At 44.6% G+C, this 71,593-nt stretch overlaps 1 protein-coding gene across 4 annotated transcripts; it reads left to right on the forward strand.

Moving 5' to 3' along the window:
• Positions 1-8,067: 8,067 nt before the first annotated feature.
• On the forward strand, positions 8,068-48,416 carry EHF (ETS homologous factor). 4 transcript variants are annotated; one of them, XM_029208942.1, is made up of 9 exons: positions 8,068-8,225; positions 30,183-30,282; positions 33,932-34,177; positions 36,456-36,518; positions 39,206-39,274; positions 39,393-39,461; positions 44,855-44,917; positions 46,474-46,669; positions 46,773-48,416. In XM_029208942.1, the coding sequence occupies exons 2-9, from the start codon at positions 30,186-30,188 to the stop codon at positions 46,870-46,872; spliced, it is 903 nt and encodes a 300-aa protein (XP_029064775.1). In that variant the 5' UTR covers positions 8,068-8,225; positions 30,183-30,185; the 3' UTR covers positions 46,873-48,416. The 4 variants fall into 4 exon arrangements, with proteins under 4 accessions (XP_029064775.1, XP_029064771.1, XP_029064773.1 ...); XM_029208938.1 differs by lacking the exon at positions 8,068-8,225 and adding an exon at positions 14,192-14,774; XM_029208940.1 differs by lacking the exon at positions 8,068-8,225 and adding an exon at positions 28,392-28,530 and having other exon boundaries at positions 44,858-44,917.
• Positions 48,417-71,593: the final 23,177 nt, after the last annotated feature.

The raw sequence follows: 71,593 nt of genomic DNA on the forward strand, positions 1-71,593 counted from the left end.
TCCGCTGGGGGTCAGGATGTGGGCTGCGCGGTGACCCATGGTGGGTGTGGATGCCCAGCGATCGTGTCCATGGTGGCATAGTGCTGTGTCTTCCTAGGCTCATCTTACCTGGTTGTTCAAAGAATGTTACCCCAGCCAAGGCTCAAGTTCACAGAGCATTGACCCATCCCCTAACAAGCCTCTTTTTCCTAGCTGTGCATTCAGCGTCCAAGTTAAAGTGACCTGCCAAGCTGAAAAGAAAATGAATTAGCAAAAGCCAGAAATCTGCCAAGGGTGTGCCCCCTCCGCCATAACCACACACAATTGTGAGAGCTAAGGTTGGACTCCCTGAGGTTTTCTGCTCTAGTGGGTCTGGCAATTCCTGGAGAACCACAAACTGGTGAATTTGGGGATGATAAACCTTGGGCAGACCTTGAAGTCTTTTGGTGCTGATGGGAAAATGTCCCTCAACGTCGGACTTTGGTGTTGATGGAGAACGTCCAAGGCAAGCTGACCGTGCCCTTCCCGCAGGCTCGCCTTGTCAGGTGCCTCTGCCCCTTGCCCTCCATTTCCCATTCTTTCCAGCAGCACAGAGCTTGAGGGCCTCCACGTTTTCCACTGTAAGGAGTGGGTAGACTGTGGCTGGTCCCTTTCACTTGGGGCTGTCCTCCCGAGAGAAGTTTTCAGATGAACTGACTGTGCAGATTTTGGGTTCAGTTTACAGAGGACTTCCTTATTTCAGTTTGACTGTGCACCCACCTACACAGTATCTTTTGGTTCTCAGAATTTCAGAGCTATTAACCTCCAACCTTAAATCAGGATTCTCATAAAACTTTCCTGGGGCACTTTCATAAGAGAAACCAGGTCTCAAAATAGGTATTTGGTATACTGTCCTTGTCCAGGAAGACAGGTTGACTAATTCCAAACCCTGAACTCACATGTGGTTGCTAAGAATGGGGATGGGGGAGAGAAAGGGGAGAAAAATCATAGACACACCATGATACATGTGGGGAGATTTCATCTGGAGTTCCCCTAAATCAGGAATTATTCAGAAATAATTCCAAGGGCTTCTTTCTTGACATTCCACCGAAGTGCAGGTGCATACGTTTTGAATGCACTGAATGAATAATTTATTTATGCAATGAATTTTTTTACATAGTTCCAATGGACGTGCTTGTCAACTCTCGGATATCATTTCCAGGAGGTTTCTAGATGCATTCTTTCCAGAGGCATGAGCAGGTCCAGAATTCCTAATTTCTATCTGGAAGGCATTTAGGAGCAGAATCTGGTGATTAGTATTTTACACTTTCTTGAGACTCTCAATTGCTTATGAAGAGTGGGATTGGAAACTGACGAGACCCTGCCCCCAACGAGTTTCAACTACTGCCCTCAATCTTCATATGTAATGCCTTTTTTTTTAAAATTTTTTTTAACATCTTTATTGGAGTATAATTGCTTTACAATGGTGTGTTAGTTTCTGCTTTACAACAAAATGAATCAGTTATATATATACATATGTTCCCATATGTCTTCCCTCTTGCGTCTCCCTCCCACCCTCCCTATCCCACCCCTCCAGGTGGTCACAAAGCACCGAGCTGATCTCCCTGTGCTATGCGGCTGCTTCCCACTAGCTATCTACCTTACGTTTGGTAGTGTATATATGTCCATGCCTCTCTCTCGCTTTGTCACAGCTCACCCTTCCCCCTCCCCATATCCTCAAGTCCATTCTCTAGTAGGTCTGTGTCTTTATTCCTGTCTTACCCCTAGGTTCTTCATGACCTTTTTTTTCCTTAAATTCCCATATGTAGTGCCCTGATCGTCACTCCAGCTCTTCATTCTAGGTTGCCATTTCTGGATCTAGATGCTATGGGACTTAGCCTGCCTAGTGCTATTAGGCCTGGTGAGTGGCAGGGTGACCTTTGTGTCAAGAGAGACTCATGACTTCCCAGGCGAGACCAAGTCACAACATTTTCCAGTGGGTTTCCCCTCAATTCTTATTCTGAGCGTTTGGCTTTTTACATATTTGGTATTGAAGGGCAGGGGGTGAAGACTACCCTAGAAGGTCCAGACCTGTTTGCCTGTTTCATATTTTTTTCATTTCACGTTTACAATCTCACTCTTCCAAGAAACATTCACGTGTCCAATTGCCTTCCAGAACTGAGCTTGGTTTTCCCTGTCCCTATAAGATATTATAATCCAAATTTCAACACACTGTTAAGCTTCTCTTTTTTGAAGAGGGTTGTGGTTGAGATCTTGTTTTGGAATGACACTGGCTGGGCCTGAGCTCCAGCAACTTGCTTTACTGTGTGGCCTTGGCCAAGTTACTTATCAGGCTTATGAGGCTCAGTTTCCTTATCTGCAAAGTAAGAAGAGTAATAAGACCTTTTCTCATAGAGTTTTGTGAGGATTAAATGAGGTGATGCAAGTTAAACTCTTAGGCTAGTGACTGGGATATTGTTACAAATGAATAAAAGTGAAGAGTCATTATTACACTTCCATTTTCCTATAACTTGTCCAGCACCACCCTCTTCTCCTACTTTGTCCTTTGAAACGTGGAGAATTAGTGCTCTGATCACCCATATGTAACTTCATGTGTTGCTAAGGGGATCACTTGAGATTCAAGCCCCATACTTAGAGAAGAGAGCAAGCATTTCCCAAGAGCTCACCAAATGCCAGGCACTTGGCTGAGGCTTTGTACATTTCTCATTTAAATCCTCAAACAGCTCACTGAGAGTGTCTATATCCCCAATAAAGAGATGGGGAAACTGAGAGCTAAAGTGTAAGTAAATGTGACAAGATTGTCCCGGTCTGTCTGGCTCCAAAATCTCTGTCCTTTCCACAATAACAGTGGCTGCTGAGAAAGCTGAGGGTTTTTTTTGAGGGTGAGGGAATAAGTTCTTAGCACCCCTCATCTTGCAACACCACAGGTTCTCCCCAATAATTAGACATTTAGATTGTGATTTTACACATTTTCTACTTGGGTCTGAGAGTTTGCTGTCTCTCATGGTCCCTGGGTGAAAGTGACGAGGCACTGAGACTTTCACCCAAGGTCAGTCCCATTAAAATATCCTCTTGGACAGTAGGCTTCTGGTTTATCATTGGTGGAATAATATGGGAGCCCACAAAATAAAGATAGATGGTGATGAATGCAAAATTGATTATTGTCTCTGCTGTCACCCACCTTTGGAGGTGCCAATTTGGCAGGTATAGGCAGGAGCCCCTGAGTTGTATTAAGCTCCACTGGCTTAGAGCAAGGATGCAGGGGTCAGAGAAGGCTGAGTGCCTGTGGGGGAAGGGAAGGGTGACTGATCAGGGGAGGCTGCAGATGCCTCACCTCCAATCCATCTGCAGAAGCATCTCTTTATTCTGTTTTATATTTGGGGGTTCCATGATAGTGGAAAAAGTTCTAACGCCAAAATAATATGTAAATACAGCCCCTATAATTGTTAAGAAGCTCTTCCCCACACAAAAGAGAAGAAAATATAGGCTGCAAGAAGATGGTCTGGAAGTGGCCAACTTTTGCCTCGTCTTTCCCCCTGCTCTGAGATGGAGAAATAAACTTTCCTGAACGCCCTGATGGAAATGCTGTCTAGGCTCTCAGAGCAGTTTGATTCAAGAAGCTGTTTGTGAGGCGAGATAAGGCCAGAAAGAAAGTAATGAGATATGGGTGAAGCAGAAGGAACAGGTCAGGGGTGAGTTAAGTAAGTCAAGAATGGAGGTATCCTGAGAATAATTAAAATATGAAGGGGGAGTTCATAACATTTACCGTTGGTGCCTAGGTAAGATCGGTGGCGCAGCCCGGTGCCCGAGGGGTAGCTGTGTGTGTGTGCACGCAAGCATGTATGCGATGGATCACTTTTTTCCAGAAATGGTGAGCCACCCTTTCCCACTCCAGCACCAAGGTTGTCCCCACTTCAGCAGGTGTGTGGTACGTGCCACGGGCAGAGAATATTCTCAGCGTGTAGGCACAGATGTGATGGCAAAAGACATGGTCAAAAGGTGCCTTGCATATCTGTTAGGACAGCTGTCAGACCTCCCAAATGGAGCTCAGGTGCTACCTTCAGAGCCCAGGAAATTTCTCCTCAGAGGATTTGTAGACCCCTGGGAATCGAATCTAAGCCAAAATGTAAAGATTTTGGAAGCGTAGCTTTTAGAAGGGAGTAGGGTATGAGGCAAGATGATATTCATTAATCGTGGCACCTTATTTGACTCTAGCCAAGGTAACTGATTATAATGCTCTATGTCACTCCCCTCCCCCCACCAGAGTTTCTTGTTCCTGTTAGTTCTAGAGTAATATTCTTGTGTGGCTCCCACTAAATAGTTGTTACATTCTGCCCGGGAGGTAAGTCCATGTCATCAAGAGCGGATGATAGACAGAAACAGATATAAACACACTCTTGCTTTCAAAAATAAATATAGGGCCTCTAGTTAAAAGGTGCTGTGTAAAGTAAGCCAGCATCCTCTTTTTGCAAAGCAAGCGCACCGCTCTCGTTAACCTTGTAACCACAGCCTGTGTTGGTATTAAGACTCGACCCCTTAGGGCTTGATACTTGGCTCAGGGAGATTCTTCGTCTTGTCTTTGATGTAGGAATGTGGATCTCCTAGCAGACAATTCAACTGAACTCAGGGTCCCCAGGCCACTGCCCACACCCTGGCCTGGTTTGCTCTGCCCCCTTTCCTCTGTGTGAACCAGCAATGCAGCTTGACTCAAAGCCTCTGTGTCTTTGCACAGGTCTGAGACAGTGATAGGGCCTTGAAATCAGGAAGGTTTCTATGCAGAATAACTGGGTTTGCAGAGTTGATTCCATTTATCTCAGTATTATCTTAATCTTGACCTGAGGGCAAGCTGCTTTGCCTCTCTTAAGTCCTCCCATCCTTAAAACCCAGGCAGTCAGCTTTGTCTCATCACTCTGTTGCTTCCCTTTGTCTTTATCAGTCTACAGGAGATCCTCAGAGCACAGAACAAACAGAATCGATGATGGGGCTGCAGCTCTGACGTGATAACGAGACTCTTGCCTGATTCCTCCTTGAGAAGGTTATGACTTTCAAGAAACTAACAATGTGTTTATATAAAGGCTCTGGTGTGTTTGATGGTTTTGTGGTTACACTTTTAAACTTATCCATGAAAGACATGCTTGATATATTTGAGGCTCTTGCAGTTGAAGGCTTCAGCATCAAATCCAACTTTTAGCGTTTTCAGTTATAAATCAGGACTTCCATCCATTCCATCATGTATCTATCTATCTATCTATCATCTATCTATCCATCAATCTAATTTGATGTAAGTGCTATCTCTTTTACCATAGAGTAAAAGACCTCATACTTTGAAGGAATTTCTCTATGGATGTGAAATCCATTGATCCCTCTATCTGTCTATCTATCTAACCATCCATCTATCTAATTTGATGTAAGTGCTGTCTTGTTGAAGTTAATTATAGGGTAAGAGACCTCATACTCTGAAGAAATTTCTCTATGGGTGTAACATGCCTAAAAATCTAGGCTTTTTTTTTTTTTGGATGGGGGGAGGAAGATGTTTTTGTTTTTGTTTTTCTTCTGGGAGGTTCAACTAAGTCCCAAGTAGAGAAAATAACCAATACTTGATAAGAACCCACTAAGGACTAGACACATTAGTAGGTACTTTGTATATATACATAAAGACTCCACAACTAAAGTGGCTTGTGAATATGAGGTGACGTCTTTTCATCCTCTTTCACCACTACCATCCTCAAAAGACTCTTCTCAGGAGTGCCTTAATGGAGCAGTCCTCTGATGGAAAATGGGCAGGGTAAGAGTGGATGAAGAAATAGATATGTAACTGAAACTCTTCACCTAGAAATGAAAAAGCCTGCAATTAAAGGTGGTTGGGACCAAACCGGAGAGTCACACCACTTTTGGAGTTGCTTTTGAGGTTTACCACCTCTTGACCACACACCCCCTACCTCCCACCTACCCCGCTGCTCTCTCAGGTTTTTTGTTTGTTTTTAAAAAAAATATTTATTTGGCTGTACCAGGTCTTAGTTGCGGGATCTATGTTGCAGCATGCAGGAATCTTTTAGTTGTGGCACGTGGGGTCTTCGTGTGTTATGCAGGGTCTTTAGTTGTTGCATGCGGACTCTTAGCTGCGGCATGCATGTGGGATCTAGTTCCCTGACCAGGGATCGAACCCAGGTCCCCTTCATTGGGAGCATGGAGTCTTAACTGCTGGACCACAAGGGAAGTCCCTGTTTCAGGTTAATCTCAGGCAAAATTGTAAAGAAGGCCAAGTTTGCTTCCTGGAGTTACACTGGCACTCAAAACACCTGGACACCCCTCCCCCCAACACACACACACACACACACACACACACACACACACGCCCGCATACACACACAGACTCCTGTGCACACACACACCCCCTGCAGTGGGTGGGGTTGGTAGTTCAGGTGGCTCCTGATTCATCTTTTAAGCGAAACATCACCAGTCTGTTCCCTCAGGGCCCTGCTCTCAGATCTGGAACTCATAGACTAATTGGGGCTAATGTGATAATGGGCAATAATGACATTTACTGTATTTATCGGACATTTGCATTTTAACAAGGCCTTTGGGAAACACCCAGGTTGAAGATACACAGAATGGTGGGAATGTTTAGTGAAGGCCAAGGAGGTAGAGGGGCTTTTTAGAGCCTCTCTAAATTGCACTCCCCAAACCTTCAAAACCTTCAAGACCTGCCTGAGTTCCAAGACCCTCCCAAACCCACCCCTGCCCTCCCACCGAGTCTTTTACACTTTCCCAAACCTCAGCCAACATGGTGGGTGCCCACACTAGGAAAACCAGCAAGAAAGGAGGGCTACCGTCCACTCACCACTCCACCTTAATAGGACAACTGCTTACTTTTTGCTCTATTCAGTTGTTGCCCATATACAGACTTTCCTTTTTTACACAAGGAACTTCTTGGTTTTGATCACAAAATCTTTGTCTCTTTGCCAAAACTCAAATTCCCTTTCCCCTCCCACAGAGGGGAGGCCTGATGAGTTAAAGAAATCTGCCTAGACACTTAGCTCATGCCAGGCCAGAGTCCAAGGAGACCCAAGAGAGAAAGTTCATGGTTAGGGGAGGGTATTTTTCCTTGCCAGGAGCCGACACTCATCTGTATTGGTGGAAGGGCATTTGTGACCCAGTGAAGCAGGCCCTTGGCCCAGAGGGATGGGGATAGCATGGGCATTTGAATCCGTGGATCCTGCCCCAGATTCCATCTTCTTCTTGCCCAAAGTGTGTTGTTGTATTTCCAGTTACAGCATCCTGGTCTTTCCCCCTCTAGCACCTGTAGGGAGGGTTGATATATAGTAAAAAAGACCATGGAAGTGTCAAGAGGAAGTAAAGAATCTGGATAATCCACCAACCAGATAGTCAGCCCTCGAGTTGTTGAGAGCTGACTCTTCTACCTGAACAACTCAGGGTAGACTCTCCCTTCCAGGACCCTCCCTTCAAATTTTCCAAAGCTCTTACCTGGGGCCAGGGGAGATAGGCTTTTCAAAGTCCACTGAAATTGCCAAGGGTCACTGTCAAGGAGTAAATCATGGTGCCTGGAGATAGAACCTATGTTCCCGCTACCTGGCCAGGGGTCCCTTAAGAACCTGGTACCTGTGTGGCCAGGGCAAAGATCTTGATGTCAAAGCAGAGTGGACTGAATACAAATTAGTACATGAGACAGAGGTTTAAGAGCGCCCCCGAATCCCCTGTACCATCATCTCCTCCAGATTTGAGCTTCTGCTCACTTTGCTCTTACATTCTCCGTTCCTGCTGGTATCTTTGGGGAGCAAGCCTGGTGCTTTTCACCTGAAACAGCCTCTAAGTTAGAAAGAACAGTCACCACCAAATCAATTCCTCATCCATTAACAGGTTGTCTCTGTTCTCGAGACACAGGCATAACCTGGTTAGACCTGTTTTGTTTGAACACTAACGTGTGAGTTGGCCAAATGCAAATGAGCAAATGTTTGTAATCCTTTATTTTATTTTTTTAAAGGGCCCAGCAGCCAATCAGAAGAGGGGGAAGTGACTTAGGGAATTCCCGGTTGGTGGCTTATTGCTTAACATCCTACAAAGTGATTTAAAATTATTGTCATGTGCATTGATCTTCACTCTGTTGAGAGCTCAGACGTGATAACACTCCTGGTTCCCTGTAGGAGCTGGCGTGAGGGCTGCTTGCTACCTTCCCTCCATTCACTACAGCTATTGGATTTCCCACCCAGAATCTTTAGGTAAATGAGGTAAGTCCTTACTTTTAAACCTTCTTTTGAATCTGGAATTCAAACACCTGAGTGAAAAGAGAAACCTGCCTTGAATCAGACAGGTGAAAATAAACCAGACTCCCGGAGGCAGCTGGCAGGAAGCGAATCTCACCTCAGCTGTGCTTTCCTCACCGGGTTGTCTTAGGATTTTATTTTGGAGGGCAGCAGGGTGACTTTGGCTGTTATCTATGAACTCCCTGCATGGAGTCTGGTCTTTGATCACTGTGAATTTAAAAGCCGCCTGGTTTCCCTCTCTTTCTGTGACAAAGCCATTTCCCTGGATTGAATTCTGAAATTCTGAAAGCTGGGGATAGGTTCTTCTCAGTGAAGAACTGGTTGGCTGAATAGCTACTGGGGCTCAGGGCACATGTTCTCACTTTCTAGAGATGTCTTCTGTTGGTAGTTTTTCTGACTCATTACATTAGTTGTAGAGAAAGGCAGATTATCTTCAGTATATTCTGGTGTTTGAAAATGGCTGGAAACAGGCAAGGGTGTGTGTATGCACCCACATTGGAAAAAATGGTCAGGCAGCCCAGGTAGGGAAGGGTATTGGGGAGAGCTGCACATCTCTGTCCAGAAAACAAAAAAACAAAAACAATTTTGGCAAAGAGTTTTGTCATTTCACGTGGGGACAAACTAACCCTTTGTTTGTTCCATGATGGGATACTATGACCAGACAGCCAGATGTGAGTCAGCAGCCCCAAATGCCTTCTAAGACAGGGGTTCTTTTGATTTTGTTTGGACACGTTGGAGAAGAACTGGCCTACATGTGGATAGAACTGGAAACAGTGGGGAGTTAATCTTCTTGCTGGTAAATGACAACGCCGAGTCAGGAAATTGACTTTTTCAGCATCCGTCTTTGCCAAGATTTAGGATACTCCTAGGATTGTGGGAGCATGTGTCTTGTTATGATAAAGCATAAGCTTCTGTGAGTCTAAGTTCACAGGTGTCTTGCTGGTTATCTGCACTGACCTTAGTAACAGGGATAAAGTGAGTGAGTGTTTGGACTTGAGAACTTTTCAGTGGAAGGTCTAATTCAGGAGTTGGTTCTATAGGCATGGCTGTGAGGATGTGTTTAGATAGAGCCTTTCACTGCATAAACGCAGAGTTGGGGATCAAGAGTGGCCATGCGCTAATTCCACTGAGGTCAAGGGAAGAGTTGATTTCCAACAGGAGAGATGAAGTTGTGTTATTGGGTAGAACTTCAGGGGTAAGAGATGCTACCAGGAAAGGCTGTTAAGAGATTTTAAGAATGACTTTATGGAGCTCTATAACAGTGAATAATCTTTCATTCTTAAAAAGGAAAAGAATGACTTTAATAGCTGCATTTGGAGTTGGCAGAAGGCTCCATTTATCCTCTTTTTGAGACCTAGAATTCTGAGACTATGAAATAACTCATCAATTCCATCTTATAATCTGAAGTCGGGTAGGATCACATTATTCCCACACCATCACTCATGGCTTATATGGATAGATTTTAAAAAACAGTGGGAACATGGAATGAGGGTCATTTGGAAGTGTGTGATCACACTTGAAAAAATAATAAATATAATGGAGACAATCCTCCATGTTTCCAAACCATTTTACAGGGGCATTTTATTTATTTACTTATTTATTTATTTATTTAGCGGTACGCGGGCCTCTCACTGTTGTGGCCCCTCCCGTTGCGGAGCACAGGCTCCGGACGCACAGGCTCAGCGTCCATGACACACGGGCCCAGCCGCTCCGCGGCATGTGGGGTCTTCCTGGACCGGGGCACGAACCCGTGTCTCCTGCATCGGCAGGGGATTCTTAACCACTGCGCCACCAGGGAAGCCCCAGAGGCATTGTAGAAGAAAGTAACTTTGAGGGAACAACCGTGCTGTAAGTTCTCTTGTGTTACTGTTCAAGATGGCGGCGTTAGTCGAGACCTTTTTAGGGTGGTTGTGGGTAGGGTGATGCCTTTGATCCAGGCCTCATATGTATGAAAGATCTCAAATTCAATTATATTTGTTCTTTTGTGTTAAAAAGCATCTATTTGTTAAATTCAAACAACCCCCTTTTGATTTTTTTCCCCATTTTTTAAATATACTGTGAGCTCCCCCAAATGGAAATGCCTTGGGCCTTTCTGGACCTCTGAGAAGCCTTACATTCACACTCATGATTCCACCTTTATGCTCCCATTAATTTACCAACTTTATGCAGATCTTCTTTCATTACCTTTTTGACAACTTCAAAGGCTGAGACAAAACGGAAAGTGAGAGGTTAAGGTATTTACTCAACTGCACTCAGTTAGCTAATTGGCAACTGGAAGGAACTCATGTCAGGTCCTAGGCCGGAAAGTGAGTGCTTTGGGTCAAAGTTCATTTCCAGGAAGTAGAATTTAGCTTTCTGGAATCCTGTAACGTTTTACTTTTCCTCATCCCCACCTATACCTCCACCTCCAAATTAGAGTTAGCACTGGGCTGTGTTCTTTGCTTTTTGAAACCTCAGTGTAGGAACCCTGTTTAATGTTAAAGCGTCAAGCCCAGCCATAGAGGTTTATACAAATCGTTAAAAAGTGATTCAATCTTTCCCCCCTTTCCTCCAGTTGGAGTCCTCCTTAAGTCCTTTTGAACAGATGGGCTTTTCAAAGACCTCTGGGAGATGGGGTAGGGTGGATACCAAGAACGCCGTGGTAGAAATTGCTAACACACCCGAGAAGCAACGCCACGGTTTTAAGGAATCAAATATAAAGTCGGAAGCTGATTTTCGGTGATACCTTTTTCTGCCGTTTCAGCCTATTTCTCTCGTTAGGGTCCCTCTCCAGTAGAATTTAAGTGACAATCATTTCTGTTGTGGGAGGGGCCAGTCGGGAGGATTGGGCTCCATGTAGCCTTGGTGTTTGAGACCACGCTTCTAATCCTGGCTTTGTTACTGGGTAACTGACCGTGTGGGGCTGTCAGCCTGGGTGAGCCACACCGGCTCTGTCTGAGCTGGGGGTTGTCACCTGAAGACAGAGGCAGGGAGGCAGCCGTATGGTGCTGGAGTTCTCTTAAATCTATTGCTGAATAACTGAAGAGACAGGGAAGATAATAAACTTTATTTAATATTTTCTTATCTAATTTTTCATAATAGGATTTTAAATCATCGGATTCGTTTTGAGGAGCTGCAATTGTGCTCCTATTAGACATATGTGACTATTATGTTTATTTAAATCAGACAGGGTTTTAAAGCCCAGACTATTAAGTTGTGCAGGAAACAAAGAGTGCAGTGGGGGAGGATGGCTTCCCACAGCAGCTAATGTTAGGATGGGACATATGTTCAAGCTGAGTGGTTTTGATGTCGGGAAGCTGAGATGTGCTGGAGTAGAAATTTCCATGGATCCCTCAGAGTTATTTGATAAAAAATGTATTGGACTTCAGAGGGGGAAAAAAAAGATATTTCTTTAAGAATCTTCCTTGAAGAATTCCAGACTCAGATTTTTGAGTGATTGGAGCATGGTGTGGGCAAGGCAGGGTGCAGGACAGTCAGGCGACTGGCAGTCAGGAGACCTGGTTTTGTAGTCCCAGCAAAGCTGTGCTCCCAGAGCAGTACACTCCACCTCTCTGGGCTTTTGTTTCCTCATTTGGACAAAGGAGTTTGAACCCGATCATCCGTAAGGTCCACTTCGGCCCTCGGAATCTGATGACCCAGGGAAACTAGCTATGCCTAGAGGTCAGCAGGTTTAGCTCGAGTCTGTGAAAGCTGAGAATGGGGTGGGAGATGCCTTCCTAAGGATGAGACAGGAAAGAAGACCAGTAGGAGCCCTTAAGTGGCTTCCTTGGGGTCTTCAGAATTTTGGCCAAGGGATGTACCTGGTGGAGGTACTAAAGACTAGATACCTTTACTAGGGGTGCTTGAGCTGTTCCCATGGCAACATCCCATCTTTATCAATTGCCTCATTTATCTGAAGTTGGTGCCAGTGTAGAAGTGGATGCAGCTGACTGCTTTGTGACCACCGGGAGCCACTGGTGTCCATGGGTAGGTACTCTAATGCTGTCTTCTGTAAAACACGAAAGCAGCCGGCTGAAAAGTGAACGCTCAGGACCCCGTGGAGGCTGCTCAGTTCATCTGACTGTCCATGAATTATTGGGTAGATTGGATGGACATGGACTCACTTCTCCGAGAGGAAGACCCAGGGGGTCATCAGAAGGGGAACGAGGCTGGCCAAGCCACTGGGCAGCCCACCTGGAGAGCCTGGTCTTCCCAGAGGCCCTCAGCCTGAACCTGGAGCAACCAAAGCTTGCAATAGGGTAAAGCAGGATGGCTCATTTAAAGAGGCTACCAGGGTTTTAATTGGCCTTGTTTTAAAAGAGATACCTTGTAAAATACTTCTTTGAAAATGGATTTCACTAGCACCTAAGCACACTCTGTCTTTGGTTTGTTTTATGGGGCTGAGCCCCTTGTTCTGGTTCATTGGATTCACATTACCTCTTCTCTTCCAATCTTCCCCGACACCCCGGCCCTTAGAGCCTCCTTCCCGTCCTTTCTCAGGAGCATCTTCGTTGTTATTAAGGGTATCTGCCTATTTATTTAAAATGTGGCCAGCAGAGGTGCATTCCAAACTGCTTTCTGAGGGAAACCAAGCCCCAAATCAAAAGGAGCCAAAATGCTTCCTACAATATTTTGATTATTGGACTATTAGACCACCTCTTGAACCCCACTATTAAAGTAACTATTTTTACTTTCGTAGGACCTTGTCTAGATGTACAATTTCTTTGATGTGGTTGTAATTGTGTTGAATTCAAAAATTCCTATTCTGTCACATCCTCCTCACTCTATATTATAGACACCACATAAACAATCTTAGGGGCTAGATCTTTATGGGTCCAATTGTGGTTCTGAGAAATGTTAGTCTGCCTGCCAGCCCTTTCTTTGCCTGATGCAGACTTCTTCCAAAAGTCTATTGAGTTGGGCTTCCCTGGTGGCGCAGTGGTTGAGAGTCCGCCTGCCGATGCAGGGGACACAGGTTCGTGCCCCGGTCCGGGAAGATCCCACATGCTGCGGAGCGGCTGGGCCCGTGAGCCATGGCCACTGAGCCTGCGCATCCAGAGCCTGTGCTCCGCAACGGGAGAGGCCACAACAGTGAGAGGCCCGCGTACCGCAAAAAAACAAAAACAAAAACAAAAGTCTATTGAGTCTTTTTTGGAATATGAAGAAGGTCTTCTACTTTTGTGTATGACAGTGGAGCTTGGAGCATATGACTGTCTCATAGAGATTTTTTGGGGGGTCCCTCTTAGGAACCTTTAAAAAATTCCCTCAGTAGGGCTAATGGTATATCCTATTGGATGAGGTAAGTGGGGTCTGAAAGGTGAAGATTATTTCAGCCTTGTCTCCAGGGTGACTACTGATAAGATGTTTTCTTTGCAACAGACTTTATTATTTTTTAAAATAAATTTTAAAATTTATTTATTTTTGGCTGTGTTGGGTCTTCGTTGCTGCATGCAGGCTTTCTCTAGTTGTGGTGAGAAACTAGAGAAAGCCCTAGTTTCTCTTCGTTGCGGTGCATGGGCTTCTCATGGCGGTGGCTTCTCTCATTGTGGAGCACGGGCTCTAGGCGCGCTGGCTTCAGTAGTTGTGGCACATGCGCTCAGTAGTTGTGGAGTATGAGCTCTAGAGCACAGGCTCAGTAGTGGTGGCACACGGGCTCAGTAGTCGTGGCTCGCAGGCTCTAGAGCACAGGCTCAGTAGTTGTGGCGCATGGGCTTAGTTGCTCCGCGGCATGTGGGATCTCCCCGGACCAGGGCTCGAACCCGTGTCCCCTTCACTGGCAAGTGGATTCTCAACCACTGCACCACCAGGGAAGCCCCTGCAAAGCACTTTAGATTTGGCCCAAATTCAGCCTCTGTCTCAATTATGTCCACTGAGAAAATCAGAGAGCACCTAGCTTACCTTTCACTTGTCTTAACTCCATTGGCCAGAGGCTGTGGACTGAGGAGCGTTGGTGAAGAGTAGACTTTGGCTGCTTATGTATCTGAAGGAGCAGGGGGCTCTGAGTTTTTGTTGCCTGGAAGCAGCTGGAATGTGGTAGAAAGAACACGGAGGTTAGAGTCAGGATACCTGGGTTCACCTTCGACTCTGCTACCGAGTAGCTGAGTGACTTTGGGTGAATTATGTAAGCTCAAGAATATAAGTTCCTCGTCTGGAAAATAGGGTTAATAACATCTGCATAGGCTGTTGTAAGGATTAAATTAGACAAAGATTCTGAAAGCACCTGGACAAATGCTTGTGAGGAAACAATTCGTAATTTGTGGCGCGGAGTTGGAGGGCCGGTGCTCAACATGCGTGTTTTCAGTGAGGCGCTGTTGAGTAGGAGTGGCTGATAACAATTCTGGAATTTTGTTTTTCAAAGTGATCGATGTTGGTTCTGCACTGTGACCTTGGGAAGGAACTGCAATGGGGTTTTCAGTGGGGAAGGTGGGCAGCAGGGAGATGGGATGAGCCATGTGAAGCCGAGAACTCCAAATGGAGCCTTGGGTTGAACTGGCTGCAAACCACCACCCATGGCAGTTCCAAGGAAGACCTGGGGTAGGTACATAGCACGTTTTTATCCCGTCTTGATGCCTGGCATGTAGGGGCCTCCAGGAGAAACTGATCTCCCTCCCAGCAGTTCACATGGTTAACTGCAACTTTATGTATGTTGCTCAACCCTTAAATTCTTTTTTTTTTTTTTGCGGTACGCGGGCCTCACACTGTTGTGGCCTCTCCCGCTGCGGAGCACAGGCTCCGGACGCGCAGGCTCAGCGGCCACGGCTCACGGGCCCAGCCGCTCAGCGGCATGTGGGATCTTCCCGGACCGGGGCGCGAACCCGTGTCCCCTGCATCGGCAGGCGGACTCCCAACCACTGTGCCACAAGGGAAGCCCACCCTTAAATTCTTGAGTGTCTCCAGATACCTACTGGCCACTGCAGCTAAGGCATTACTTACTATGGGTATTCTAGAGGCTTTAAAAAAATTCCTGGACTTCCCTGGTGGCGCAGTGGTTGAGAGTCCGCCTGCCGATGCAGGGGACACGGGTTCGTGCCCCGGTCCAGGAAGATCCCACATGCCACGGAGCGGCTGGGCCCGTGAGCCGTGGCCGCTGAGCCTGCATGTCCGGAGCCTGTGCTCTGCAACGGGAGAGGCCACAACAGAGAGGGGCCCGCGTACCGCAAAAAAAAAAAAAAAATTCCTACTTATTTTGCCAAGGCACTATAGGGTCTGCCTCCTGTAAATTGTTCAGCAGAGGCTTCTGGCCATGTGAAAGTGGTCTCAAGAGGCTATTTGAATTGAACAAGCAGTCCTTGCTGTAAAACGGCAAGGGTTCCTAACCTGGGATCCAAAGATCTCTTAGTGTCCATGGGGAGAAATCAGAGGGCTTGTGAACTTGGATGTGGGAAAAAAATAACATGTTTATTTTCAGTAATCTAACTAAAATTCAACATTCAGTGTGAATTCAATTCAATTTCAATATGAATGTAAGCAAAACTCCCCAGTAGCAATAGCTGTAACTGATTGGCACCAAGAGAAATTACAGATACTTTCATATCATGTTATAATTGTTACAGATGTCTCAAAATATCACTATTCATCACTTCTTTGGTATTACGGAAGTTATTGGACCTGCACTAGATATTCTTGTTTAATGTACTAATAAAGAAGCCCATATGTTATTATGATATCACACATTTATTTTTAAAGTATTTTGATAATTGTATTTCAAGATAAACTTCCTTTCTAATCTTATTACTTTACTTTGTCATTTTAAAAGCATTTTTTTGAGAAGGGGTCTATAAGCCTCAGCAGACTGCGTAAAATGGGTCCATGGTATAAAGAGAAGGCTAAGAATGCCTAATTTATAGCACTCTCTCACACAGAGCTAATGAAATGACTTCTGAACAGCAGTAGCTAATAGATGGTCTCTGTCGAAATGGGCTGTATTTTCTTCCCACCCATCATTCTTGCCTATGGGTAGCTTTGGAGTTGTCGAGGGACCTTGGCATAATGAAAATAATAATAATAACAACAACAATAATAATACCAGCTAACATTTGTTGAGGGCCTGCTGTAAGCCAGGTGCTGTTACAGACATGTTCAATGTTGTATTTCATTTAATTCTCCTAACTACTTTAGGAGCTTTAGACAGAAAAGCTTTAGGCAGCAAAGACTCCCCCTGCCTTCCATGATGATAGAGCAAGGGTACAGGTGAAGGCAAAAGTTGGGACTGACCCCAGGGACAGGGCCAGTGTCAGTGGGATAGAGCAAATGCAGTCACACAGGGTCCAACACTTAGGAAGCACCTGTGCTTAGTTTAATGCTCTGTTGTGGCTGTCTTGAAATTCTTAATACATTTGGAACAAGGGGTTCCAAACTTTCCCTTGCACCAAGCCCTGCATATTATGTAGCTGGGCCTCCCTCTGGATGTGATGAAATTATTCAAACTTGTGACAGCTTCTGATGCTGGGAAGCCAGCAAGCCGGGAAGTTGCTGGGAGAGCCCCTACTCATTCTCATCGTGATCATCTAGCTGACCTTGGGTGTTTTGAGTTGGTGAGTTGGGTCATTTTGTTTGAGTGTCAAAGGTGTCCACTGAAGCAATGGGAGGGATGAATAATCGACTGGAAGGGATTTGACTCCTTAGAAAACATTTCTGATAGGCAGTTGCTTGCCTTGTTGAGGAGTATTTTCATTTGTTATTTTCCAGAGGGCTTAATCCACAGGCCAGTGAGCTAGGAGACGCGGAGCAAAGTGTGTCTTGGAAGGAAAAATGAGACTTGGGTTGCTGAGAGTCTATCGTTCTTGTAGGATGGCACTAAAAAGGAACGCGGCTTCCTTGTCTATTGTCGTTTAATGATTGCCTGTATGAAGAGAAAACCCTACTTCTTCTAAAGAGGAGATCCTCTAATTTGTGAGAAAATTCAGATATTATTTGTTTCTTAAGTTGCAAAGATGATACTGGAACGAGTCTAATGAAGTTCTGTCTGTGTTTTATGGCTACGTTTTTACAAACTGCTGCAGGGTCATGCGCCTGTTGGAGGACGGGGTGGACTTCCCTAGAGTTCTTCTCTGAGTGATGGAATGCAGGCTCTCAGAGTGACACATTCACAGTCCTCCCCTTGTGGGTGTGACGTCCACAACACAGCAGGTCTGACATCACGGCCTCTGAGTGACAGCTCAGTCGTCAGATGCTTTTCCAAAGGAGGCATAAATTTCCCTTAATTTTTCAACAGTTTGTTTCCTTGTTATTATTATTGCTCTTTTATCATGGCTAATAAGTCTGAGGTGGCTTCAAGCAGCCAAGCCCAACTCCTGAGTCAGTCTGGGCCTTTCAACAGGAAGCCAGGCTGAAGTTTTGACAAATGGATTTGCGTGGCGGCGAACTGGTGCTTCTGTAGCATCCACACCGATGGACACTAAGAGAACTTTCATATTAGGGCACAAGGATCCTTAGTATGCCTCTTGTTCACATTTAGGGAAAAAATTAAAGGATCTGTACTTAAGGGATCTCAACTTCAAAAATAAAAGTAAGCGATCCTAAAGAGACATCTTCCTCGTCTTTGGAAATACAAGGATCCATTTTCAAAGCTACAAGAGTTGTATTGCACTTTCCTGCCACACACCAATACATTTATTATAATATATCCAGTCCATTTACTAGCTCTGTGTCTTTGGGTAAGTTGCTTAACTTCTCTGTGCCTCCTTACCTGTAAAGTGGGGCTAATATTAGTACCAACATTTGAGGCTATTGCAAGGATCGAGTGAGGAAATTCCTGTAAAGCCTAGCTCAATTCCTGGCACATCATTAACACTCAATAAATATGAACTGTCATCCTCGTCACAATTTTGTCTGTTGTTTTGTAATTATACAGTCTGTGAGATTCTAAATTGGTGGCTGTTGATCTTTCCTTGGCTGGGTCATCTTAGTCTTTCTCTGGGAAGACACTTGAATCTCAACATGGTCAAATCCATTGTCCCAGTCCATCCCAACCCCTGCCTGGCTGCGGTTCCCACCTCTTACCTCCCTCCACCCTTCCCGCATTCTTGCGTCCTTGGTCTTATTTATTTTTCAGTCAACTGAGGGTGTTGTTAAATCTTTTATTTTTCTGGCTGCCCAGTTTGGTTCCAAGGCGCTCCACTCCCTGCCCTGCTCATGACAAGAATGCTTGGGAATGCTCAGCCAGGCATATCCCTCTTCTGTCGGAACGCCTTGTTCGTAACGCTCCTCGATAAGCGGCGTTTCCGAGGCCTTCCGCCACTGCTGTGACTCCCCCATTAAGCCAGTAGTCTGGTGATAATGAAGGCCCAACAGCCGAGAGAAAGCTGAGGGGAAGTGGTCATCTCGCGGAACAGTGAGCCTGGCCCACGTCCTAGGCTTTCTGCTCAAGGCTTAAAAAGAGATATTAAGAGGCTTCTCCTGACATGTGCATTAAAGGGTGGGTGATGATGCCACTGCTTAATTAGTATTGTCATGATCTCCATCTGAGTGATTTGTTTAGCTCTTTGTGGCCCTTTTTGGCTTGAGCTCCTCATGTGATATTGACGAACTGTTGAGAAGTGAGAGCACGATGACGCTTGAATTAATGCAGGCACCACACTGTGAACATCTTAGGTCCTTTCCACTGGGGATGTGACACATCAAGTCACTTGGCGGGACGCGAGCGAGTCTACACATCTTGCCTTGGAGGTAGGTATGGCTAACCTCCCTTCCCCACTGGGAAAGCTATGGTCCAGGGACCTGGAGTTTGAACTATGCTTGCTGCCCAGGGCTAGATGAAGTCTTTGGGAGAAGCAGGCTGAGTCTCTGCTTAGGGAGGTACCCATAGGCCACACCTACTACTTGAACCATACTGACTTGCAGAAGTCAACCATTTGGAAGAGTGTGGTTTGGGTTTTGATCATACCCCAGCAGCCCCTTCTCCGCCCTTGTTAATCTGACTCAGGATCTTAACCTGGGCTGGCTGGAGGCTGGCCATGTCATTCTGCAGATCTTGGACACCCCTCAGCACCCTCACAGAGCCAGCCGATGGAAAAGTACAGTGTCTTCTGGCTCCTTGGCCCTGCCAGCTCTGGCTGGCCTCTTCGATACCACCTTTTCTTCTGAGGGAGTGGGAGGGTAGCATCCAAAGTGAAAGCGCAGGTTTTTCTTTGATTTTTATAGGAAAAACAAATTGGCATGAACGCTCTGTCAAACCAGCTCAGGCTGTTCGGGCAGATGCCTTTCTTTGCTTTTTTCTGTTTATTTTCCAACAAATCAATGCTTAACTGCGTTGTTATTGGAGCAGAGCAACAGGTGCAAAAAAATAACTCTGCTGCCAACTCAAATGCAAAGGTAGGGCTCATACCCTCTGGGAGGTATTCAGAAGATAACAGAAGCCCCTGCCAGCAACGGAATTAACAGCTCTGTTTACGGTGGGTTTTATGTTAACCTGCCCCTAACCCTCCGACACATAAACACGCCATTGTCTCGGGGAGAGACATTCAGCCACCCAGACAACCAACCGCTTTATTCTGCCCTGAGTGGAGCTTGGTTTTGGCTGAGGCTGCTTCGTGTGAAACTCATGGCTGCCAACTCCAGGTCTTGGTGAGGGTTTCCTGTGAAGGTGAGGGCTTGGGGCTGTTGGAGAGAGGAGAATCAGTACTATTTTTATTTTTTATTATTTATTTATTGATTTTTGCGGTACGTGGACCTCTCACTGTTGTGGCCTCTCCCGTTGCGGAGCACAGGCTCCGGACGCGCAGGCTCAGTGGCCATGGCTCACGGGCCCAGCCGCTCCGCGGCATGTGGGATCTTCCCGGACCGGGGCACGAACCCGCGTCCCCTGCATCGGCAGGTGGACTCTCAACCACTGCGCCACCAGGGAAGCCCATCAGTCCTGTTTTTAAATGGAGTTGAAGTTCTTTCCAAGCTTGGTGATTTCCAAATGCCAGAGCAGGTTGCCAGGCTCTGTCTCCTCTGGTTCCATGGTAACCCCAGCAGGAGATGGCGAATGAGGTCAGACGATTTTGGAAAGAGCTACTGTGGTTTTCAGAAGTGGTGTCCTCTCTGGATAGTCCAATTGAGCAGGGCAGCTTCTGTGTTTTGTTCACTGTTGTGCCCCCAGCTCCCAGCACGGTGCCTAGCATCTAGTAGACAGTCAAGAAGTATACATTAATTGGAGGGGATAAATATTTATACCTGTGGGACAAACATTCCTTGATTGTTTCTCTCTGCCGAAGGCTAAGATACTAATTTTCTTCGGTATGAGGTCTGAAATCCAAAGTGGTTAAGTAAACTTTGGAAGAGCTGAGGTGGGGTGGGGGTGGGGGTTGGGATAAGGGGTGACTCAGCCAGCCATGAGATTCCCTTGATGGAAATTATCATTACAAAAGTCCTCTGCAAATGCTGGCTTTGTTTGTTTGGCCTTCAGAGACTCATACTTGTAAGTTCGTTGAGCACTGTTGCATTGAACCATTTGGTGGTACTGGACATTAGGAACAGCTTTATTTCAAGTTTGCAAATAATACAGTGATAGAATCTCCGCAGATGAACTGGAGCTTGAGTTCTTCGGATTGAATGTATTGTCTCTGACTTTACAAAGATTTCCTGGTGTTTATGGATGTTCCTTTTAGGGCTGATATCTGCTGGAGTTTGTTATCTTGTTGTGGGAAATCGAGGGAAGGCAAGTAGATGAATCTTTGGCCAGAAGCTCTCAGCTGTGAGAGGGCTTAAGGATTCTTGAAGGGAGGGTCTCAAAAATGTAGATTCTGATTCACGGTCTGGACGGGACCTCAGGAAACTTCAAATTTAACTTCTCCTCAGGTGATGATGATACAGGTGGCCTATAGACCAACCTGTGAGAAACACGTGTACGGCCTCATCAGCCAAGTAGGAGAATAAGTACCATAAACGTAATCCTCTAGTCCCCGTACCTGTACCTTTCCAAAGACCTACGGAGACCTAGGGTTGTAAAAGTAGGCCTGGTTGTTTGTTTGTTTGTTTTTGGATGTTTTTGTTTTTTCTATATGATCTTTACTTTATGATTATTTGGTTTTAGAATAGAGATCGAGGATTAGTGGGGAGAGAGATCCTGAGGTTCAGGGTGGTGGGGAGGATGGTGAATTCTTCACTGCATTGCCAAACAGAGGTCCCGAATGACTCTCCTGGATGCAGCATGATCCCTACTTTAGGTGCCGATGGAGAGGGACAGTGCGGCCCCTCCTGGTGTCACCATAGGAAAACTAGGCAACACCCATGTCAAGTAAGAACAAGAATAGAATCTCTCAGGCCTTCTCTCAGAGGTCGGAGTAGACTTGTCTCCCATCCCTAACTCCACTGCAAAGTTTTCTTTACATTTCAATCCAACATGAGAGCAAGAGAGTTGTTGTTGTTTTTTTTTAAAGATACATGGTGTCCATAGATTTGCAGGGGTCAGTGGATGGTCTTTAGAGGGCCTGGGGCCCACAAAATACGTGCAAAACCTGGTGTGCATTTTGAAGAGGAGAAAACCCTAGTTTCTCTTGAGGTCTCAAAAGACTCTGTGACCTTTTATGCTTCAAGGCTTGCCCTATTTTTCTTAGTTTGTCATATCTGAACGAGATTGATAAAGGCTCCTGGGGTCATGAAAGGTAATCTTGTTTTTTGATCAACTTTGGTGCCTGTCCACTGTCAGTATCTACGTCTTGTCTGCATCTGGCACCAAGACTGATAAAGATCAGCCTCATGTGTATATTTCCAAATGGTTCACAGTCAGTAAAGTGTATCTATAATGGATCAGCTCTTGGCCTCCCAATATGGCATCATTGCTCATGAAAACGCTTGAAAGCCCAGGAATAATGCTTCTGATGTTGCCCCTGGGAACATGAAATGTCTGTTTCAAAACACATTATGAGGGTATGAAATTACCTGTGATGTAATCCTGAGAGGATCAAACACATTCCCCAAGCTTGATTCACATTTTAATTCATTTGGAAAACACAAATTATTGTCTGTATTACATTCAGTTAGATTTCACATGTACTTGAATTTTCTTTTCTCCTCGTTGGGAGTAGTTCTCTTGAAATGATAGTCATATTGAAACAGGAAGTCGGTAATCTGTTGCAACATCCTTCAGGCAAATGCTGTGAATTCACCTGCTGGTAACTTTGATTAAGGACCGAGAATGGTTTAGATATTACTGTCATTGCAAAAGTAATTATTTACAATGTCTAATTGCTCCTCGGGTCTGAGGAGTAAAAATACCCACACAAGGCAGCCAGGTCTGAGGCCATTTGGGGATGTTGTGGTTGAATGTATCAAGGAGCTGGGAAGAAGGCAGACCATAGCTTTGACTCTCAGTCCCCTGGGGCTGGGAACAGGGAATACAGGCAAAGCCCTGCTTATGGTCTGCTCTGTGGTCCTGGTGGCTCCCAGTGTATCTTTACCCTCCCAGAAAGAGCAAACCCTACTTTCTGGACTGAGAGCTAATTCAGATGAAGCACAAAGAATTATGGACCAGTTTATTTCCAAAATATAAAATAAAGATAACTTTATTGAGTCATAAAAGGAGAGTTTATATTATATATGTGTGCAAATATACTCATGTATATATATGCATGTAAATGTGTATGTATGTGTATATAAATATATAGGGCTATAAATCTGTAATTAATGGCTAAAAGAGTAAAATTGGCCCAGCTTTCATACCCTAAATATTCCTACCTGAGTATATGGTAGGTATGACAGAATGAAGACAGATTTCTACCCTTTCATTCTAAAAAGAACTCTTGAATATATTGAGAAGAGTGATGGCTTCGGGTTGCTCTGGCAAAAAGGAAAAGGGTTTCAATCAGGGACACTGCATGATTGAATGAACCAGAGAATTTTGTAATCTTGGAGAAACCTGGTAAAGGTGTGAGGCCCCAGATGGCAGAGGGAGAATGCTGTGAGTATGTATGGAATGGGGATGGAGGTGAGGATGAGTTGAAGGCATCTTTCTTCTCTGGCAAATCACCCCCTTCTCAGCAGAAAGTCCCCAGGGTTTGTTGCTAGACCCTTGGAGTTTGAATTCTCTTCTAGCTTCAATTCTTTCGAAACTGTGTGAGCTTGAACAAGTTATCCAACCTCTCTGAGCCTCGGTTAAACCATCTGTTAAATGACATGATGCCTTACAGAGTAATTGTGACTATTGACTGAGACAATGTATTTAAAACTATTAACACAGAGCCAGCACATTTTAAATGTTCAATAAACCCTAGCTACTATAGTATAGTTACTATTATTATTACTATTATTTTTTTCTTTTTCATTTTTACAGCCTTTTGTCCTTGGTCTCAGTTACCTCACCACAGAGCAAAAGACACACCTTGCTCCAGATAAGCAAGCCCAAGCTGGGCTGCGTTTGTCTCTGCTGGCAGGTTCTCTCTGTGTGTTTAAGAAGAGAGACCAGTGGAGCAGTTCTTGGCCTTGGTAGGAGTCCTGAGACTGGGCAGAGGCTCGTGGGTTCTGGAGTGCATGACTCTGGTCCCTTGTGAAAGTCCCAGTGGTGCCTCCTTCCTCTCATTTTTCTGTTCCCATGAGCTCAAATCCCAGACCCCCTTCTTCCAGTAAATGAGCAGTTCATGTGCTAAGGGACCCTGTAGGATAGAGAGATCCTCTGGCCATTCTCTGCCAGGAGATCCCACTTTGGATTTGCTGCTCCCCTGTGCACCTGCCAACCAACCATGGTGTGTGAGGGCACAATGCCGGGTGGTAACCCAAGGCCTGCAGAGGGGTGCCCTTCCACCGTTCCTGGCAGCCTCAGGCAGCGTGTGCCTGGTGGGGCAAAGGGGAGAAGGAAGGATGCATGCCCAGAGCAGGGGAGCACGGCTTCCGTGAGCAGGGGCTGAGAGATGCCACTCACGGCTCAGCCTAATGGTGCGTCTGCCCAGCAGCCCAGGATGGGGAGTGGGGAGGCACGAGTCCAGCCCTAGGCTAGATTGTGCCAGCCAGCTGGGGTTGCTGAATATTACGTAGATGGTGGAAGTTAGAAGCCTTGCTTGAAGTGAATTAAACCCTCAATTTCCTCCTTGGAGACTCAACAAAATAATAGCCACAGCACAATAAAGAAATGATAATAATGATTATAAAGACCAGCTTAAATTTACCAAGTACTTAATATGTGCCAAGCGCTTTTCCAAGCACTCTACAGGTATCATCTCATTTTGTCTTTCAACAGCCCTTTTCATATCATCTATCAACACTTTTCATACCATTCTATCAATGAGGAAAATGAGACCTTCAAGAGAAGTTGAATCACTTGTCCAAGCTTGCCCCATTAGTAAACTGGCAAAGCCAGGGATTGAACCATGGCCATCTGACTCCAGAGCCTGGAGCTCCCCACTATTACACCATCCTGCCCCTGAAGGGTCTAACCCGACCCCAAGAATGTCGCCCAAACCAAGCAGCACAGTTTAGAGAGAGATCCCTGGGCAGACCCCATGATATCTGCTAACATTTCCTGGGTACTTGCCACGTATGATGCCGCACATCAACTCCATTTCCCCCACTTTCTGTCATAGTGGGAAATTGAGACTTTAGAGAGGATGGTACTTCCCCAAGGTCAACACAGCCTGCCAAGGGGCAGAATCAGGATTTCAAGCCTCACCATCTGAGTCACTGTAAGAGCTGCCCTCCAGAAATGCAGCAACATCCGGCTGGGTTTGAAGGTCCTCACACCTTGAGTATGTCCTTTCAACCCAGATGTTAGTGAGACTCTTTCTCATGCATTCCCATCTGTGCCACCGAGCAGCAGCTAAAATGTGAGACTCTTAAACTTTAGGGTCAGGCCAAGTGCTCTGATGGCCTCCACCCTGATCCATTGGTCCTCCCTGTGCGTGGTGGTCAAGCTGGTGCTCGAAGGGAATTTAGCCTTTGATGAAGGTCTGGCAGGGAGGGTACAGAGGTGGTAGATCGCCTTTATGCGTGGGTGGCCCAGCAGTGGTCTGAGACCCTAGCATCTTAGGGCTCTGTGGGAATTTGTGTTTAACTCCGAACTGCCACTTAACAAAGTAGGCGAGTAAAGAGTGTCTCTGGCCACCCCAGCACAGCACGGTGCCGTCTCTCTGCCAAAATGGGTTCGGACTGGTCAAACCTTAGTAGCCCATTGTTTGCCAGGGAATTGCTGCCTAAGGTGGAATAGGTCCTGGCTGGAAGGCTGGCATGAGATACCGTCTCCTGTAGTCGACTGGGTCCCACGCGTGGCTCCAGACTTCTGTCGCCCAAAGTGTCAGTTTTAGAACTGCCGTGCAAAGGGTGATGTCTGGGGCGAATGTGGAAGTCAAGACAATCACAGGGGTCAAAAAGTTCCCTCCGATTGTTTGTATACACGAAGGGGGGATAAGAGAATGCAAGTGGAAAAAGCGCTGCATCACCCACATTGCATTTCACTCTTTCGGTTTCAGTTAAGATTTACCTTTTTTCTGGTGTGCAGTTTTTAATAGCCCAAGTAGTAATTTATGCTATGTTCCCAGAATACATACCATGCGGGAATAGACAAAGGTGGGCCTGATACCCAGTGCATTTTCTTAAATTTCTACCTAGGAGGCAGTTACCCGGCGTGACCAGGCACTGTGCTGGGGACATCGCAGTCCCTTATCTCAGTCAGTCCTCCAGCAAGCCTACGTGGTGATACTAATGCCATGGCTGTTTCCTGGGAGAGGCTATAGCAGCTCAGAAAGGATAGAAAACAGTGCAAGGTCACCACACAGCGAGATCAAAGCCTGAGCTGTCACCTCCACAGGCTCTAATTTGACTGGTGTTCACAACTGGGGGTGATTTGGCTCCGGGGACATTTTTCAGGGGGGTGGTGGGTGAGTGCTGCTAGAATCTAGTGGCCAGCGATGCCGCTAGGCATACTGCAATGCACAAGTCGTCTCCGCCACAAAGAACCATCCTGGACCAAGATGCCAGTCGAGCTGAGGTTGAGAAACTGCTTTTCACCCTAGAATTCTCCCTCGAGCTGGAGATGAGGCCAAATAGATCCTTTTCCCAGCTTGCTTTTGGCTCGAAGGGTGGAACCTTCTTACTTAGGCTCTGAATTTACTTCTTCCAATCTTGGAAGAAGTAAAATGTGTTAGAGCAACACTCTGAGAACTGATGTTTAAAGAAAGGAAAAGAAACTGATTTTAAATGAGGGCATGTGTTCTGGCATCGGACTAGGGACCTTTAAATCCATGATATTATTTATCCTTCCAAACAGCCCTTAGGCTTGGAGGACATCCACTTTCCCCGACTTCCCCTTTGAAATCATTGAAGACATTGAGCTGGGAAAGGGTAACATACTCAAGTTCACGTGGCTGAAAGATGGGGAGCCTGGATTCCAACCCGGGCCTCAGAGATTCCAAAGTCTCTACCTCCCAAACTTGATATATTTTTCTTTTGAAAGAAACTAATAAAAGCTATGCTGAAGGTAAAGTAGAAAGCTTAAAGAGCAGCATTAAATAATTCCCTTACTTTTTAATGAAAAGGGTTGCTTTTTATACCCCATAAAGTAATCACCATGTACCATAGAAAGTTTATATTCATATATGGGAGTGTGGGTGAGTTGATTATAATAATGCTTTTTTTTTTTTTTTTTTTTTTGCGGTAGGCGGGCCTCTCACTGTTGTGGCCTCTCCCGTTGCGGAGCACAGGCTCCGGACACGCAGGCTCAGCGGCCACGGCCCACGGGCCCAGCCGCTCCGCGGCATGTGGGATCTTCCCGGACCGGGGCGCGAACCCGTGTCCCCTGCATCGGCAGGCGGACTCTCAGCCACTGCGCCACCAGGGAAGCCCATAATGCTTTTTTTTTAAAACAATTCGCAAGGCACATTTATTATCCATTATCTCATTTGATCTTTTCAACAGTCCTGTAAGGCTGCTGGGGGGCAAATGTCCTCATTTTACACCTGAAGAGCTGGGCCTCCGAGGCGGGTAGGACTTGGTGAAAGGCCTTCCGCCATGCTGGCCCCGAGGTGGGGGGCCTTCGGTGCCCACGCTAAGGGCGCTGCCCCTGCAGCCCCAAGCTGGGTTGAGAATACTGATCTTCTTTCCTCACAAGCCCGGGTGACCTCGGTGAACTCTGACTCACTAAGGACTAAGCGACATAAACTCTTTTATGGGCAGCAACCATTTCCTGTGCCCTGTAAAAAAGGGCCCCTCACCCTGCCAGCTGCTTTCCCTTGGAAAGGGGGTGCCGGCAGGGAGCGCGCTCAGCCTCCTGGGGGGCCAGGTGGCGACCGGGCAGCTGTGACCTTGTAGTCCTCAGGGCTTCTCTGTGGGTTGAGAGTTCTGGGTGCCTCGTGCTGAGAAATGATGTCTGCCCGGAGGAAAGGGGCTGGTGGGCATTCGGTCCTAAGAGGAAAACTGGCCCACACGGTCATGCGACATTTATTGAACTGTTCCTTAGTACCCACTCGGCTCTCTGCATGCACAAGCTCATTTGATGCCCACAGCCCTCTGCGTCTGGGTTGTTCCCATTTTACAGGGCGGGAAAGTGAGAATCAGAAAGATGTAGGCTAGACAGACTTGAACTTGCTCAAGGTCACCCACAGTGAGCAGGGGAACTAGGTTCTGAGCCCACCTCTCCCTGACTTCAAAGCCAGGCGTTCAGTCCTCACACCACCCTGCCTTCTAGTTTTTTGCGAAGTGGTGAGCCGAAGGTCTGGGCCAGCCGGCTGAGGAGGTGGGTCCTAGTTGGCCCCGGCAGGTCTGGCTTCCACTGAAATGGCCACTTTGAAACAGCTCTGCGGGCAAACCCTTGTGAAAGAATTTCAGGGAAGCCTCCGCTGCCCACCCCACCCTTACCCACAGCCTGGAGGGCAGATGGGCTGGGCTCTGAGCTGCAGCCCCTTCAGGGTTAAACAGTAACCTGCCTACCGCTTGTAGTTGAGCAAATGCTGGCAAGGAACAAGCCCGGCCTTGAGCAAACAGGAGCCGTTGCCATGACTCCTCCCTCCCCCAGCCACCCTTCTGGGGACCTGGAAGTTTTCTTGTACCTTGGAGTCCCCCGTTTGGTTTCTTCGCTTAGGGCAATTGCTGTAGAAAGCTCGATGGGAAAAGGTGCAGTTCCTGTGAAGGAGGAGAAGGCTCGACTTGGGTTGGTTTTCTCTGAGAGTGAGAATCAAAGAGATTTCTGGAAACGAACTTAAGAAGCAATTTACCTTCTTTAAATTTTTGCGTGGGGAAACTGAGGCCCAAGGTTGCTTCTGGTTTGGGTCATCCAGAGATGTAGTAGCCCTCCTCCTCATAACACCTACCATGCGGTCATGACCGACTTTGTGCCAAGTGCTCGAGGTATAGAAACTCGTTTAAGCTCTAACCAATACACATGGTACGTATGACGACCTGTATTTTGCATAAGAGGAAACTGGGGTTCAGAGAGGTTAGTGACTTTTGTTCGACTTAGTACCAACTTTAGCAGGTAAGTGTGAGAGCGTGGGATAAACCCCCGCTCTTTCTGACTTCGAAACTCATCTCTATGGCACCACCACGTAGAATCCGGCTCTGCCATCTCTGCACCCTGTGGTCTGTTACAGTGTTCACTATTCCCACCCCACCTTTCCTTCCCCTGCCTTCTACTTAGGCCTAATTATTTGCCAAACAACAAGGATGATGATGTTAATAATCATGATAAATATTCCTGTTTAGCCTAGTTCAACTCTTAATCACTGCTCTATCCCTGGTCCCTAAAACTGTGCCCAGCCCATTGCAAGGCTGATAAATATCTGTTGAATAAATGAATACATGAATGAATTTTTATGCCTTTTCCAGACCCCTCTTCTCCCCTCTCAAGCCCTACATAGAACCAGAGGAGCACCAGCTAAATTAGAGGAAAGGGTTTTGAGGGATGGAACCACTCTGGCTGGGCAGTTTGGGGGAGGTTGGTGACTCGTGAAGATGCAAGATTTCCCCCATACAGGCAGAAACATTTCCATGATCTGCTACTCTTCTCCTTATCCGAACATTTAGAAAGAGCAGGTTACCCTTAGAGGCCCTGGGTAATGCTCAATCATCCTCTGGAAACAAGCTGTTCATCCTTTGGATGATTGAACACACTTCTGGGGCTTTCAGTCTGAAAGGTGGAGGGCGCCTGCCTGGAGGGTAGGAAGATTGTAGATGCTGGACGACTGAGGTGAATATTTCTAAAGTGTAAAATTTTTACATGGTTTAAAAAACCCAAACAGGCTCATGGAAGAAAGCCCCTTCTCCTGGGTCCTTTACTGCAAAAATGAGCCCTCAGACTGAGAAAGTCAGCTTCAGATCAGCTTTGAAGCCTGCGGTATTCTCCAGGTCTCTAAAAGGAGAGGGAACGTGGGGCTGAATTTTTACCAGGAAGGAAGGGAAGGGGCAGTGTCTTGTCCCCAAAACCAACTGATTTCTAATATTATCACGGAGCCAAATACTTGAAAAACTCTAGGTCAAATATGGCTGAGGTCCTCCAAGACGAGCCTGTCCCGTGGTAGACGTTTGTGCTGAGGAAATTTACTGGACTCCCAGGTGTAGGTTGCTCAGATGTGTCGGGACTTGTGAATGTCTGATTTCAGGTCAGAGTTCCTGCACAGGTGCCGGGTCTGTTCTGCTACCCATTTGGGTTTTCATTGATTGAAATTTTACTTTAAATAAAAACCTCTTTGGTATTTTCACTTTTGTCAAAAAAAAAAAAAAAAAAAATTGGCTGCTGGCCAGACTCGCCCAGTGAGCAAGTATTACATTTTCCTCCCGTTTCATTCCGATCAGAGATTATTCATTTGTGAATGGGTGGCTATAAAATCTTGCCTCATGCATATGAAAATCGAACCTGGAAATTTTTAATTGCCAGTGAGTTTTGCTTTTACTGAAAGGGCTGGTGGCAACATGCCTCACAGGCAATGGATGGAAGGACCAAATTATTTCTTCCTTCCTAAATTTACTCTATGATCTATACTCTCAAATGACGTTTGTCCAAGAGGCACTGGCTGAACGGCCTGTTTGATCCCCTTACAGATCATGATTCTGGAAGGAAGTGGTGTAATGAATCTCAATCCCAGCAGCAACCTCCTCCACCAGCAGCCGGCCTGGACAGACATCTACCCCACGTGCAATGGTAAGGGGCCGCGCGGGGGTCAGTGTCACTCCCCATGGGGATTCTTCCTCGGCTTTAATTAGGCTCCGTTTCCCAACTTAATGAAAAATACAGGTTTTATTCAGCCGGGGGGTGTGGGGACCAGGGAGACTGGAGAAAACTCTTCTTCATGCTGGAGGTCCCCACAGGCCCCCCAGGGCCCCAGCCAGAAGCCCATTTGAGATATTCCGTGGTTTTCTCCCAATATTCAAAGGTCCAGGTTGGTAGCCTGGCAGAGAGGGTGATAGAAGAGGCACCCCAAAGGAAGGCCAACTTTAATAGTGTTGGCTGGGATATCAAGATAGGATAGGATGGAAAACTGTGTGTGCGTGCGTGTGTGTGTGTGTGTGTGTGTGTGTGTGTGTGTGTCGCATGGAAGCGTGGAAGTTAAGGAGAAGAGACTTGTAGCAGCTCAATCTTTCTATTTCGTTTTCCGGTGACCTCCCTTTGTAAAGGGAGGGGAGAGTTGTTAGGAGACCATGTGCCTGCCTTTGGTGCTTTAATCTAGAACCGATTGATTAGAAGAAGGAGGGCCTGGTGGCGGGGCTTATGGAGGGTTTGGTGATCAAGCCCATGGCTTACTGTGGAAGCCGGACTGAACAAAGTTGCTGCTGAATCAGGGCGCCTCACCCCATTGTGAAGGTGTTCAGTTTGCGTAGAGTGCTGTGCACCGAACCGCAGGGGGTGTAGGGAGCTCTGGGCCTTCTCCCACCCCATACCTGCCGCTAATCTCCTCCCCAGAGACTCTGCTGCGCTTGCTTCCCTTGAGAAAATGGAGATGGGCCATCGGTGAGCAGAGTCTGGGAAGCAGCAGTGCGAGGCTGATGGAAGGGGTGCGTTCTTCAAGAAGTGGCCGATCTGTGGGCAGCTCCACCTTCCAGTTTGGAAGCCCAGCCACACGTGGTCGAAAGCGGGGATGGGTGACCTTCTCTTATTGATCACCTGTGCTTCTGAACTCCTGCCTTTTCTGGGCATGACCTTCCCTGTGGCAGGACTCAGATTCCTTGTGGGGACCTTGAAGGATGATTCCAAACAGGGAAACGCACAATCTTTTGGATGCCAGGCCCTAGGACCCTCGATTAAGGCAGCATCTCTCTGGGTTGCTCTGGAGTGTAGTCAGCAGGGAGTGGAATTTAAACATCACTTTTTTACTCTCTAACTTCCAGAGGCCCCAGAGAAGGCCCAGCTCCTGGTCATGATCGATGGGGGAGGCCAGCTGAATGCCAGAGAGGAGCTGAACTCATACGAGTTTCAGTGCTTTTCCCAAAGCTTCGGGAATCTGATGAGCCGCCTGGCTGATGGGGAGTCTCCCCTGGTCAACTTTAGACAAAATTCTCGGGTTCTGCCAAGTTCTAACAGGCTGCACTAACAGGAGCCATCCTCTCATCTGGGTCGTGTGACATCGAGAGAAGAAAGTACCGCAGGCCTGGTGTGGGGTTATTGAGAGTTGTTGTCTCTTGTTTACAAACCCGGAGCTGCACGTTCATAGCAACACAATTAATTAAAAAATAAAAGAACAAAGACTTGGGGAGCTGCAAAAAATGTAGGCCACCCTTAAATAGCTGTATCGGTGGGACACCGAAAAGTCGGGAGGAAATAGAGACGTCCGGCCTAGGCTCTGAGTGCTGGTGTATTAGGGAATATTTCTATGTAATTAAATTTTGGGACTAGATTCGTCCAGTCCCTGCCCCTTCCCCCTCCACTGTTGGCTTCTCCTTTAGGGCCCAAGCAGAGGGTTTAGGCCTGCTTTTGTGTGGCCATGAGGAATGAGGAATAAGGCACGTAATATGAGTGGCAGGTGGGACCGGCTTGGAAACATTCCCCCTTCAGCCTTTCCTCCTGAGGTGTTGAGGGCTAGGCCATAGGCATTGTGGAGATCAAACCTTTTGGAGCTCTGTAGCTCCTTGCCATTCAAACTGTATCCACTGACCAGCATCATAATCATCCTGGGGAAGCTTGTTAGGAACGCAGAAACTCAGGCCTCACCCCAGGTCTATGGAATCAGAACCCGCATTTGAACCACATTCCCTGGTGACTCGTAATCACGTTAGAGTTTGAGAAGTACTGATCTAGCATGACCTTGAAGAAAAAGTTAGGGACCATTTTCTTTTGCTACGTTTTCCTCTACTGGTCTATCCTTGAGTTTGTGGGAATATCTGTGTGTCATGCTCAGCTGGACTTCCCCTCCTTCAGCTTGGTGGGCTATAATAGGGTTTTCCCCTTGTCCTTGCCCCTCACCTTTCCCACTAGAGAGCTCCTTCCCTTGGCCCATGCTTTCAAGGGGATCATAAGGTCTCCCAGTCTGGCTACATGCCGCCAGAGGCTGGTTCTCTCTTCTCCATCCCTCCAGGATTTTGGGCTGATTTCGTCATGTTCTCTTAAGTGAGTATGAGAGTCACATACATAGATGGTTAGTCCACAGTGAGCTCAATAATAGTTATTGGCTTGAATGAATTCCTCTTCTTCACCAGTACTTGAATTAACCATCTTGTGAATGCACCTCACAACTCTTCCAGGTTCCGACGTTATTTCTTCTTCAGCCCCAAATTTACTGAAGAAAGAGAGAGACAGTACCTATGGTGGCAAAGTCTCTGAGGTAGTTTTTATGGGAGATACAAGGATGGGTAAGATAGAGTCCATGACCTTGAGCATACAATTTACAAAGGAGAACAGGACTGTAGTTAGAGACCCACCAAGAGAGGCAGAACATGACAAACGTCATTAGGAGAAATGTAAAGTGCATCTCCTGGAGTTTCAGAGGACAGCAGCCCTCAGCAGTCAGTCAGGGGGGTCTGCAATGGCTTTATAGGGTGGTCAGGGTCAGCAAGCTGGGTATAAATTCAACAGAGAGTGATAGGTAGAATACAAACCGGGCTGAAAGAACAACACAGAAAAAAGGCAAAAGGTCACTTGAGGAATAGTTAGTGAAGAGCCTTAATGCCTGGCTTGGCAGTTTGGGGCCTAATTTCAGTGGATAAAGGGAAATTGCTGAAGGTAGCTGAGTAGGGAAGTGACATCCTAGTGGCTATAATAACCAGTATGGGGTGGGAGGATGTCAGCACCGTGAGCAGATGAATCATTTGGACCATTTTGGGGAGCAGCAAAGGCATCACAGAGAAAAGAACCTGAGTCTCAAGCTTCAGTTTTGGTTGAAAATGGACTGAGTTTTGGGTATGTATGTGTATATATGCGTGTGTAAGAGAGAGAAATAAATGGGAGAGAGAGAGGGAGAAGGAGACAACTATGTGGGTGTGGACAAGAAGCTAATACTCTGTTGAAACTGTAGCAATGCTTTAGCTTTCATGGTAGTTTGTGGGAGGTGGGAAAAGAGCTCATGATCTCAGAGCATTTCAAGTGTTGTGTCCTCATCCAGAGCTCAGGGGTAAGTATATGGAGAAAAAAATGAAGATATACGGAGGCTGAATGATTGGCTCCCACCACAACTGGGGAAAGAATTGCATTTCCTAGAGCCTCCTCTCCAGAGCCCATCTCAAGCTCCAATCCCCACTGATGCACGCAGAGGGTGGTTGTGATCCCTGTGACGTCTGGCAGCTAGAGGGGCATCCCCATGTCTGGGATCATGCTCGGAAACAAACACAGGTCACTCACAGGGCCGCCTCCTGTTTTGCAGTTTCCAGCGGGTTTTTTGGAGGCCAGTGGCATGAAATCCATCCTCAGTACTGGACCAAGTACCAGGTGTGGGAATGGCTCCAGCACCTCCTGGACACCAACCAGCTGGATGCCAGCTGCATCCCTTTCCAGGAGTTTGACATCAACGGCGAGCATCTCTGCAGCATGAGTCTGCAGGAGTTCACCCGGGCGGCAGGGACAGCGGGACAGCTCCTCTACAGCAACTTGCAGCATCTCAAGTGGAATGGTAACTCTTTCTCTGTCTCTGTCTCTCTGCCCTGCTAGGAGCCATCTGGGAAGAGCAGAGACTCCACAGCTGGCAGGGTTCCTGTTTAGGGGCATCCAAGGATGGTCTCACCTCCAAATTACTGTCTCCTGAGACAGAAGTAGAAGGGAGGTGAGAGGACAAGCTTGAAGCCTAGGGTACAAGGTGTGTCTAATCCCATACAAATCCAGCATAATATAATTCTCTCTTTACGTGGTTAATTTCCAAGGAGACAAAGGCTAGCTGGGTATTCACAGGATACTTGGTACTCTCAGAAAACCACTTCTTTCTCTTGCAAATGGGGTTCATTGTTTCATTCCCAATCCCTTGCTTGTTAAGATCATCATGGCTATTTTTTGAAAAAATTTCTACACCTAGGTTCTTAAGATGGGACGTAAGTGTGGTAAGAAAATAGGCAAAATTAGATCTAGTTTATTTTTTGGGAGGGGAGAAAGCTTACGATACTACAACAGATTTTTAAAAGGTCCTGAATCGAAAAAAGTCTTAAAACGAATGGTCTGGACACATCTGGGATGTTTCTGCAGTGATTTCTGGGATTGGTGCTGCCCTAGAGCCCCAGGTGTCTTTCCTGAGGCCTCACCTAGCACATAGACAGGCACCGTTTAAAGGCTGTCCTTTGGTGCTAGTTTATTCACACATGCATGCGTGCTACACTGGCTTGCAAGAGCTGGTAGGGTAGACATCTATCTTGCAGAATGTCCTTGACACGGGCCTAAGGTTCTTCTGATAGTGGTTATAAACACTAGCTCCTCTGAGAACTATTTTGGAAAGCAATGATATGTACGAATAGTGAGCTATCCTGTCCACATCAGAATGGGCATGCCTGTCTAAGCAGAATCTGTGTTTGGGCATGTAGCTGGAGCTTTGGGAAGCATGAGCTCCAGGGCTGTGAACCAGATTCAGATCCAGATAACTGCCATCAACACTGAAGAGAACCCAGCGTCTGGCTTCAGAGCAGGCAGAAGTGGTGGTCATTTGAGATGACCTCATTCAGCTCCTGGGCACTCCCTACTTCCCATCCACCTCACAGAGGTGGTTGCTCCTTTTTCTTTTACTAGAACCAAACCAAACAAAGCTCTAAAGATAACCCCCAGGCATCTTCAGAAAGAGCAGACTTACACTTGAAGAATTAAAAATATTTACCTCCCCACCTCCAATTAAATCCAGCGGGACAGCTCCTCTACAGCAACTTGCAGCATCTCAAGTGGAATGGTAACTCTTTCTCTGTCTCTGTCTCTTTAAAGCTTTGCCCTGATTGAAGCTCAAGGCAGGGAAGCGTGGGAGGTGATGTGGCCGTCCTTGACCTTCCCCCTTTGACCTTCCATCTTTGGCCTTCCATGACTTGCATGCTGCTGGTGCCTCTGAATGCCTAATGTCCAGATTTCTCACCTTTGTTTCGTTGTTTGCCTTTTTGTAGACATTCCTCTAACTTCCATTTATTGAGTATTTACTTATACAAGGGCTCTAAGTGAATTGATTCATTTGGTGACCTTATGAGAAAATAAATATTGCACCCATTTGACAGGGGCAGTTTTCATCTGGGAAAACTGAAGGTCAGAGACATTAAAGCATGACCTCTGCTCCTGAGATATTTATAATCTGGATGGGCAGGAAAAACATATGAAACGAATTCACATGTATATATGTGCTTTTATATATGATACATCTGGAGAAAAGTTGCCAGGCATAAATAAGGGAAGAATCACTGCACTTATCCAGATATAGCTCATAGATTAGATCTAATCAAAAGGGGTTTGATTAAATTTAAGATCAAAGAAGAATTAAGGTGATTTTCCTTGTGTTTCCTTTGCACTTCGTATCAAATCTTAGTATGCGAAAGCACCTTAGAGGAAATCTAATGACTTTAGCTAGTTTAATCTCCGAAATATACAGTTGAGGAAACCAAGATGAAGAAAGGTGAAGTACCTTGCAGCTATTAGTGGAAAAACTGGTCTTTCAACTTCTAAAGTTTTATTTCCTTCATACTGGATGCCTTCTCTATACAAGGCCAAATAATTCCATCTGAGGTTGGTGCCCTAGCTACTGATTTTCTGGGCCAAGGGCCCCAGGCTTGAGATTATAGATCCAGAGAGGGAAGCCCCCTCCCAGAAGCAAAGAAGGGTGACCATGCTGTGGGACTGTCAGAAACTCTTCCATGAAGCCAGCTTCGTCCTTGGTCAAGCAGCACATTTTAGCTACACGTGGGCCCGCTCTGAGTTTCCCAATCTGTCCTTCACAGGCCAGTGCAGCAGTGACCTGTTCCAGTCCACACACAATGTCATCGTCAAGACCGAACAAGCTGGTGAGTCGTGGCAGATGAAGGGAGCCAACTTGGTAGGCAAAGGCCTGCGGAGGACAACTGAGAGGGAGTGTGAGGGAGAGTGTGAGAGCGGGACGGAGCCAGTACTTTGGCAGGAAACCCAGGGATGTCTCTTCCCTGGCTGTCTCCAATGGGCCCGGCAGCCATGAGCCTCATCCCTCGTCCTTGGGACCAGTGACTGCCGACCTTCTCTGATTTCTAAGATTGATGGTGAGCCTAATTCTGCCCACACTTCTCTGCTTCCCATGGTTGGTCAAGGGAACATCCAGGCTCTGATCCAGGAGCCCAGAAAATGTAGAGTCTAAGTGGGCTTTCTTGTCACCACAAAGAGTCAGGGGATTGGACTTGGCCAAGTTAGGAGAAGCCAGGGGAGAGAAGAGGAAGGGTCAGTGTCTCCTCTCCCCCTCCTCCCCTGGAGGGAGTGTGTTTCACAAGGAGGAGGAAGATTCGGACTTGGTGTAGTTACTATAGTTTCTGGGGACCTTGGAGTTTCTGTAGGGATGTCCAAAGGCAGCTGTGGAACTGGCTCCTGCCTTAAGTCTGCTTTTAGACAAAAGCCACTATTCTGAGCTCTGAGTAGGGTCTGCAGGCCCAGAGTAGCTACATTCATTTTTGTTCTCCTTCATCTGCCTAATCATCCCTCCTTCCTCTGCCCCAAAATCTCTCCCCTGGGGACTTTCTGTCTCCCCTGGGGACTTTCTGTCTCCCCTGGGAACTTGCAGGGGACAGTAACTGCCTCGAGAAGTTGTGCCCTAGAGCCTTGTACCAATCAGAGGTCTTTGTATAGTGACCTTTGGCCTATGACCTCTTAGTCTAGGGAGAGCTCTGCAAGTCCCCCCAAGCCCATAGGAGCTGCCACTGCTCCAAGGTCACTCCGCATGTCCACATCAGTGAGAATGTGGGCCACATGGGCCAACCACGGAGTTTGCCTCAGGCCTCCCTGCAGGTTGCGTGCCGGTCACCAAGGACTGTATTAGACCTGCGGTGATTTGTGAGTCAGTAGGGGCAGAAATTGGCCCCACGCAGTTATTTACTCTTTTATAAGGGGGCTGGTCTACCATTATTAAAGAAAAAACAGCGGCTGCTAAACATGTGAATTAGGTACTCCTAGCCCTGCCCTTCCCCCCAGAGACCAGGGTTGAGTCACCCAGATGGTCTAGGCTTTATGGACGTGACTGCCCTAGAGGCAGGCACAGGACTTGGCCTAGAGGATGGTGCCCCCTGACCCCGAATCCCCACTGTTGACTGGACAGATAGCCCCAGCGGAGGAGCCAGGCTGGTACTGGAGAGGTCCCAAGTACTTGACAATTCCTCCTTGACCATCCAGACATTCTCATGTTGCCAGTTCAGAAAAGCTGAGCCAAAGGGTGGGGAGGAAGCTCCACCCTGGGAGGAGGGGAAAGGAGGCTCATACAGGGGCCAACACCCCCAAACCTTTTTGGTTCAGTTTGTTTTCAGAGACAACAACAGGTATACAAGGTGACCCAACAAGGACAGAGGGTGTAACCCCTAAGTGATCAGGCTTGGGGTGCCCAAACACGTAGCTATTAGTTCAAATACCAGCTAAATCCCTATGTCGTAAACAGGAGGACTTAGCCAGTGAGTCAGGTTTTTATACCATTTATGCTACAAAAACAAAATGAAACTCGGCCAGTGGCTTACCACCCCGGCCCTGAAATTCAGATGCTGGGCAGGAGGGAGCCGAGGGCAGCCTCTGTCTGTGACGAGGGGAGAGCAGGAAGCTCCTGGTGGGGATGAGGTGACAGCTCCTGCCAGATCTCACAGCTCTTGGCCAGCCAGGAAAGAAGCTTCTGTTGGAGATCAGCCCAGAGGTGAGGGGTGTGTGGGAGTTGGGCTTCGTTTAGGGTAGGTGGAGGGGAGTTTCCTTGGAGTCTGAAATCTGAAGAGTCAGGAGACGTGCTTACCCAGCACACTGAAGAGAGAGAGAGAGAGAACTTTTCCTAGATGAAGCAATGAGGCCCTACTCTTAAAACCTGTTTATTTGATTTGGTAACACTCTCATCTCCTTCTCCTTAGTTCTGTTTTGAAAATTTTATGTCACCCCTTAAGCATATTGGAGAAATCCTGGAGGGAGGGGGCTGTCACCCAACTTGAGGAGAGTTTCTCTCTGGATTTTAGCAATAAAGACTCTGTGATAAGACTGAGCAGACTTTTTCTTAAAGAAACATCATTAATTCTCCCAGGAAGACGTTACTAGGAAAAGATGCTCATTAATCATGAAATTATTTTGTCCCTACCATTTTTTTTACTAGTCTAAAAATATTCTGGTGACAATATAGTAGAATGTAAGACAATGCCAGGCTCCTGGACACCCCCCCCCCCCACCAAGTGCAGACTGGGAATATCCTCAGGAAAGCATTGGTCTAGGACAGGATCCCACTGTTGCAACTTCTCTCACTTCCCTCAAAATGCAACAGGTGTAGAACACCTGGATGGGGCCGTAACAAAGTCCACCTCCCCTAGGGCCCTGGAAGAAAACTGGGGTAACATTATGATAAGGTAACATGTGGCTGAAGCAGAATCTTATCTCTTCTCTCTGAGAACCAGCCCCTTGTCCCACACCTCTGTGATGAACAGTGAGTAAGAAAAGGCAAACTCCTCACCTGGGGAAGGTGATTGCTGACATTCCCATTTTCTGTCCTTTGTAGACCCTTCCATCATGAACACCTGGAAAGAAGAAAACTATTTATATGACACCAACTATGGTAGCACAGTAGGTAACTAACTCCCCAACGCTTAAGACCCTTTTACATTCTTATTCTGGTTTTCTAACAGCCCAAAATTTATGTTGTAAGGAGGGGACTCTTAATGTCCTTTATGTTTTCATTGCCACAGAGTTGTTGGACAGCAAAACTTTCTGCCGGGCCCAGATCTCCATGACAACCAGCGGTCACCTTCCCATTGGTAAGTTGTCCTGACATCCGAGGCTGAGTGCGCCTCCTGCAAGTGCTTACTGCGAGTTAATGAGAATTACCAATGCCCTGCATTTCCAAGTTTGCTGGAGTCTTTCCCATTAAAAGGCTAGGAAAAGTTTATAAAGAATCTGCTTTCGGGCCCATATTTGTACATTGAAAATGACCAGCAAGGATGCCTCTAGGAAATGTGTTTTGCTCCTGTGAAACCAAGTCACTCTCTGTGACAACAGAAACTCTCTTTTCAGTAAAAACTTGCTTTTGTGAAATTATCCAATGAAATTATTCATACGTGGGTATATTTATGGGGGAGAAGGCTCTATTTAATTTTCAACAAGCTGTCTTTGGCTTTAGAGAATGAATGTCCAACAGTGGAATTCAGAGGTCAGTGAACCTGGGATGATGGTCTCTGGGTGGAGGGGCAGTAGCTGAAAACTTCTGGAACCCTGGGAATCACAGGTCAGTTTTAAAGTCTGACCTTGTTGGCTCATCAGGACTCTCTAATTAGTCAGACCACCTGCACATTATGAATTATGTTCATATGAGTTGTGTTTGGTTAGGATTGGATACATCTGGGGTCTACCCATGACTCTCAATCAAGGTTACACTGAGCGGGAGGGTTGGTCTGCTGGGAGTCTGGGAGAGGAGCTTTCAGATTGTATTTCAGATTATTTCTCCTTGTCCACTTACAAATAGGTCCACTGGTAGGAATGAGTGCATGGGGGAGGTGAAGAGAGGGTTTCGTGTAGTCCCTTGATCTCGGTGCGAATTTGTGAATCTGTTTGGCTCTGTGAAATGGAGCTTAGACCCGTCACAAGTGAATCTGTCTTTTCCTGGAATTGAATTTGGGGCAACTTCAGAACTGGGATTTAAAACAGTGTCTGTGAAAGGAAGAATCAAACAACAACCCTTCCTCCTTCCTTTTTTTTTCATTTTGTTGAGTGTGCTTTTGAGAACTGAAAAAATGAAAGCTTTTGGTTTGAGGTTTTGTTCGGGTCAAGCCCTTTGAATGAGACAGGGCTGGGAGCCAGGGTAAATGCTTCTGGAATTGAGGTTAAGAATGGAGGCCAGTTCATTTCTCGACCTCCCCCTCCACACAGAGGCCCATCGCCTTATGTGTCACTCTAAGTATTTGCTGAAATTAGGGAACTAGATCAAACACTGGAAAGCTTCTGCAGTGGATTTGCCATGCTGGGGGAACTGAGCCAGTCAGGGTAAAATTTCTGTGGCAATCGTTGCCACCCAGTCAAGACCAAGGTTTTCAGAGCTGCAGAAAGCACCACGGTCGCCCTCTGACTTCCTGACACACCTCCTGAGGTGTCACCTCCCATGTCCTGGGTCTTTGGCTTAGGGCAGGAGATTCCAAGGAAGAATAAAGTTGAACCAACCACTTCCTGAGCCGCAGGGATGGTTAGGTCTCTAGGCACCTGGGAGAGGAAAAGCCGTAATCAACAACTCTGCTGCCCTCCCAGCCAGGCCACACTGCTCTCTCCCGCATCCTGACTTAACCTGCTGGAATCTCCCAATCAACAGGGACCAATGTCGGCTTTCATATTTGTAGTAACAGGGAACTAACTCACTGTCTCCTGAGTTCAACTATTCTACTTTTGAATAGTCCTTCTTCAAATGGGCTTTACAAATCTGCTCTCCTGCACCTCCCTTGATTCTTGATCACCTTACTCCAGATTCCTATCCCGAAATTGTAACACAGGCTGGAAAATGAGATAAGCCATCCAGGACCCCGATCAGAATGATCACTTAAAGAATCATTTCAGTGTCTGGGTTGGTGAATTCTTTGGGGTAACAGCCTTCCAGGTAGGATAGTTAATTACAGCCTTGTAAGGATCAATTCCTTTCAGAATAGTTTCGTCTCTACTGGACGGGACCAGAACCGCCCCCCCCCCCCCCCCCGCCAAAGACCCTTGTCATTTGTCCGAGTCTTTGGAGTTCCAGCTCCCATGAAATGGAGTGCAGTTAAGTATCTTTATGTGTTTTAGTGCAAGTCACAAGCCGCGCTGAGGCGAGGCCACATGTCAACTGACGCCCTCGCTGATAAACACAGGTGGGGAAGCAGGCTCTGTTTTGATGTCTCTGTCATCTGCTCATTTCATAAAATGGCCGCTGCCAGTGTTCCGGATCTGCCCGATAGTCCTCGAGCCAATGACGCTAATTCGGGATTGATGTGTTTGTTTACCGACTCGCTGAGCCTAGAGCGAGGGTGGCATGGTCTATTATAACACTGAAATTTGTATATCCCGTAAAGAAATGGCTCACAGCTGAATAATATGCAAATGCTTCTAATCTTTGCTTCTTGTGAAGCAGCTTAGATGAAGTCATGCTCTGGAACTCATCATAAACTCGTGTCTTGGTGCTGCCCCGTCTGGACTGGACCTTGGCCTGAGGTGCCTGGGAGTGGAGCAGGAGAAGGCCAATCTGGACAGTTCCCCCAGAGCAAGCCATTATTTTATAAGGATGAATCACTTAACCACGCGGCTAACTTCAAAGGTTTTGGTTTTTATTTGGGGGCCAGGGGAAGATACAGGGGGCAAGGCCATCGTATTAAGGTGAGGTTTCAGATCGAAAGATTTTAGTGCTGAGGCAGGTGGGTGATTCCACAGCTTGTCCCGCATGCCCTGGGGACTGGAAGAAGAGGCTGGAAGAAATTCAAGTTTCTTTTGCCCTTGGCTGCATATTCTTGCCTACGACGATGCACACATTTTTATTGGGGGGATTTTTTTCGCGGGAGGTCTTTCTTAAGCTGGATGGAAATCTAGCTTGGGTAAATGGCTGACATCTCAAAGAGAACATTTCCTCGTGGTGTAGCTGCTCTGGGGGTTCTTAATCTGGAGTCCATGGACTCCTAAGTGACCCACACGCTCCTGAAATTGTTGCAGAATTTCACGAGTGTACACATATGTGCCTTTTTCTGGGGAGAGGGGCCAAGGTTTCCATTTTATTCATAAAGGTACCTTAACTCCCCGAAGTAACTGATTCTTGCATTACATGAGTTTGCAACCCGTGAACAATGATTGAGGCCAAAAAGCTGAGAGACACCTACACTTGGGTTTTTCTGAGTTCAATGCTGGCTCTGAAATAATGGCCCTGCATCCCTCCTGGATGCCATTTGAAAATGAGCTTTGCTTGTGGCCTGCTGGGTAAATGCCACTCTTTGTCTGCAGAACAACGTGGCCCTGTCAGAATGATGTATCACTTGGAAACCGCTGTGGGTGCCAACCTGTCGCAATATTGTCACATCCTGATGGGATGTCGCAACCTCACCCTGAAACCTACAGGGAGGGAGAGTGGAGTCTCCTTGCATTTCCTGCGAATTTGTTCCTTCAGGTTTCAGAGAAATCCAAGTCGGGTGCAAACCCTCCTGCTGACAGTGTTGAGGGGGAGGGGCGGCGGGGTGGGGGAGGATGGTGGCACATTTAACCAGAAAAAGAGGTTTCTCTTGTAACCAGATCTTATTAAAACTCTCTCATCTACCCCACCACGACTTTCAAACTGCTGGGAGCTCTGAGTTGTGACAATCTGGGGGATCAGATAGGTGAATGCATCCATGCACGCGGGGAAATGGAGAATCATCAAATTGGAAAGACTTTTCCCCACTAACTAGTGGGTTGCAGAACTGAACCTGATTCTTGGCAGGGAAGACGTTTATGAAATCTCTTATGTGGCGCCATCTTTGGAAATGGCATAGAATGGTGGTTATGAGCGAAACCTCTGGATCCTGCTATCGCCTTCTTCATAGGGTGATTGTGTGAATCAAAACAGGTGATTCATGCAAAGTGCTGACCACAGTGCCTGGTACATAGTAAGTGGTCAAGAAACAGGAGCTAGTCTTCTTAACCATTTTCCTTAGGAGCTAATGGTATTCAAACCTTATTGAATAATGGATCACTACTGACAATCTTGAAAGCTGTGGACCCTCTTCCTTTGCCTGCGGTTTCAGGCAGTCTGAAATGCCCTTGAAGTCCACACATGGGTCAGCAAACCTTAAGTTAGGGAGCCCTGATGTAATGTACACAGAAGGGATGCAATACACTGGTCCAATTTCTTTTCAGGATTGGCTACCATTTAGGGGCTGCCCCGGATTCAAGTTGGCAGATTTTTGATTGTGAGAATTTTTTTTGGTAAGATCTGCTTTAGTCGTCCTGACATTTGAAGTGCCCACTGACACAACCACACACCCACACACCCACACCCCCCCCCACACACACTGCTAGATCATTTAGTTTTCTCTTTAACAAGTTTTATTTCACAGATTTGCCTCTGTCATCTCCTCTTTGTTGATAATCTCAAGGGTTACCATAATGAGTCATTTGTTAAACTAATCTGTGTTTCCATAGTCCACTGTGGCCCTCTGTACTGAGCTCAGGCCAGTCAATGGCCCCTTTGTCAGGCTGATTAAAAGGTAACTTTGCATGCCAAAAAAGGCACTCCTCTGGCTTACAAGTCATCTTTCTTTGTTATAAATGTTTACATTTTTGTGTTATAATATATATATAAAAGCCTAAAACTTTTCAATGACCTAACTCCTTCAGTGGGGCCTTCCCTGGTGGTGCAGTGGTTAAGAATCCACCTGCCAATGCAGGGGACACGGGTTCGATCCCTGGTCCGGGAAGATTCCACGTGCCGTGGAGCAACTAAGCCCGGCACCACAACTACTGAGCCTGCACTCTAGAGGCCGTGAGCCACAACTACTAAGCCCGCGTGCCACAGCTGCTGAAGCCCACACATCTGGAGTCCGTGCTCTGCAACAAGAAGCCACTGTAATGAGAAGCCCATGCACTGCAACGAAGAGTAGCCCCTGCTCGCCTCAACTAGAAAAAGCCTGCGGGCAGCAAAGAAGACCAACGCAGCCAAAAATAAATAAATAAAAAATAAATCCTTCAATGGTTTCCCACCTCTCACAGAATAAGAGCTAAAATCCTCAAAAAGTCCTACAAGGCCTTAGTGATCTGAACCTCACCTGCTCCCCTCTGCCCCTTGTTCACAGCCACACTGACTTCCTTCTATTCTATGCACACTGACCTCAGGGCCTTTGCTATTCCCAGGCATGGAAAGCTCTTCCACAAGCTCTCTGTATGACTGTCCCCTCACACCTTTCTGGTCCCCTTATCAGAGACGTCTTCTGTGACCACCTTATATTTAATGGCAAAATTATTCCCATCTCCACACTTCTACCCCTATTTCTTACCCTGAAATTTTTTCTCCAGAGCACTTATTACCTCTGTTTTGTTTTGGACACGACCACCTACCTGAACAGTGCTAGGCATGTAGTAGGTGCTCAATAAATACTGGTGAAATGAGTGGATGAATGAATGAAGATGATAATTGTAGGAAATAGGGAAATGAAGCAGTTCTCATTTTTCTCTTTAGCAGAGTCGCCTGATATGAAAAAGCAGCAAGACCAACCAACAAAGTCCCACACCAAAAAGCACAGTAAGTTGGCTGGCTTTCAGATGCCTCCTGGCCCTTCCCCTTGAGTGGAGAATAACTGGAGGCCACCAGTTTTTAGACAAATACTGCCTCTGCCTTCTGCCTGCATTTCTTCACCTCAGACTGGGTAGGGTGTGAAAAGAGAGGCATCACTTGCTGGCTAAGTAACCCCTTCTGCAGTCGTTTCTCAAAGTGGAGCCCCAGTGGATATTTCCTCCTCATTCTGTTCTCTTTGTGCTAAAACTGAGACATCAGTGAACAAGCACTTCTTGCAGGCATGGGGTGAGCAATTTCCCTTTCTCCAGAAAAAAGGGTGGGAAGAGGAGAGAGATGGGAAGAAACAGCTGAGGGTGTATTCTTTTTTTCTTTGGCTGAATGTTGACTTCTTACTTTTGTGGAGTTATTGTTCCAAGAAATGCTGTTTATTCTTAAGATTCAACAGTGCCTTTGGGGAGTTGTATTTCCCCCGATAATAAAACCTTATGAAAGTGTATGAAATATCAGAGACGTGGAGGTGGTGGGGGGGAGGACACAGAAGGAAATCAAGGTGGTGTAACCTGGAAATTGTAAGGAGTTGGACTCCTATCTTCTATCTGCTACTCCAGGTCATCCCACAGAACTGAATGAACACAGCCCTTCAAATTGGGTGTGGGAGGGAGTTGTGTGTCACAAATCCAGTGAGGGTAGAATTGAATTTGGTTGCTAATTTCATTACAGTTGCTGTTTCATTTTCAAATGGGCCCCCTCCACCCCTGTGAGACCCCGCACCAATATATTCTAGGAGTTAGAATTCTAAGACCCTACCGGTGCGCATTTGGCTGACACACAGTTGCTGGGTGGCAGCCTGATTGAGGTTCTAAACAAAAGAGGTTCTGAATAAAAGTGGTTGAGCGTTGCTCTCCTGGGAAGTAACAAGTTGAAATGAATGCCCAGCAATCTGTGAACCATATTTAGAGATACACCTCCTAGCCTAGGAGATCTAAAACCTATTTTTAAAACATTTCTTTTTATTGAAGTACAGTTGATTTACAATGTTGTGTTCATTTCTGCTGTACGGCAAAGTGATTCAGTTATACATATATATACGTTCTTTTTTTAAAATATTTTTTATTATTGTTTATCACAGGATATTGAATATAGTTCCCTGTGCTATACAGTAGAACCTTGTTGTTTATCCATTCCATATAATAGCTTACATCTACTAACCCCGACCTCCCACTCCGCCCCCTCTCCCAACCCGTGCCTCCTTGGCAAACACAAATCTTTTCTCTATGTAAGACCTATTCTTTTGTCTTGGCTTTGCCACTCGTTAGCTGTGTGACCTCGGTCAAGTCAGTTGAATTCTCCATGCTTCAGCTTTCTGATTTGTAAAATTAAAAAACTGTGCTAGCTCATTCTTAAATACCCAGTGGGGATTCTGTGATTTGGCGTCACAGGTGGGTAGCATGGAATCAAGTATCTCTGACTTGTAAGATATTTCAACTCTAGGCTTCCTCTAGCCCTTCTTTGCAGTGACTTCAGCCATGAATAAACAAACTCCTTTTTCTCCTTCACCTCAGATCCGCGAGGGACTCACTTATGGGAATTCATCCGCGACATCCTCCTGAACCCAGACAAGAATCCAGGGTTAATCAAGTGGGAAGACCGGTCTGAGGGCATCTTCAGGTTCTTGAAATCAGAGGCTGTGGCCCAGCTATGGGGGAAAAAGAAAAACAACAGCAGCATGACCTACGAAAAACTCAGCCGAGCCATGAGGTGAGGGGTTTCACGTCTCCAAACGTGATAAGGCCGTGTGACCAGTCATTCCCCCGGCTGTCTTAATCAGACCAGCCACCTTATGCAATGCCTCTTGTTACAGATATTACTACAAAAGAGAAATTCTGGAACGTGTGGATGGACGAAGACTGGTATATAAATTTGGGAAGAATGCACGCGGATGGAGGGAAAATGAAAACTGAAGCAGCTGATACATTGAACACAAACCTAAACACATCCCAGATGATCACCAACCAAGAAGTCCCTGGACATAAATATTTCAAAGACTACTTTTCTCTGATATTTATGTACCATGACGGGGAAAAAAATACATCTACTTCTAACAGGAAGAAGGAACATGACAGTTGATAGAATTATTTTGTTACTTTGAAGTATGTCCTATATGGGGAACAAACGTACACAGTTTTCTGTGAAATATGACACTGTATGTGGCTACGATTTGTTTTTGCCTCTATTGTGAAGTTCTTTTCCACTGCAAGAACAGAGTCTGTAGCCATGTGCTTCTTGCTAAGGAGAAAGAAAAAAAAAAATCAGATGGCATTAAAAGTTTTTATGTGCAAAATGATTTAGGAAAAGATGAGGTGTCCTCCGCACATAGCATCCTCGTGGCCTCTTCAGGAGAGGTGGGCGTGGCCTCTAGGATGAACTCCAGGGCCTCCGATTGGTGGGATGAACCAGAAGGATGCTGAGAAGTCTACCCTGACCTTCGGGAGTCAGTGAGTGGAGAATGAGGACTTCCACCATCCAGAGTGGACTGTAATCATTGCATAATCACGTGCCTTTTATGCTTAAATCAGAAAAGAATAATGGTGGAGGGGGCTTTATTCTCATTCAGGAATGATTTACCTGGTGCCAAGTCTATCTTCCCTCCTCCCCCTTGGATGATTGGTGAAAAACTTCAATTGCCACCTCTGCTCACTTTCAGTTACTTAAAGAGAAGGTCCGGCTTTGGTTATTTTTATCCCAGTTGCTTAAAAATAAGTGGGAAAAGGGAGGTAGTTATGAGTTTGCTCTTGTACTCCCATTGTCCTGTGGTTTCCCAATTGGCACAATTGATATTTTTGTCTGAATTATTCTTTGTTGTGTATTATTTGGCTGTCCTGTGTGTTTTGGGATGTTTAGCAGTATCTATGATCTCTACCCACTAGGTGCCAATAGCACTCTGGTCCTCGAAGTTATGACAACCCAAAATGTCTCTAGACATTACCAAATGTCCCCGGGGCCCGGGGGGGGGAGAACCACTGATTTAGCTAGTCAAGATGAAGATGGTGATTTATTCTCAGAACAACAACAACAAAAAATCCCTAGAGTGAAGCAAAAGCAAGACTTTAAAGTCAACCTACTTTTCATTTTTAAAATGTTTGGACAATGGGTTGAAAGAGCTAGAGGGATTTCTTTTCAGAACCTGAGATGAGAGCTAGACTCAGATAAATTAAACAAGGGCTAACAATAGAACACACTGCACTAGAATTACAAAACAGAGTAAATATTATATTACAGAAGGAAACACTGAGAGGAGAGAAAAAGAGTGTGTGTGTGAGAGAGAGGAAGTTAGTTCCAGGGGAGAATCTTTGCAGATGTTCGTTCTTATAATCTTTCCTCTTTTGGATAATCTCTTTCCTGTCTCATCTTAACTCATTCCAAAGTGAATGATGTCTTGCCTAGATTTGCATCTAGAAGAATGTTAAAAAAAAAAAAAAAAAAAGGACAAAGAAAAGAAAGGAAGGATGGAAGAGAAAAACAGAAAACTCAGTTCAGGATCTATGGTCAGGAAGGAGTTAGAGACTTCTCCAATGATGGCATTGTTCTGGGTCCCTGGAGACTTATCGCCAGACCCTGAAATCTGGGAGGAACGTGAGCCTGTAGACACTTTGAAAATGAGTTTGAACATCCAGATCCCTTTTGCAACTTTTCTTTTCTGCTCCCCATGTCCTTGGCTTTCTCCTCCCTCCTGCCTCTCTATCTTGAGCATAATATGGGAATGAAGACATGTACCAATAAGAGGGGGCTCGTCTCATCCACTGATGGAACACCTCCTGCAGTGCCTTCCTCAACTCAGGCAAGCGAGTCATAGTCAAAGGTTGCAGAGTGTCTGTAATGGATTCAGAATGTCGGAAGTATGAAGAATTAAGAATTTGTCCTAATTATAATGAGAGCCATTATGGCCAGTGACCTTGGAGCACAGCTTAGTGAGATGAATGACCTTCTGAAGGTACAACCGAGTTGTTTTTCTCTCTGCCTGACTTGGTGCTACTCAGTGTTTGTCAAGTCACAATTACTGAGGGAACTGAGAGAAATGAAGATGAGCAGCACAGATCTGAGACATTCCTGCATGAAAGACACACCTTGCTCTCCAAGGAAGGCTAAAGAGCTATGAGGCTTTCCCAGCAGTTGACTAAACTTCCCACAGAATGAATTAAACCTCCAGGTATTTGAATTAGTGTAAACACATGAATGTTTGTGTGACTGTGTGTGCCTGAATTGTGTGAAGTTATTAGGGGTGTCTGCTAATTCGCTCTCTGCTGTTTCTTCTCTGGCTTGGCCTGTTCATCATCTAGGCAGCCTGGATCCTTCTCCGACCTTGCTCTTCCACAAACCTGTAAGTTTCTCACATTCCTCCAAATTGGTCTTGCTCTTTCCTCACCCTCTCCATTGAAGAGCAGTCCCTGCTAGGTAGTGAGTCTGGGGTGTACTGACTGGAACACTCTGCACATAATTAGCAGATTGTGTTATTTGTTGAAAGTGATGATTTCTTGGCATCCGGTTCCTGCATAAATAGGTGGGCGTATTAAGTTCTCAGCATATCTCTCTCTATTGTCTTGGCTTGAGTTTGATGCATTTTCTGTGTGCTGTTCATGACTTGGAGAACTCAAGGTAATCGAGCCATGCCAATTTGGGGTGTGAATAGAATCCTTCCCCCCCCGGTGTTGCAAGGGAAAGCAAAATCCCAGAGACAAGCCAGCACCAGATGAAGCCCCCTTCTTTTAGCAACTCACAGCTTCTCACTTGAGAAGCTCGTCTGAGCTGATGCTCCTACGGTCACTGCGCACCGTCTCCTTAAACTCTCCTTAAACTAAAGGCTCGGGCTCTTATTTGTTTTTTTCCTGGGAACGTGAGGCAGGAAAGGTATTGCTAAGACTTCACCAGACTCAGATCATCTGAGGCTTCTAGATATTTGACTTGATGAAACGAGCAAAGCCCTGACTCCCAGGGACATACTTACAGCTTCTTGAACTTGCTTTCTGAGCAGGGCAGACCCGGGCAATGAGTTTTCCTTTGAGTGTGCTTGTCCTTCTTCAAACTCTTACCTTGCTAGACTGTAAGCTCTTTGAGGGCAGGGATGATATCTTAGCAATACTGTTTTCCCAGTATCTAACATGGGACAGGTCCTCAATAACCATATGTTGAGTGAATGAATGAATGTCTTCTGGAAGACTCCTCGGATTGGGAAGCCATATCCATAATCGTGATGTAAATTGTTTTCTTCACTGGATGAAGAGCACAACGGCCAAAACTTCAAGGACATATTATCTATCAGGTGAACATTTTACTGTGAGACTCTTTACTTTGCCTTCCTACCTGCGCTGAAATAAAATCAAAACAGGTTATTTGGTTCTGCAAGTCAACGTATGTTGTGTGAGAATTCTGTCACCTTATTAGGAACTGTGAGACTTATCTGGTGTAAGACGCCAGTCACGAACCTTGAACCTGTTTAAACCAATGAAGATTATGAATGTGTTTATATGATGTAAATTGCTATTTAAGTGTAAAGCAGTTCTAAGTTTTAGTATTTTGGGGTTGGTTTGTATTTTTTGTTGTTGTTTTGAAAAATATTGAGGGATCTTTTGATAAGGTTAGTCATGCATGTTAGATTTAATTTTACAAGTGTGTTGTTTTTCAAATGTATAAAGTGTAGGAAAAGTTAAAATAGTAAGAGGGAAAGGCAATTATATTATTCTTCTATAGTTAAAAAAAGTTTATCGAGTGCCTACTGTGTGCACAGCATGGAACCATATTTGTAAGGAGCTTATCTAACTATGTGGGGTGTAATAGGTACTCCATAGGAGCCCATTGGATGGATACTTCCTGTGTGAAAGAAAGAACACAGCAATCACAATTATCAGAGCTGAATTAACCTCAGCATTGCTTCTCAGTATTCCATTTCTGGAATAAGAGATACAGAGAACATTTAATAAAAACGTGTTGAGACTGGGCCTCATGAACCACTAAAATGTATAAGCCTTCACAAGTTTAGCTTAATTGGGATTAATCTTTCTGTAACTATATGCCTAATTCTTGCTTTTCTTCCCATCTGGCTTCTGGGTTGACAATTTGTGGGAAGTAACCCTACTGCTGCTATTTTTTTAAAAATCAGAAATCTTGCCCTTGAAACTGTGTTAAATTCAAACTGAATATTTCTGTTTTATGAAAGAATTATATTTTTCAAAATATGTTTTTTTGGTTTGATGGGTCCCAGAAAACACTAATAAAAACCACAGAAACCAACCTGTAACTGTGTGCTTCATGCTTCAACAAGTCATTCAAAACCAGGCTTAGAGGGAATGCACTTAGCAACACACTTAGCAACACAACATACGCAGTTTCTGCATATGGTTACTCAATATGCATTTACTGAGCATCTACTACTATGTGTCAGGCACTGTCCTAGGCACTGAGCTATGGCAGAGAATGAAAGAGACAAAAAAAAATTCTGCTCTTTTGAAGTTTATGTTCTATTGGATGGAAACAGACAAGAAACAAAATATTAAGAAACAAACATAGCATATCAGATGTGTAGTCAAGAAATGTAGAGCAAGGAAGAGGAGTAAAGTGTGCTGGAGTATGTAGGGTTGATTGCAAGTTTAGGCAGGGTTAAGAAGGGTGGAAGGAAAGGAGCCATGCAGATGGCTGGGGGAATGGTACCCTACTGGAGGGACCAGCAGGTACAAAGTTCCTGAGGTTCCTGACACGTGTTCCTGACATGTCCAAGGAAGAGCAGGGCAGTCTGTTTGCCAGAGTAGACTCAGTAGTAGCAGGAAATAATGTTAGAGAGGCCCTGGCAGGCCAGGTCACACAGAACTTGCAGGTCATTTTGAAGGCTCTGGTTTCTCTTCTGAGTGAGATGGACAGTATCTGATGCTGAGTGTACATTCTTAGCGAAGGATGAACAAAGAAAGGCAGAAAAGATCACTCTTACATCCAGGTTTCCAGTACAACAGGTAAAAAAATTTCCAGGCAAGAAATGAACTCTACCAGTTCACAACATATTTCTCCTGGGGCCCAGAAAGTCTCAGTCCTTCAGTCACTTAAGAAGTCATAATGAGGGACTTCCCTGGTAGCGCGGTGGTTAAGAATCCCCCTGCCAGTGCAGGGGACACGGGTTCGAGCCCTGGTCTGGGAAGATCCCACATGTCACGGAGCAACGAAGCCCGTGTGCCACAACTACTGAGCCCATGTGCCACAACTACTGAGCCCATGTGCCACAACTACTGAAGCCTGCATGCTAGAGACTGTGCTCCAGAACAAGAGAAGCCACTACAATGAGAAGCCCGCGCACTGCAACGAAGAGTAGCCCCCACTCGCCGCAACTAGAGAAAGCCCGCGAGCAGCAACAAAGACCCAATACAGTCAATAAATAAATAAATAAATAAATAGAAGTCATAATGAAAATAATAATAGCTAACCATTTGGGGAAGATCCACTTGATCCCAGGAACTGTGATATGTTCTTTGCATACACTATTACATTTAATCCTCATGCAAGCCTGCTATTTATAGCTATTATCTCCAATTTTCAAACGAAGGAAATGAAGGTCAGAAAGATTAAATGACTTTCTCAAGGTCACACAGCTAGTAGTAAGTGGTAGAACTGGCATTGCTCACCCAGCTCTCTTTTTCCCAAAGTCCATACTTTTTTTCTTTTGGCCTCACCACGCGGCTTGCGGGATCTTAGTTCCCTGATCAGGGATTGAGCCAGGGCCACGGCCCTGCAGTGAAAGCACTGAGTCCTTACCACTGGTCTTCCAGGGAATTCCCCCAAAGTCCATACTCTTAGCCCTAATATTTCTCTAGTGTGTCAAAACACTAATGTTTTACACATGTACACATGCATAAACACACACACACACAGAGTTTCATGGTTAAATACATTGGAGAAAGTGAGTCAAACAATGTATCACAGAGTTATTTACTGTAGGATTTCCCAGAGCCTTTGTGCTATGATGTGTATTGTGAATCTATAAGAGAGGGAGAAAAGTGCTCCCAATTTTCCAAGCCTATTTGACAATGTACCTTTTTCATCAAAGAAGACTTCATGAAATCAGCACCCTTTAGAGCACACTTAGGGAAATGATAATCTTCAGAGATTACCTCTCTGATTTACAAGAAGCAGTATTTTCATGTCTGGGCTAAATTATCATGCTGATAATATTCAAACACATCAAACTTGGCCTACTTTGTATATATTCCTTTTTTTTTTTAATTGAGAAGAAATTCCCTCATTGCCCTGTGAATTATTTATTTGCATTGATGCATTTCTCAGTAATCACAAAGAACTTGCAGAGCGTCTTCTCTTTGGGAACTATGAACTCTCCTGAATTTTAACTTTAGAACTATCTGTCCAAAAATATGGGTGCTAGCCACATGTGGCTATTTAAGGTAGTGAAAATTATGTAAATGAAATTGTTTTAAAAAATTTTTTCGAACTCTATTCTGTTTTAACGTAAAGCATCATAAGTCAATAACATTAGGAATTATATTCATGTGCCTACAGAATAGGGGGACTTGTCAAATCTGCTCTTTAATATCTAAATAATAGCTTAAATCAGCTCTCTCTGATGAAAGTAAAATGAGTCACACATGTAATTTGAAATTTTCCAATTTTCCCTTTAACCAGTAAAAAGAAACAGGTGAAATTACTTATAATAATATGTTTTAAAATCTAATATATAAAAATATTGTCATTTTAAAATTAGTTAATATATTAATAATGAGATATTTTATGAAATATGAAAAAAGTTTCATATTAAGTTTGTAAAATCTGGTGTGCATTTTACACTTACTGAACACACGTTAAATATTGATTGGAAAGACTTGATCTGTATTTAGATTTCATAAATTTTATAATCAAATTATTTGACTCATATACCTGATGTTTTCCAAACATACTTATTTTCCAAACATTTAAATGTGTCATATTTTTAAATTAATGTTTAAATAAAATTAAAATATAAATTCTTCTGTTGTCCTAGCCGAAATTGTGGCTTCTTCATTGCACTACCCAGATTCCAAATGCTGCGTAGCCACATATGACGAATGGTTCCTGTATTGGACATGCAGATATAGAACATTTCCATAATCAAAGAAAGTTCTATTGGACAGCCTTTCTCTAGAATTTGACCTGGGAGGATGGGGTAAGCGTGAAAAGATAGTGAGCAAAACCAACCAACAGTTAAATAAGATACAGTAAAGCCTTAGAAACCAGAGGTGACCCTGAATTCTAGAGAACAAAAAAAAAATAAAGATCCAAAGCAAACATCTCTGTGTTTGCTGAAATGGTGACAGTATCTACAAGTGCAAACAAGTTCCATGCTGTCAGTGGAGACTTGGAGTGGGAGGATTTGAGTATTCTTATCTCCAAACCCCACAAATACCTCATAGTCATTAATGTGAATGTTCCAAGGATGTGGCTTTCCGCTTGAGAATATTGGTATTGAGGGGAAATCACTGAAATGGGAAGGGAAATGAAAGGTACCCAAATAGAAATGGCTGGCACTGCCCACTGTCGACCATAAATGCCACCAATACCGTTCTCTTCCTTCTTTTCAAGACCAGCTCTTTGAGTGAGTAGTTTACCCATAGACTCTCTATTTCCTTATACTTCAATTCTCTTCTGTTAACTGTCATGATCTGGCCTCTGTTCATATCAAGTCACTGAAAATGCCCCATTGAAAGTCATAGTCAAACTCATCCCTACCACGGGAACTTTGCTTCAGCTGTTCCCTTTGCCTAAAATACACTTTTATTATTTTTTTAACATCTTTATTGGAGTATAATTGCTTTACAATGGTTTGTCAGTTTCTGCTTTATAGAAAAGTGAATCGGCTATATATATATACATATATCCCCACATCCCCTCCCTCTTGCGTCTCCCTCTCACCCTCCCTATCCCACCCCTCTAGGTGGTTGCAAAGCACCGAGCTGATCCCCCTGTGCTATGCGGCTGCTGCCCACTAGCTACCTGTTTTACATTTGGTAGTGTATATATGTCCATGCCACTCTCTCACTTCGCCCCTGCTTACCCTTCCCCCTCCCCATGTCTTCAAGTCCATTCTCTACGTCTGTCTTTATTCCTGTCCTGCCCCTAGGTTCTTCAGAAACATTTCATTTTTTTTTGATTCCATATATATGCATTGGCATACAGTATTTGTTTTTCTCTTTCTGACTTACTTCACTCTGTATGACAGACTCTAGGTCCATCCACCTCACTGCAAATAACTCAATTTAGCTTCTTTTCATGGCTGAGCAATATTCCATTGTATATATGTGCCACATCTTCTTTATCCATTCATCTGTCGATGGACACTTAGGTTGCTTCCATGTCCTGGCTATTGTAAATAAAGCTGCAATGAATATTGTGGTACATGACACTTGTTGAATTATGGTTTTCTCAGGGTATATGCCCAGTAGTGGGATTGCTGGGTCGTATGGTAGTTCTATTTGTAGATTTTTAAGGAACCTCCATACTGTTCTCCATAATGGCTGTATCAATTTACATTCCCACCAACAGTGCAAGAGGGTTCCCTTTTCTCCACACCCTATCCAGCATTTATTGTTTGTAGATTTTTTGGTGATGGCCATTCTGACCGGTGTGAGGTGATACCTCATGGTAGTTTTGATTTGCATTTCTCTAATGATTAGTGATGTTGAGCATCCTTTCATGTGTTTCTTGGCAATCTGTATATCTTCTTGGGAGAAATGTCTATATAGGTCTTCTGCCCACTTTTGGATTGGGTTGTTTGCTTTTTTGATATTGAGCTGCATGAGCTGCTTGTAAATTTTGGAGATTAATCCTTTGTCAGTTGCTTCATTTGCAAACATTTTCTCCCATTCTGACGGTTGTCTTTTCATCTTGTTTATGGTTTCCTTTGCTGTGCAAAAGCTTCATTAGGTCCCATTTGTTTATTTTGTTTTTATTTCCATTTCTCTAGGAGGGGGGCCAAAAAGGATTTTGCTGTGATTTATGTCATAGAGTGTTCTGCCTATGTTTTCCTCTAAGAGTTTTATAATGTTTGGCCTTACATTTGGTCTTTAACCCATTTTGAGTTTATTTTTGTGTATGGTGTTAGGGAGTGTTCTAATTTCATTCTTTTACATGCAGCTGTCTGGTTTTCCCAGCACCATTATTGAAGAGGCCGCCTTTTCTCCATTGTATATTTTTGCGTCCTTTATCAAAAATAAGGTGACCATATGTGCATGGGTTTATCTCTGGGCTTTCTATCCTGTTCCATTGATCTATCTTTCTGTTTTTGTGCCAGTACCATACTGTGTTGATTTCTGTAGCTTTGTAGTATAGTCTGAAGTCTGGGAGCCTGATTCCTCCAGCTCCATTTTTCTTTCTCAAGATTGCTTTGGCTATTTGGGGTCTTTTGTGTTTCCATACATATTGTGAAATTTTTTGTTCTAGCTCTGTGAAAATGCCATTGGTAATTTGATAGGGATTGCATTGAATCTGTAGATTGCTTTGGGTAGTATAATCATTTTCACAATGTTGATTCTTCCAATCCAAGAACATGGTATATCTCTCCATCTGTTTGTATCATTTTTAATTTCTTTCATCAGTGACTTATAGTTTTCTGCATACAGGCCTTTTGTCTCCTTAGGTAAGTTTATTCCTAGGTATTTTATTCTTTATGTTGCAATGGTAAATGGGAGTGTTTCCTTAATTTCTCTTTCAGACTTTTCATCATTAGTGTATAGGAATGCAAGAGATTTCTGTGCATTTATTTTGTATCCTGCTACTTTAGCAGATTCATTGATTAGCTCTAGTAGTTTTCTGATAGCATCTTTAGGATTCTCTGTGTATAGTATCATGTCATCTGCAAACAGTGACAACTTTACTTCCTCTTTTCTGATTTAGATTCCTTTTATCATATGGTTTTTCTCCTTCAATTTGTTAGTATAGTTTATCACATTGATTGATTTGCATATATTGAAGAATCCTTGCATTGCTGGGATAAACCACACTTTATCATGGTGTTTGAACCTTCTAATGTGCTGTTGGATTCTGTTTGCTAGTATTTTGTTGAGGATTTTTGCATCTATGTTCATTAGTTATATTGGCCTGAAGTCTTCTTTCTTTGTGACATCTTTGGTTTTGGTATCAGGGTGATGGTGGCCTCATAGAATGAGTTTGGGAGTGTTCCTCCCTCTGCTATATTTTGGAAGAGTTTGAGAAGGATAGGTGTTAGCTCTTCTCTAAATGTTTGATAGAATTCGCCTGTAAAGCCATCTGGTCCTGGGCTTCTGTTTGTTGGAAGATTTTTAATCACACTCTCAATTTCAGTGCTTGTGATTGGTCTGTTTATATTTTCTGTTTCTTCCTGGTTCAGTCTCGGAAGACTATGCTTTTCTAAGATTTTGTCCATTTCTTCTAGATTGTCCAATTTATTGGCATATAGTTGCTTGCAGTGCTCTCTCATGATCTTTTGTATTTCTGCAGTGTCAGTTGTTACTTCTTTTTTATTTCTAATTCTGTTGATTTGAGTCTTCTCCCTTTTTTTCTTGATGAGTCTGGCTAATGGTTTATCAACTTTCTTTATCTTCTCAAAGAACCAACTTTTACTTCTAGTGATCTTTGCTATTGTTTCCTTCTTTCTTTTTCATTTATTTCTGATCTGATCTTTATGATTCCTTTCCTTCTGCTAACTTTGGGGTTTTTTTTTTTTTTCTCTAATTGCTTTAGGTATAACGTTAGGTTGTTTATTTGAGATGTTTCTTTTTTCTTAAGGTAGGATTGTATTGCTATAAACTTCCCTCTTGGAACTGCTTTCGCTGCCTCCCATAGGTTTGGGGTCATTGTGTTTTCATTGTCATTTGTTTCTAGGTATTTTTTTATTTCCTCTTTGATTTCTTCAGTAATCTCTTGGTTATTTAGTAGTGTATTGTTTAGCCTCCCTGTGTTTGTATTTTTTACAGATTTTTTCCTGTAATTGATATCTAGTCTCATAGCGTTGTGGTCGGAAAAGATACTTGATATGATTTCAATTTTCTTAAATTTACCAAGGCTTGATTTGTGACCCAAGATATGATCTATCCTGGAGAATGTTCTATGAGCAGTTGAGAAGAAAGTGTATTCTGTTGATTTTGGATGGAATGTCCTATAAATATCAATTAAGTCCATCGTGTTTAATGTATCATTTAAAGCTTGTGTTTCCTTATTTATTTTCATTTTGGATGATTTGTCCATTGGTGAAAGTGGGGTATTAAAGGTCCCTACTATGATTTTGTTACTGTCTATTTCCCCTTTTATGGCTTTTAGCACTTGCCTTATGTATTAAGGTGCTCCTATGTTGGGTGCATAAACATTTACTATTGTTATATCTTCTTCCTGAATTGATGCCTTGATCATTATGTAGTGTCCCTCTTTGTCTCTTGTAACAGTCTTTATTTTAAAGTCTATTTTGTCTGATATGAGAATTGCTACTCCAGCTTTCTTTTGATTTCCATTTGCATGGAATATTTTTTCCATCCCCTCACTTTCAGTCTGTATGTGTCCCTAGGGGTGAAGTGGGTCTCTTGTAGACAGCATATATACAGGTCTTCTTTTGTATCCACTCAAGCAGTCTATGTCTTTTGGTTGGAGCCTTTAATCCATTTACATTTAAGGTAGTTATTGATATGTATGTTCCTATTACCATTTTCTTAATTGTTTTGGGTTTGTTATCGTAGGTCTTTTCCTTCTCTTGTGTTTGTTGCCTAGAGAAGTTCCTTTAGCATTTGTTGTGAAGCTGATTTTGTGGTGCTGAATTCTCTTAGCTTTTGCTTGGTTTGTAAAGATTTTAATTTCTCCTTGCTGGGTAGAGTAATCTTGGTTGTAGGTTTTTCCCTTTCACCACTTAAAATATGTCTTGCCACTCCCTTCTGGCCTGCAGAGTTTCTACTGAAAGATCAGCTGTTAAACTTATGGGGATTCCCTTGTATGTTATTTGTTGTTTTTCCCTTGCTGCTTTCAATATTTTTTCTTTGTATTTAATGTTTGATAGTTCAATTAATATGTGTCTTGGCATGTTTCTCCTTAGGTTTATCCTGTATGGGACTGTCTGACCTTCCTGGACTTGACTCTTTCCTTTCCCATATTAGGGAAGTTTTCAAGTATAATCTCTTCAAATATTTTCTCAGTCCCTTTCTTTTTCTCTTCTTCTTCTGGGACCCCTATTGTTCGAATGTTGGTGTGTTCAATGTTGTCCCAGTGGTCTCTGAGACTGTCCTCAATTCTTTTCATTCTTTTTCTTTATTTTGCTCTGTGGTAGTTATTTCCACTATTTTATCTTCCAGGTCACTTATCCGTTCTTCTGCCTCAGTTATTCTGCTACTGACTCCTTCTAGAAAATTTTAAATTTCATTTATTGTGTTGTTCATCATTGTTTGTTTGCTCTTTAGTTCTTCTAAGTCCTTGTCAAATGTTTCTTGTATTTTCTCCATTCTATTGCCAAGATTTTGGATCATCTTTACTATCATTACTCTGAATTATTTTTCAGGTATACTGCCTATTTCCTCTTCATTTGTTTGGTGTGGTGGGTTTTTACCTTGCTCCTTCACCTGCTGTGTGTTTCTCTGTCTTCTCGTTTTGCTTAAATTACTGTGCTTGGGGTCTCCTTTTCACAGGCTGCAGGTTTGTAGTTCTTGCTGTTTTTGGTGTCTGCCCCCAGTGGCTAGGTTTGTTCAGTGGGTTGTGTAGGCTTCCTTGTGGAGGGGACTGGTGCTTGAGTTCTGGTGGATAAGGCTGGATCTTGTATTTCTGGTGGGCAGGACCAGGTTCAGTGGTGTGTTTTGGGGTGTCTGTAAACTTATTATGAGTTTAAGCAGTCTCTCTGCTAATGGGTGGGGTTGTGTTCCTGTCTTGCTAGTTGTTTGGCATAGGGTGTCAGCACTGTAACTTGCTGGTCGTTGAGTGGAGCTGGGTCTCAGTGTTGAGATGGAGACATCTGAGAGAGCTTTCACCGTTTGATATTACGTGGAACCCGGAGGTCTCTGGTGGACCAATGTCCCGAACTTGGCTCTCCCATCTCAGAGGCACAGGCCTGACACCCGGCCGGAGCACCAAGACCCTGTCAGCACATGGTTCAGCAGAAAAGGGAGAAAAAAAATGCAATAAATAAATAAAATAAAATAAAGTTATTAAATAAAACAATTATTAAAAATAAAAAAATTTAAGTAATAAAAGAAAAAAAAAGAAAGAAAGAAAAGAAGAGAGCCACCAAACCAAAGAACAAATCCACCAATGATAAGAAGTACAAAAACTATACTAAAAAAAATAAATAAACGGACAGAGAGAACCCTAGGACAAATGGTGAAAGCAAAGCTATACAGACAAAATCCCACTAAGAAGCATACACATACACACTCACAAAAAGAGAAAAAGGAAAAAAATATATATATATATTTAAAAAAAAAAAGAAGAGAGCAGTCAAATCAATAAACAAATCGACCTATGCTAACAAACTCTTTACGCTAAACCAAGATAAACATAAAACCAGAAAGCAGTCAATCACATACAGCAAACACCAAGTCTACAGTTGCTCGCACAGTCCACCGCCTCAATTTGGGATGATTCGTTGTCTATTCAGGCATTCCACAGATGCGGGGTACATCAAGTTGATTGTGAGGATTTAATCCGTTACTCCTGAGGCTGCTGGGAGAGATTTCCCTTTCTCTTCTTTGTTCGACAGCTCCTGGGGTTCAGCTTTGGATTTGGCGCCACCTCTGCGTGTAGGTCGCCTGAGGGCATCTGTTCTTCGCTCAGACAGGACAGGGTTAAAGGAGCAGCTGATTCGGGGGCTCTGGCTCACTCAGGCCGGGGGGGAGGGAGGGGGCACGGAGTGCGGGGCGAGCCTGCGGCAGCAGAGGCCGCCATGACGTTGCACCAGCCTGAGGCACGCCGAGTGTTCTCCCGGGGAAGTTGTCCCCGGATCCCGGGACCCTGGCAGTGGCAGGCTGCACAGGCTCCCCGGAAGGGGGGTGTGGATAGTTACCTGTGCTCTCACACAGGCTTCTTGGTGGCGACAGCAGCAGCCTTAGCGTCTCATGCCCATCTCTGGGGTCCGTGCTGACAGCCGCGGCTCGCGCCCGTCTCTGGAGCTTGTTTAGGCAGCACTCTGAATCCCCTCTCCTCGCGCACCCCGAAACAATGGTCTCTTGCCTCTTCGGCAGCTCCAGACTTTTCCCTGGACTCCCTCCCGGCTAGCCATGGTGCACTAACCCCCTTCAGGCTGTGTTCACGCCGCCAACCCCAGTCCTCTCCCTGGGATCCGACCTCCGAAGCCCGAGCCTCAGCTCCCAGCCCCGCCCGCCCCGGGGGGTGAGCAGACAAGCCTCTCCGGGTGGTGAGTGCCGGTCGGCACCGATCCTCTGTACGGGAATCTCTCTGCTTTGCCCTCCGCACCCCTGTGGCTGTGCTCTCCTCTGCGGCCCCGAAGCTCCCCCCCTCTGCCACCCGCAGTCTCCGCCCGCGAAGGGGCTTCTAGTGTGTGGAAACCTTTCCTCCTTCACAGCTCCCTCCCACTGGTGCAGTTCCCATCCCTATTCTTTTGTCTGTGTTTATTCTTTTTTCTTTTGCCCTACCCAGGTACGTGGGGGGTTTCTTGCCTTTTGGGAAGTCTGAGGTCTTCTGCCAGCTTTCAGTAGGTGTTCTGTAGGAGTTGTTCCACACGTAGATGTATTTCTGATATATTTGTGGGGAGCAAGGTGATCTCCACATCTTACTCCTCCACCATCTTGAAGGTCTCTCCATTTCCTTGTTTTCTGCAACAGTTTTCTTCACCTGCTTTCCTGAGTACTCATTCTTCAGTTCTTACTCTTCCCATCCTTCTAACAGCACGTATTCCCCAAGATTAAATCCTTAGCCCTTACTCTTCTCGCTTTTCATTCTCACCCTCAAAGCTTAGCCTCTTGAAAGCATAGTTCAGAGACTTTGTGATGATATGGGGGATGGACAGTCTATTTTCTTTCTGGTCCTGGCTTCAACTCTAACTTGTTGGAGACCATGGTCATGTCACTTAAGTTCTCCATTTCTTCCTCTCCTAAATGGAAATACATATCTACTTCCCATTGGTGGTATGGGAATGGAGTGGACAAATTCTAATATTTATGGAAGATTTATACATGTAGGCACTGTGCTAAAAACAGTATTTATTTAAGTCCTTGCCCATAAGATAGGTTCTACTGTTATTTCCATCTTTCAGATGAGGAAACTGAGGATCATAGAGGTAAAGAATCCTACCTGACTTCACCCTGCTGGTATGGGGCAGAGCTGAGATTTGAGCCTGTGTCTGGCTGAGTCCAGAGTTGGGATCTTTTTTTTTTTTTTTTTTTTTTTTTGGGGGCGGGGGCCTCTCATTGTCGTGGCCTCTCCCGTTGCGGGGCACAGGCTCCGGACGCGCAGGCTCAGCGGTCATGGCTCACGGGCCCACCCGCTCCGCGGCACGTGGGATCCTCCCGGACCGGGGCACGAACCCGCGTCCCCTGCATCAGTAGGCAGACTCTCAACCACTGCGCCACCGGGGAAGCCCCAGAGTTGGGATCTTAATCATGATGCTCTATAGTCTCTCTTGGAGAGTGCTATGAAAAGAATTAAGTACTAAGCAAAGTAAAGGAATTATCACTAAATTTGTGAGAACTCCAAGAGAGGTATTTAAGGTGTCTAGTCTGGGAACACAATGATATCTAACCAACATGGATGTCTTCAAGCCATCTTGCCTTGCATTAAAGTCATACTTGATCAGCCCTAGCCAGGGACGAAAATTCAAAGAGGATTTGGTGTTTGATCCACCTTAAAATCTCAGCCCCAGAGATGCTTAGAGCTGGAAGATCATCTGACGCAAACTGCCATCATGAAAGTGCAGAGAGCTTAATGCGTAGTCCCAAGGTCACCCAGGCTCTTAACAAAGAGGAGAAGCTGGTTTTCCAGTTTTCCTGTTCATGAATCCTTTCACCCAAATGTGACCTTTCCTGACGGTGGGTTCCTCCATCCCCAACATGGAGATATCCTTTAGAAAGTTCCTTTTCCTCCTGGCCTCCATGGTGATGCCATGTAACCTTCTTATGCTGATTCTTCAAATCCAGCCAACATCATCCCCGCTCTGGGTCCCAGCCAGGTCTGGTAGGAAAAAACTGCACATCCTAGAAGTTAGTAGAAGAGCAGATGTGGAATCAGGGAGACCAAGTCAGAGCTGCTAAGATATGATGAATGCAGAGGTCTCTAGCACTGCTAAGGAAGGAGCACAAGAGAATACAAAATCTGATAAAAGATCCCATTAATCGTCAGCTCTCTGACTCTCTCCACGGCTTCATTGTGTATGTGTGTGTGTGTGTGCTCGCACGCATATGTGTGTATGTACATGAACCTACCCTCCTCTCTCTTACTCTCTGTATCTCTTTGAGTCCCTGTTTCTTTCCCATACCTTTCCTTCCTCTTGCTTACCAGTCCCTTTCAGACTTCTTGCCTCTCCAAACCTGTCTTTCCAGGTTGCTGAAAGACAGAGAGCTGACAAGAGGACAGTCCAGGGCCAGGAATGGTGCCATGTCTCTGAAAGCCTCAGTGGTGACAGTAACAAATGGTATTTACCTAAGGGTTATGAACACATGAACTGTTCTCCCCTTGACTATTTAGTCATGACATTCAGCACCAATGGACTTTTCCAACAACACATGGAAGGAGAAGAAGGAAAACAAACAGTGTATTCGCACTCGGTGATAGAGTCAGTGATCCCTGCTGAAGCTGTGCAAACAGAGGCGATGTCTTCAGTTCGACCCGAGGATGCCTCACCTGTATGGGGAGACACAGGATTCCGGGCCCATGATGGACTCCGCTGAGGTGCCCTGTGAGAGGGAAAACAAGAAGTAGAGAACGTGGCTATGTGGTACTGGGGGAAAAAAGCTTCACACATTCAACAATTTTCAACTACATATGGCCAAGGTGTCATGCACTACACCAGGTGCTGCCACAGTCTTACTGCACAAGACAGACTAAAAGCCAAGGTCAAATGACTGGTCCAAGTTCACACAGCAGGGTAGTGTATGAGCCCACTTGACTTCCTGTTCTACTCCACTGTCCTGCGTCCACCGTTGATGTCCATTCTTTCTTTAGGAAGAGATATATTTAAGTCACTGGGACTGGAAAACAGGCTAGCAGCATAAAAAGCACAGGCTTTTTGAGTGGAAGCAATCTAAGTTCCAAATCTCATACCTTCACTTACAAGCTGAGGGACCTTGGGCAAGTGACTTAATCTCTTTAAACCTCAGCTTGCTCATGAACAAGCAGGCATTCTAAGTTGGAGGTCATACTTTCTGGGGGAGACGGCCAATTACCCAACATATTACATGGCAATATGATCAATAATAGGGAAATGCAGGAAGATGGGACCTGGGTTCCAGTCATGGCTCCGTTACTAACTAGCCATGGGCCCTTAGGCAAGTTTCTTAAACTCTCTGGCTTTGGTTTCTTCATTTGTAAATCAACAGGTTGGACTAGATCATCTCTGAGGTTGTTCCAAATAGAAAATTCCAGGAATTGATGAAAGTGAGTTTGAATGGAGTCCAAAATCTATGTAAGTGTTTATGATTCTGCCCTGGGAAGGGCTGGTGAACTGAGGTGAACGTGGAGTTGTCTCTGGTGGTTTTGTAGGACTGGGGAGGTGGGAAAGGGGTGGAGACAAAAGCAGCAGAGCCTGGATCCTTGGACATATGTGGTCAGTTCCAGGGTAAGCTGCCCTTTGGGATCTAAAAAGTGTATCTCCACCTGGTAAAGCTGCTCCCCGGGGATATGGCTCATGGGTAACAGTGATGGCTGATACTTATGTAGTGCTTACTCTGTCAGGCAGAGTACCACACACTTTACTTATATGATCTCACTTAATTCTATGAGATAGGTAAATATCATCGTTACCACCTCTCCCTTGGGATGAAGAAATGGAGGCTCAGAATGATGAAACAATTTGCCCAGGTGGCAGAACTGGGACTTGAACCCAGCCCCCAAGCAATGACCTTTCTATCGCATGAACTCCTAAGCTGCTAAAGGAGGTACCACCTGAGGTTTGAACAGCTGAGTGAAGTCCCTTCTTTCTTTGAGTAAGCTTTCTTAGAAACAGGAAGTTGAATTTTGCCAAAAATGTAAAAATAAACAGGTTCCTGGGACACTGAGTGTAATTTGAAATTCAAAACTCATGTTAGCTATCACTTTTTCTTGAGGCTGACTGGTCTGTGTAACGCTAACAGTGGAACCCCAGATTGGATTTCCAGGGAGCTCCCGCCGCAGAAATGCATTACATGTCCACAAATAGCATTGGTCTCAGAGAGTATGTGTATGGTGTGAGAGGGCTGCAGAGTAAGGGATATGGATGATAGAGAAGAGGGAGAGAGGTAATTCCTGCTCCTGAAAACCAGCAAAGTCTTCACAAAAGAGTGGGATTTAATTGGCCATTGAAGGAGAGGAATTATTTTCATTTTTAATATAATAACTTAAAGATTATATCTGATTACTATTTGAAAAAAAAGAAGTATAGATAAACATTAAGAAAGTTAAAAAGTATCTCAAATCCCACCACTCCAATAACCATGTACACTTTTGGTGGACGTAATTCCAGGCTTCTAGACTAATAAAAAATAGATGAATTGAGGGCTGGGACTTGGGAGGATGGAGGATATGGGTGAAAGCATGACTTTTCACTGTAAAACTTTATATAGGAACCATATTAATGGATTAACTCGTCAATAAAATGAATAGATAGGTATATAGATAGAAGTAATTTTAGAGAAATGTGATCTTATGCACAATTCACAAAGTAAAAACTACTCAATTTGACTTCAATTCAACTTGAAGAAAAAGAAATGGAGGGAATCTCTGAATTCAACTAAATGTTTCTTTAATACGAAAGGTATATTAGTTCAAAAAAGGCACCTTTAAGTTCACGAAAATGAAGCACGAAAATTTTGACATTGGAGCAATTATGCTTTCTAAAAGTACATGTTTCAATTTTAGACAGGATTGATTGACTCCTTGTTCTGAAATATGATAAAATTAACATGTGTGGTTCCTCATACTTCCCTTCCTCCATTTCCTGATTTGGGTTAGTATATTTTAATTGCTGAGGGTTAAAATTTTTAGTCTTTCTTGACAAATTCAAAACCCAATTCTAAAGTTGTTTAGTCAGATCTAAATTTAAGTGTGTCAAATGTTTGCCACCAGATCTTTTACCTTGGTTATCCATTTTGTATTTCTTTATTTTGATTCACCTCTTGGATGTCAGGACTTCATAATGTAATAAATTTCTGTTGGTTCCTCCCAAGTGCACATTCTTCTCCTATCTCTTTCTAGTAGTTCTCAGTTTCCACTGGGAATCCATGTAGTTCTGAGGAAAGTAGCTCTTCCTTCAACTCCAGGTATGGAGCACATAACCCAGGCTGAGCAAATCAAGGTAGCCTATACCTCTTCTGAGGGTTATCACTATAACCTAAACTAGTACAATCAGAGTGAGTCTCAGGACTTTTTGCTGGGGATGTTGGGACATAAAAGTCTCTTCCTCAAGACTGTGTGATATGAAGACGTGAATCATAAAACTACTGTAACTTTTTTTTTCTTCTATAAGGGAAGTTAACCTGAGGATAAAGTCAATACACTGAGGGGGGCAGAACAAACCGAATTTCAGAGAGCTGGTACTAGATCCCTCATGAATCATGGACCCCTGGATCAGGATGTACTTGAAGCCTTCCTCACTACTAGACTTTTCATTTACAGGAGCTGATAAATCTTTGTTTTAGATTTCTGAGTTTTCTGTCAATTGCAAAACGAAGAGCACTAGTCAGTACAATTGTGAAGGTAGCTGGTGACAGTATTGGAAAGAGTATTTTTGCAGAGGAAATGGCATGAACAAAGCTTCAGAGGCCAGCAAACAGAGAGCATATGGTCTAGTCTTTGGGAGTTTAGATTTTTCTCAGGTTACAAAGGGCCTTATTCTTATTAAAGAGGAGTAGAATTGTGATGACAGCTTGCCTATCATATAAGCTATTTCTGTACAGAAAGATTTTACCTGGGGCTGGGAAAATGCAAGGAAGCCAAGAAGAACCCAGTGAGAGAGTTGGAAGATGGGGAAAAGGACTTGTCCTGACAAATAGATGGAGCCCGTTTCATTCCTTTGTGTGGTGTTTTAAGGCATTAGGTACAGGTTAGTCTTGGGACAAGTAGAGACAGAATCCTGAGTAAGAGAAACCTTAACCCATACTAATGAATGTGACCACTTTCTATCAGAAATCTTGATTGTCTGTCTACAGGGCAAAGTCCTTTCCTGGAATCTCCTGAAAGAGTCTAGATTTGGAGTCACCAATTTCTCATCTGATCGAAACTATGAGCCAGGACCACTGCGGGACTTGGGTGACCTTGAAGAGAACCTATTGTCTTCAAACTAATCTGCACAATGGAAAATATTGTCTTTTGGAAATATCTGACTTGGGGAATTTCAACAACAATCTCTGATTCTCATAGACGCAGTATATTGTAGTACTTAAACACTTGACTCCAAGGCCAGATTGCTTGGATTTGAATCCTGGCTCAACCACAATACTAAAATCACATTGAATTTGTGAAATAACTCTATGGGGCATTATATTCCCATTTTACAGACAAGAAAAATGAGTTTTAGAAAGTTTGTGATTTTACCAGATTCATAGTTAGCTAGGGGCAAAGACAGGGTTTAAAACAAGGTCTATCTGACTTCAAAGTCCTTATTTTTATCCTGAAACCACCCTTTATCACTTCTGTTAGGCGTTGCTCATAAGCTCCCTGTTGTAGGGAGAACACCTTTTTCTGATTTTTCTAGAGCAAGGAGCAGGAGTCTCAGAGGTTGGGTCATTTCTCAAGCAGGGACAAGAAGTAGGGAAACAATTACCAGGCTCTCTTTTTCTGCTTTTTCCACCCCCATTCCTTTCCACATGCTTCTGCCAAGAAACTCACTTAGTATACAGCCCGAGTTATGCCGTCTCTGTGTTTTAAAATCTTCAAAATCTTCTCATTATCTGCAGATCTTTGCTGCATTTCCCATTCTCACCCTTTAAAAAATAAAGTAAAATTACTGTCCAATGAAACAAAAACACTCCTCAAATTTCAAATCACACTATAGACTTCTACTTCCAAATATAATACCCCCAGCCCCCAGCAAAATGACTAGAAAGATTTGAGGGCATTGACAGCTGGTAAAGGCAACGAAGACTTGAGGGAACAAAATTCCAAGGAAGAGGGAATTATGCAAGGAGGTGAGCTGACATTTAAAGTGACTTTCAAATCTCAGGGCATTTTTCAATTTGGGGTTTGAAACAAAGGGTCCAGGCAGGAGACAGCTACTAAGACGCAGAGAAACCATAGAGATTCTGATAGCCTTACAGGGCTGGAAAGACAAAAAGAAGATACGTGAAGATAGAATAACAATGAAAAGAGAAGGCTAGAGACCTGATCCCAACACTCCATCAGATTCACCATCTCTCAATATTTGCCAAATTCTGAATTTGCCTATGGAGGAGATTAACAGAGGTAGGCTCTAAAAAGCAGAATGAAATTTTGTTAGTGTTATAATGCCAAAGATAAAAGGATTAGAATTCAGGACCAAGCAGGTAGAAAACTCTTCAAGAAACACCTCAGTAATGATTACTTACTGGTAATTCCAGAAAGGAGAGATATAAACCAGAAGTGATAGATCTTTGCCATAACCACAGATCTACTTCAAACCAGCTTAGTACTTGACTGGTTAAAGTTGATAACCCCTAATCTGTCTACTCAGCAAAGGAAAGGGCAAACCTTTTCATGAGGAAAATAACATTGTTCAAAATCTTGACAATTTTTTATATGCAATTCAATAAAATATTACTAGAACTAAATGACCAAAGCCTAGAGAAAAACTAGACAAAAGGGAAGACATATGGAGGCAGTAAATAGGTCAAAAACCATATAACTAGGGTCCTAGAATGAGAGGAGAAAAAATGAACTGAAGCAACATTGAAGGGATAACAAGCAAGAATTTTCCAAAATGGATGAAACCCCTAGGTTCAGACTCCAAGAAGAAAGAATCAGAAGAAAACCACATCTAGGCTTTCATTGCTAACCTCTGAAAAACAAAGCAAAGACAAGAGACAAAGAGAAAACCTTAGAAGTAAGCAGAGAAAAAACAGGTGAATAACATTACTTCTCTTAAGAAATAGTGAAAGCCAGAAACAATGGAATTACTTCGTTAAAGTTCCAGAAGAACATTTCCAAGTTAAAATTCGATGCACAGCAAAAATATTCTTCAAATGTTAAGGCCAAGTAAAGACTTTTCAGACAGAAAAAAAAAAAAAAGATTTAGTCACCAGCAGACCTACAGTAAAATAAATACTTAAAAGAGTTCTTCTGGAAAAAGAAAAATTATTCTAGTCTGAAAAGAACCTGAAAAGTCCAGTCCTTTTGCTCTGTCTCTGGGAACACAAAACTCCCTGCTCTCAAGTAACTTGGAGCCCAGAGAGAGTCTAGGTAAAGTCTGTACATTGTTTGGCACACAGTGAGCACTCAATACATGAAAGGGATAATTGCATGGCCACTATATTTCATCTAAGATCTTTACCTTTCTGGTCTCGCCGGATGAAGGATAATAGAAAAATTTCTTTGTTCCAATACATAAAGTCTTGGAATTCTACAATGTCTAAGTTGGGAGGGTAATGGTCTTGTTTACTGCTTTGGTGTTTTTCTTGCTGCGACAAGAACCAGGGATTCCTAGGGTTCAGGCCTCTAAGCTGCTACATTGTCATAATTTGCCACACTGGGAAGAGTTTGGAAATTTTTCCTGCATGCGCATGTGTGTGTGGTTGTACATACAGTGGACTGTAAGCTCGTCCAGGGCAGGTGCTAGTCATATTGCTTGTTCCATCTCAGCACCACACAGTTCTGGACACATGGTAAATGTTGAACGGAGGCAAGGATGTGCATTTTTCAGCCTTTGTGATTACATATGCTTGTCGTAAGATATATTTTCTTTATTCATTTTAACCCCTAAAAATTTCTTCTTCCTTCCACAAAAACAAAATAAACCAAACTAAAGCCCCAGGTTAATGATCCAAGAGCTAACAGTTGTATCCCTTCTTCTCTGTGTCTATTACTGTTTGAGGCCATTTTCACCGATTACTGCATTTTCCCTCTACAGCTTTCTCAGGCTGGCATCAGAGCACCGTTTTACACAGGATGAAACTTGCTCAGAAAGATTATTTTCCTTGCCCAAATCACACATATCATAAAGAACAGAGACGTAATATGAACCCAGGACTACCTGATTTCATTTCCACTACCCATATGGTCTCTGTCCACATACAGAAGGCATAGTCCTTTGGTCTCCAGATGTACGGCTACCATTAGTGAATTAAGAGGTGCATATGTCAGGGTTCCTTGGAGGAGGTGAGGCTCTGGGCCTCCCAATTATTTTCAACAGAGTGGTTCCACTTTTGTTGACTTCACACTTTGGGCTTTCCTATAAAATTTCGTTTAAGCAAAGGGTTCCAAAGAAAAATCAAACCAAATCAAACTAGAACAAACAAACGAGTCCACTGACCTTGAGATAAGGTAACCTCTAAGCTTCCTCCTATAAAAACCCAGTCCAGTTCCTTCCTTCTGAGCCACCAGTCTCCAGTCTCAGAGAGGCTCCTGCAATGCAGAGTGAGGATGGAACCAGACTGTCCTGCACCTGCTTCCTCCTGCTGTGCTCAGTTTTAGGGCTCATGGGAAAGAGGAAACTCTGGCAACATTACACCGAGACTATCCAGAGGGTCACAATTTCCACTAGTTGACCCATCAGCTAGTATATCCTAATGGTTAAAAGCACAGGCTTTGGACTCAGACATATTTACTAATTGCTAACTTTTTGTCTGTGACCAAGTCCGTTTATCCACTAAGCCTCAGTATCCTCACTGATAGAGTAGAGACCATAGTAATGAGCATTTTATAAAGTCGTTGCAAAGATGAAAGCAGAGCATGTGTATAAAGTACCCAAAGCTACCATTAGCTGAGCATTTACTATAGGCCACGTGCTCTACGAAGTGTTGTAGGTATGTTGCCTTATTGCATCTCCACAACAACCTTGCAAGGGGGCCTATTTGGCCTGTGACCAGCTACATGAGAAGCTGTTGGTAAGTGGGAGTTGTTATTTTACGGTTATTGCTGTTACGGTGACATGGTCTTGGCTCAGCACTGCCAGGTAACTGCAGGGAGTGCCCACATGTGACGATGCTGGGCTGGACCCTCCCCTGTGCTGTCTCCGCCTGGTTCTCTGGATGCGGAGGTCCGCACCGGCACAGAGCTACGGGCTTTTCTCAGTGAGCTCTTCCTGTTGGGTTTTCTCCTCTCTTGGCCCCTAAGAACTTGTGCTCATCCTCAGTTCCAATTAGGCCCCCACCAGCTGGCATTGATTGGCAAGAAGGCAAAAAGAATTTTCAGAAAATGCATTAGATTTTAAATCAGGAAGCTAACTAGACTTGAGACCCAGTTCTTCCACTTTCCAGACAGAGAATGAATGTCTGTCATTCACCATTGATGAGGGAGACTTTTGGCAAATCACAGAATCTCTCCTAGCCTAAATTTCCATATCTGAACAAGCTGGAAAGAGAATGGATAAGGAATGTA

The sequence above is a fragment of the Monodon monoceros genome, unplaced genomic scaffold (assembly GCF_005190385.1).
Source record: "Monodon monoceros isolate NGI ecotype Baffin Bay Population unplaced genomic scaffold, NGI_Narwhal_1 Super_Scaffold_7, whole genome shotgun sequence".
NCBI lineage: Eukaryota > Metazoa > Chordata > Mammalia > Artiodactyla > Monodontidae > Monodon > Monodon monoceros.

Coding starts and splice junctions, on each gene's coding strand:
- EHF (XM_029208938.1), top strand. CDS start 14,712: ATGGAGCCTTGGGTTGAACTGGCTGCAAACCACCACCCATGGCAGTTC. Junction 39,275..39,392: donor CAACTATGGTAGCACAGTAG/GTAACTAACTCC, acceptor TCATTGCCACAG/AGTTGTTGGACAGCAAAACT. Junction 46,670..46,772: donor AAACTCAGCCGAGCCATGAG/GTGAGGGGTTTC, acceptor CTCTTGTTACAG/ATATTACTACAAAAGAGAAA.